Raw genomic sequence first — 72,089 nt, forward strand, 5'->3', positions numbered from 1 at the left:
TTTGGACGTCATCCAGCTCGGTGGTATGTTGGAGAGGAGCATCCGTGGTCACAAGCCTTTATGAGGATAGTGAGGGCAGAGGCTGAACCATGTGAAGAAAAAGTTCGAGGAAGAGAGGCTGTGGCCCAAGCAGAATCTTTGAGGGCCTCGCTGACGATGTCTTGGGAGGCATCAAAGCTCCTTAAAGATGTTGTGGTTACTGTCGGGAGGGAACTGAAGGCGGTCGAGGAGAGGAAGGCTGACATATACCGAATCCTTATTGTATATTATTGTTTATACACAATATGCACCTAATTAATCTAATTTGGGAGGCTTAACTTGTTTTTATTAATATTTATGAACATTGTTAACCTAAGTTAAAATGAATATTTTAATCCTAGTTATTAACCCTAGGTTAGATATTTAATTGCATTATTAGTTTTATTAATCTAATTAGTTTCTTTTTACCCTAATTAAACAACCTTAATTCTAAGGCCAAATTTCTAGAGCTAACTTTGCAAATTATGCAAAACACCTAAATTAGGCTTAAAACCTTGTAAAAAAATACGGCAACATCTAGCTTAAACAAAATTTAACACTTAAATGTTCAAAATGATGAAATTGCTCTTAAGGATCAAAACACAAGATAAATACATAAAAACCTCATTTAAGTACAAAAACTTGCTAAAACATGTTTTTATGATATTAAATCCATGAAAAACCTAAGAAAAATTTCACAAAATTCGAACAATAAAATGATAGTAAAATTACTAAATGCCCCTATTAGACCAAGAATGTAAACATACATGAAATTACGTCTAAAACACAAAAATTATAAAAAATGATCCGTAAGCTTTTGAAACATAAACTTAAGGTATTATGAAGTCTGAAGAATAAGGTTGAGCCTTAATATTGTGGAATGACCAAAATGCCTTTGGAGGGCAAAAAATTCACAAGGATGCATAAAACTTCATCCAAAATGAAAATTTCACACCAAAACATATTTGCAGGTATTGAAATCATGGAAATTAAATAATAACAATTACCCCAAAATTCGGGGAAAAATTCATGTGTCAAATATTCAAATTACCCTTCAGCCCCAAAAATGCAAAAATGCATGAAAATGAGTTAGGATTTGCAAGAATGATGAAAATATACCTAAATGAAAGTGAATACTAATTTATTATTAATACACACTACAAACATAAAATAAAACAAATATTTAATGCTTAAAAGATCTAACATGTTGGAAAAGACCAAACTACCGCTGAAGGGTTAAATGATAAAAACAACTCCTAAACTACCTTAAATGCATGGAAAAGAGTTGAATAGCATAAAAATACCCCCCAAAACATCAAAATATGTGAATAAAAACAATTTTCATGATGTGCAATGCAAAAAGTGGTCAAATGACCAATGGCAAAAACAGTAAATTTGTCACTAGCATATTTTTTTTAATCAAAGAACAATTAAAAACATTGACATGGTTTTAAACAGTCTAAAATACTAAAATATACAATATTTCCAAATCTAAAGACAATAGAAACCGTAAATTAACATGGTGAAATGAAAATGCCCTTTTAGGGAAAAAAAAAAAAAAAAGTAATGTTTATACAAATTATACCTTAAAATTGCATATATACATATAAAAATTTTGCAAAAACATGTCAATCAGGATCATGCACTATACAGAATTCACATGAATTTTTTTTTTCCTTTTTTGTATTTTTGGGAATTAAAACTAGAAGATTGCAAAAATGTCCAAAAAGAATTAAAAAAAAGAGAGGAAAAATACACATTCATGATTAGCAACTATAGAGACCATATGTCATAGTATGAAAAAGGCATCACAAAGCATGTTCATGAATTTTTCCCAAATTTAAATACACCAGCAAGCATTTTTTTGATTTTTCAAATGATAATAAGCATAATGGACAAATACAAAAATATGTAAATAAAAGATAAAAGAAATATTTAATTTAGTATAAAAAATATGTAAATGAATTTTACATACTGATATATGACATAAAAATAAAAAAAATAAGATTTCCTACTCTATTCATACTAAAATAAAAATTATAAAATTAACGTATTTAAAAGGGGAAAAAGAGAAGATAGACAAATAAATAAAGTAATTTCTCATAATGTGACTTTATGTTAGTATACCCAATTTGATAGAATATAAATTGGGTTAGTGGGAGCATGCACGAGGACATCCAATAGGGGTGGGGTGATCATTTCACCCTCCCTGTGTTTCGGCACAGGGGCTATGGGACCAGACAGAGATACCCCACCCTAATTGTAAATATGAAAAAAAAATCCTTATGTTGTCTGCTTTAGTTGCGTCTCGCCGGCAACGCAAGGGAATCCTCTCCCTTTAATTTTATAGTCTTATATATAATAAAGGAAAAATAACTCTATCTGTGCCCTGCACCCAGACATAAGGGGGGTGAAATGACCATCTTGCCCCCATGAAATGCACAAATGACTTCTCTTTGGATGCTCCCGCACTCTTCCATTGACCCATGCGCACGCAGGAGCCACGCTTCAACCCCTTATAATAATTCAAAATTATAACGTTCAATGTGGATTTCAAAACTGTGTGCACTGAATGCGTGGGTTTAGTCCCACTTCAGGTGTCCGCCATTCCGCGATCCCAATAGTCGTTTAAACTTTTGGGATTGGCATGCATGTGGTTTGTGTGATTTAGAAAAAAAGGTGAACTTCAAAACCATGTTTCCCACCATCAAGAAATATGTTGATGCATATGGAATCCGACCTCCAATGCCATAAAAGTGTTTGAACCAAGGAATGGTCCAAGGAATAAGGATCCATAACCCGGTTGAACCCTCAGCCACAGCCTCACACCTGAAGAGTGCACAAAGAGCCTTACACGTGGCCGACCAAAGACACAATCACTGACAATACTGACAAATTTGGTTAACGGCTCCCATTGGGATCTCCCTCCTAACTTGAAGAATATGCAAACCTAAGGAGGGGGACAAGAGGAGACATCGTCATATATAAGAGAAGAGGAGAAGAGAAGAAGGTACGCATATGCAGACCGTCCCATTGGTTGAGACTCAGAGGCTCTAGAACCAAACTTCCCATCTCCGGCCACGTTAACTTGCTATATTGCTCTGAGATTTGTCTTAGGCATTGAAGAGTCCTCCCCCATAACCCATTCTGAGGCACTCATCCGCTCTGCCCTTTGGTTCTATTTTGTGCAGGATCAAACCAGACTATGAAAAAAGATCTCGGACGCAACATGTGCTATTGCTTTACGAAGCCTATTTATAAATTAGACTCCAAAATAAATTAATTTGAGAGAGATACTCACCTGAGTTGTAGAGATGATTTTGACATTATTTACAAAATCATTTATAAAATAGACAGAAAGATAAATTAATTTGATAGATTTGGCTGGATTTTACTCCTCTCCATTTCCAGATCCATTATTTCTTGTTATTTCCCCCTCCAGAGTGCGACACATGGCGGTCTTAAATCTAACAGCCCTAAATCATTCTCTTATTTTTGAGTAATGAACTAACTATGGTTATCCCAACCCAGAGCCTAACCCGGGTCAAGTTTAACCAAACCAACATTAAACCCATGGTTAACTCAAACCGAAAGCCCAACCCTAATCTCAAGATTCACATCCTCTACTTCCATTATGTTCAAACCCTTCTTCCCAAACGAACACCGCCGTTGCTGCTCTCTTCTCCCATGAACATCATCTTCGTCGTTGCTGCTCAAAACGATTCCGATGAGATCGCAGAGTTTGGCCAACGTGTCAAAGCCTTTCTTTTACTCTTCTATGGCACCGTCTCAAACTATTCAAAGTCATTCTTCTCCTCTTCAAGCTCTATATATAGAGCCTCTTCTATGAACCAAGCTGCTCAATCTGGGCCTTTCTTCTACCTGTTTTTGGTTGAATATTACCCTATGATTCCATCATTCCAACGTTGGACTGTAATCATGCCCTAGGCACCCACTGCCAACCATTGCAGCTTCACAACCTTCACCATGAGTATATCGTCTCATGTCATGGGACTAGCATCTGCTATTATTTAAGAAGAAGAAAGAAAACATTAAAAACTCACATTTAATGGCCTTTGTCAATGAACTTGGCAAGCCTTTTCACGATTAAATGGGATTTCGATCCCGTTTCTCCATTCAAATCTGTTTTTTTGCCAATAACTGAATATGGAAAGGTTTTGCTCGCAAATAATTGCTTATAGATGATAGAGGGTTATCCTTGCATAAAAATATCCCGATGAGGCCTTTTAAACTTTATAACAGTGGGGTATCAAGAACTTTGTAATGATGCAGCTACAATGGAAAATTCCCAGAACTGAATCTAATAAAACCATTGAAGTTTGAGTAGAGGCCAGTTTGTTTATTTAGGTTGGGTCCAGTCCGGCTGCTTGGTGGAAGAAGAGGAAAAGGGAGCGAAGAGGAGAAGGGCGCGATGGATTTACACTGAACTTGCAAGTGATCAAAATCAAAGTACCCATTTCAATTCGTTCCTTCATCTTCTTAAGATTTTTTTTTAATTATTTTCTTCCTTGAAATCTGAAAGTAAACAAATACCAAGGAACAGGAACTAATCTGTTACTGGAACTTAGCTTTTTATTCTGTAATTCGTGTCATATATTCTTTCATCTTCATATTCAAGGGGGTTGCTTTCTTGCTCCTTCTTTTTTTTTTTTTTTTTTTTTTCTGAGATCAGTGTATCAGGTCTCTGATACAGCTTGGTTTGGTTCAGATTTGTTCTAAATCAGATGAATAAGAAGGCTGTTTAGCTACTACTGGAACTAACCCATCTCTGTATTTACACTGAAACGATCTGAAAGAAGGCAAAGAGAGACAAAGAAGAGAACCAGAACTGACAGATAAAGAAGAAGAGGAAGAAAAGATGAGTTGGGTTCTAGTTTTCTTGGTGGAAAGTCTTTGTGATGGTACTGGGAAAGAAAGGAAAATTGCGTGCGTTAGATCCACATGGGCCATGGCCATGAACGATAGAGTTGGAATTGCTCTGAGTTTTTCTTTGAGTATTGCAGCTCCTCGGTTGGGCTTCCGGCGACAGCTTCTTTCGTCTCTCAATGAGGGCAATAGAAGAAAGAGAGAGGCGATGAGAAATTAGGGTTGAAGATTCGGTTGAGAGCGGCAAGAAGAGGTGGGCTTCCAGCGAAGTTGCAGCTCCTTGGTTGGGCTTCCGGTGGCAGCTTCTTTCGTCTCCATGAGGGCAATAGAAGAGAGAGAGAGAGAGGCGATGAGAACTTAGGGTTGAAGATTCGATTTGAGTTAACCATGGGTCTAACATTGGTTTGATTAAACTTGACCCGGGTTAAACTATGGGTTGGGGTAACTATAGTTAGTTCATTACTTAAAAGTAAGAGAATAATTTAGGACCGTTAGATTTAAGACCGCCACGTATCGCACTTGGAAGGAAAAATAACAAGAAAAAATGGATCTGAAAATAGAGAGGAGTAAAATCCGATTTGACTCACTTGGATTGTAAAAGTGGTTTGGACTTTGAGTTGAAGCCTTGGATAAGACTAAAGGGAACTCGACGTCTACTTCAAATAAAAACATGGCTGTGATAATGCTTTCGGTCAATTATTTTATCAAACACATGGGGTGTATTACACAGAACGAACCGTGCCCTGTTAATTGCGAATTAACTCCAAGCAGAAAATGCCGCCCCAACCACGTGAAGAGATGGTCGCTTCTTGCCTATTTCATCCCCTCATGGCTTCTTCCATACCTTAACTTAGCCATCTTTCTTTTTCTCTCTCGTTCAGTGCATAACCAACTGTTGTGATCCATTTAATCAAAAAATTATGGTGATCCATCCCATCATTATAAACAACAAAAAAAAAAAAACTAATAAATGAAAATGAAGATCTTTTGTTGGATTTGGGTTATATCAAAAACGAATCTTGATTTTTATTTAAAAAATTTATGAACACTTGCTGACACTACATTTGGGAGTCGGCAACACTGTAAAGCGGCAGTTCCAAGAGCAAAAGCTGAAAGTATTCCTGTTCCATGTCCCTTTTGATTAGCTGCTCTATCAAAGTATAACTTTGGGACTGAGTTTTCCCACGCCCAAAATCAAGGGAAAACTTCGACAAAAAGGTTTAGATGGTATCCCATAACAATGGAAGGTTCTTCGACCATTTATAAATAAGGGGCAGACATTTAAGGTCATTGATGATGAGAGGTATCTTCGACCATTTATAAAAAAGGGATAGATATTTATGGCCATTGATGATCTCACCCACGGTGAAAGAAAACTTTCTCCATACATTTGTGGCTTGTAATGTTACATTTTGATATTGTTTCAAAATATCATTAATAACATCATTCAATACCGGTATTCGGTACGGTACCAAAGCCAAACACCCCATATTGATACTGTATGGTATCGTATCAATCGAGTATGGTATCATTTTCCCATATTGATACCGTACCTTAATGTATTGTATCGGTACGATATACGATATATGTTTGGCATGTGTTCGGTATGTATCCGATATAGTATATAGTATTTGTTATACGTTTCTTTTATATATATATAATATAAAAAATATTATATTTAGTATGTTATATTCTTATATATAAAATTTATTATATATACTTAATACATATATAATTATAGATATTATTTATTATATATAAATTAGTATATATATAAGTATAGATTTTGATAATACGGTACACTACCGGTATTCAGTAATTTGGTAATTCGGTATGGTATCCAAATGTACCGCCCATATCAACCTCCATACCGATACTATACCGTACCGAGTATTGTACCATTTTTCCATAACGGTACCTTACCAAATTGTATTCGGTACGGTACGGAATGGTATCGGCTTGGTAAACGGTTTCGATAACGAATTGACACCCTTATTCAATGGAACGTGAACATGAACATCTTGAGATGGATCATCGTCTCCATATCAACTTGTTTTTTTATGCTAGTTGCAATCCATCTATGATTTGCTAGGAAAATAATCCTATCCAATCCCCTAAAAGTATGCAGTGCGGTAATGCCAGGTGGAGATATTGATACCTGTCAGCTCAGACCGTTAGATGTTTGAGTTGCCAGGTGTCAACATCTCCACCTAACACTGTCGCACTGCACATTTTTAGGAATTGAAGAGGATTAAAGGAAGCAAACATGAGAAGGCCCATGAATCATGCTCCCCCACAGAGGACTCCCTGCACTAGTTAAATGAATCCTATAAATCCTTCAAAATGATCCTTGATGCAAAAGAGATTTCCTGGCTCCAAAAATCTCGCATGTGACTATAGAAGCATGGAATATAAGCGTTAAATTGTAAACTCAAATTCCATCAAATACCCACTTGTATATGTCTATGCCCCCATGTATATTTTAGTCGTCTGTGCATGTCTATTTGTATTTTAAAGCTTTATTTTGCCACTTGTCCCATTGACTATTGAAGCATGAATTACATGTGTTAAATTTTAAACTCAAATTCCATCAAATACCCACTTGTATATGTCTAAAAAATCTTTGTATATTAACTTCTATGCATGTTTATTTGTATTTTAAAACTTTATTTTGCCAACCCATTGACTATTGGAGCATGAACTACATGTGCTAAATTTTAAACTCAAACTCCATCAAATACCCACTTGTATATGTCTAAAAAATCCTTGCATATTTTAGTCTTCTGTGCTTGTCTATTCGTATTTCAAAGCTTTATTTTGCCACTTGACCCATTGACTATTTTGAGCATGAATTACATGTGTTAAATTGTAAACTCAAATTCCATCAAATACTCAACTATATATGTCTATGCTCCCATGTATATTTTAGTCGTCTGTGCATGTGTATTCGTATTTCAAAGCTTTATTTTGTCACTTGATGAATTCTATCTGAGCTAAAACTTGACATGAAGGCAGGAGACCTTGGGGTCTGTCTTTCCACAAATTTGTGGTCCCATCCAATCTACCACATGATAGATACTTAGGATGTCATGATGAGCTTATTGACACCCACTTCCTAGTTAATTTTGCCCTCTTATCTGTTGAAGACTTGAAGTTCTGTAAAGGGTGTTTGGGCTCATTAATGGGCATTGTACGGTCTAAACACAGAACACCCACAACGAATTCTTGATCCTATGTTGTCCAAGCAGTCTGTGGCATTAGTAAAGTAGTCTAAAAATTGATAAAGTTGTTGCTGTGCTTCTATCCTCCATATCTAAAAAATTGATAAAGTGGTTAATTTAGTTTCGAATAATTGATCGAGTTAAGATTGTTTTCTTCTTGTGTTTGTAAACAAGTTGTCTTTTAATTTCATTTTCTGTGGAATAAAAATCTTGTTCGAGGAACTCATAACTCATTTGGAAATTTCTTTTCAGAATTTTGTATATAAGTAGATACTACTTCTCTACTGTGCATACTGGATAGAGTAGTATCTCCATCCCTTGACAAAACCGCTGGGGCTGAAATTTGACTGAAAATTTTAGCCCGAACATTATCTGTCATTAGATATACATGAAACTAAAGCCCAAATATATTAAGGCAAAGCTATACTCTGTCTCTGTCTATGTTTGGACAGGATTCAGATCAGATCCTTGTCATATTTGAATCCTAATGGGTAGTCTATAGCATGGATGGGCATACTGTGGTATTACAGCTGCGAATCCGTTTAATACTTACAACCAGTATCTTAAGGGAGTGTTAAAATGACATCTCTCTATAGGGGTATTTAGAACTTGAAACCTTCTTTTAATTGTCTCTTGTAAAAAACCACAGGTAACCAACGCAAGAGCCTCCCGCCATTGCAGCATCTACGAAGGCCATAATATATGCACAACCTTACCCCCACTTCACAGCAAGGCAGTTTCTCAATTTAATTGCCCTTTGTCTTATTCCCTAAAATCCTTTAAGATAAGATATTAAGGGTTTTCAAAAATAAGTTGAAAGTGGTCATCAAAAGATGTCATTGCCATACCTATTTTGCATGCACATGTGAAATGACACTATTATCCTCATTGAAAAAAAAAAACTGTGTTATACTAAAAAGGACCAAAAAAAAATTACAAATTATTTGACCCCTTAAAGATATCAATAAAAAAATCCCTAAAAAGCATCTCTGATGGCAATTGCACTGTTCCAGACCTGGTTTGGTCTTCTAAAATTAGGTGTGGGTGTGGGGAAGTTTAAACACTAATATTGGATATGGGGCACAACTAGTAGTATAAAATAATATTTCGGAGTGAAAAAACAAAGATATAGATACAAGTTGCTATACATAAGAATGGAGATAACTAAACTAAATAGTGTAAAGGACCAAAAAGAATAAAAAAAAAAGCTTCTTCTCATTTAAGAAATCGAACATCACCAAAACCAGCTGTTGCGGCTATCCACAGCCTTCAGAGATGTTGATACCAATGGCATGTTCCCATATTCTCCAACAAACTTGTTGATGCATTGGGTTCTCTGTCTTTTATGACCTCCCAAACTACTGATTCCAGTTGAGCCGATCTCAGATATCTTACCTACAAGGGATATCTATATATGTTCAAATCGTGATTTCACTTGCTAGGTTAAGTTAATAAATAGCATTTATACCTGCCAATCAAGGTTTCACGGTATCCGCCGGTATCGGTGGCAGATACCGATATCAATTCTGATATACCACTACCAATACTGAAACCGATACGGATCAGCCGTATTGGTCTGTATCTGGTCGATTCCAGCAAAAAAAAAATGCTTTTTGACTGTATTGATTGTGATACATATCAGTATCGGTCACCGCCAATACGGAAATGTATCTACGATACCAGTACCTAAATCCATGCTGTCAATAGGTTAATAGGACTTTAAATACAGGGATAAACTGCTAGTGCTACCTTCCCTTCTCCTTTGAACCATCTTATCCTATTTTTAATTCAGTCAACTTTCTCAGCAACTACGATGATGATTATTTTGCTCCTTGCCTCTGTTGATCTCTCTCCCTTGCTGCCTCTGGCTACCTACCTCTTTAACTCCCGTACTTTTTTCCCCTCTCTGTATCCGCTGATTTCTCTCCCTCTTGAGACCAGGCTCACAGTATGTTTCGAAGGGTTCAGGTTTTCAAGCATAGATTTCTTAGTTTAAGGTTTAAAGTTTCATGATTTAGAGATTAAGATTTTCTTGGGTTAAGATTTAAAGTTCAAAATTCCCGGTATCTCCTAGCAATTCCAGCAGAGTAGTAGTATAATAGCTTTCAAGCTTCACAACATGAATGCCTTAGATAAGGCAAGTCTTGAAAATGGATGGTCTAGATCTGCTTGTGAAAAAACAAACTATCAAATAATTGTTACCTCAATCATAACCCTAAAGAAAATAATCTTGTAGGTTAGAACAATTAGTTCCAAATTATTATATCAGTACAAGCTGAGGTGAGGATGTCAAGATGGATGAATGGTAAAACTAGAAGAGATTAAATAAGAAATGAAAAAAATTCAAGGTCATCCAGGAGTGGCCCCCAGTAGAAGTTGAAGATCGATTGTTCGATGTGATATGGACATTAGCAGCGGAGACCTTCAAGTGCATTTACAAAGAGTGATATGATACAATATTAGATGGATGAAAAGACCAAGGGTTAGACTAAATTTTTTATTAGAAGTGGGAAAAGAAATGAATAACCTGGGCTTGGCTACTAACATGACTTTAAATAGAGTTGAATGGCAAAACAGAATTCGTGCAGATGACCCCATTTAGTTGGGAAAAGGCTGAGTTGAGTTGAGTTCCCTATTCTTAGCAGTGAATAAAATAAAAAGAACCAGATACTGCTACCTATTTCTAAATGAACATAGAGGATTTGGAGGATTTGAGTGGGCCACTCATGTCCATTGTAATACATAAGGCAAGTATGTCCAGTGGAAATCCAGGTTAGAACAATTTGCCACTAGGCTGCACAACCTAGGGCCATCAAAGCAGCCGACTTCTTGGTACATGACTTATCCAGGTTAACCATATGCTTCAGTGATTATGAGACTAAGTCACCCTGAATTGAAACTCACAAATGGATGATGGAACAAATGGAGTGACTGCCTTGGCATATAAGCACACAGCTTAGCTCTACCTTAGCATGTGTAGGTTCATTTACAGAAAGAATATTAAGGTATCCAGAGCACCACAAGAATGGAATACAAGAGAAAAGTACAAGGGGGAAGGGGGTTAGGGTCTTAGGGAGCTGATAGCCACGATTTCCAGCCTCAAATATCTACCAGTTGTAGAACATAATTGTAGATTATAACACCTGCATGTCTACCATGTGCATGCTATGACAATAACAGAACATATTTATTCTCCACCAGTACAGGTACTTCAAATATACTCCCTTACAGCCTTGTATGGAGATAACATGATTACACAGGGGGCAGAGGAGTGCAATTAAAACAGAAACAAGAAATATACGTTGTTTACCTTTCACCCATATGGGGGGAGCACCAGTTGTATTTGCAACAAGGAAAGACATTGCAATATCTTCACAATTCCTGCTATATTGAATTGACAAAATTATAATAATTTGTCGCATATAGCTGAAAAATAGGAGGGAAATTACGTAATACCATAAAAAAAACAACAAACAAGCTCAAATTGCATGTTTACCAAAAGAAATGTTATAAATAGTACCTGTTCTTGGCTACATATTCTCGAATAGATGCTGGCATCTGGTTTGTATATGAGAAAAGATAATTCTTGTGGAAAAAGGCAGCTTTTGAAAGCACCATACTGTATGTGCCCATCCACCAAACAGACCACCAGCCCCCATAAGTGTAGTAGTCAATATTCTTCTTCTGTTAGTAAAAGGGATAAAAAAATCCATAGGTGTAAGAAGTGTAGAATTCAAAGGTGTGAAGACAAAAGATCAAGAAGAAAATTGAAAATGTCCAGTCATAAGCAACAAGATCATAAGTGTTCCCAAGGGATTTCCACCTCCTGTCGCTGCTACCAGGGGCCTCCTGCCCCCTCTGTTGACCTCCAGGGGCCTGCCGCTGCTCCAGGGGCCTTCCGCCCCAGCCACTAGCCTCTCTACAGGCCTCCGCCGGCCTCTATTGGACTCTCCATGGCCATCCGTTTGGCCTGCGCATGCTTCTGCTGCCCTCTCTAGACCTCAGCCGGTCTGTCTACGCTTCTTCAGCCATCATTTAACCGCTGTGTGCTTGGTATTTTTCTGCCACTAGGCTGCTGACCTTCTGTTGTGAGTACCACAGTTCTTTCAACCTTAGTACATTTATTTTAGTTCTTCAATGGAGGGTTCTAGTACATCCGTTGCTACTGGGAATGGTGATCTGAGTCACCCTATTGCTCCTCATCATCGTCCCACTCTCCAACATGGACCTACTAAGTTGAATGGAACAAATTACTTAGCTTGGTCTAGTGCATGCCTCCTTACAATTCGTGGTAATCGTTTTTTGGGGTATATTAATGGTGACACAACTATGCCCACTAGAACTCCGGCTATGGATAGCTGGTTAGCTAACGATGCCCTGCTCATGTCGTTCCTTTTGAACTCTATGGAGTCATCCATTAGTTCCAGTTTTTTCCTCCTTAATTCTAATGGGGGACAGAATAGGAGAAGAGGAAAAGATAGAAAGAGAATCCAGGAAGGAAATCAGAATTGCAGGGGGGAAGTGAAGAAACTGGAGAAGAAGAAGAGGGGGGGAGGGGGGGAAGAGAAGAAAGAGAATCCAGGAAGGAAATCAGAATTGCAGGGGGGGAAGTGAAGAAACTGGAGAAGAAGCAGTAGAAGAAGAAGAGGGGGAGAGAGGGGGGAAGAGAAGAGTGCACACACGCACAAACTCACCAATTCATTCTTTCATTGTTCCATCCTTTTTTTTTTACATGGCTGTTGGCAGCCTTTTAATACAATGAAAATAAATCGTTGGGGAGGGGGGGGGGGGGGGTAAGAAGTTACATCAACCATTTGTTAGAGGGGAAGTTATAACTTCCTACCAACTAACCAACTAACTCCTAAATAGAAACTGAAACAAACACATTCTAAAAATGAAAGATAAATAGACTGTCAATAAAAGGAAAACTAAAAATAAAAGATGTTGTCCATCTCATGTGGGGTCCACCAGTTGGATTGGCTCGGCCTAAGATTCTCCTGCATCAATTGTCCCGGAGTTGAAAAAAACTCGACCACGAGTTTTATAGAACGGAAGAATCAAATTAGTACCATCGATATCAATTTTCAGTCCTCAATCAACCTGTATAAAATCCATGAATCAAAGCTGATGGTAATTTTGTAATTACCAGAATTTTTTAAGGGTTAAATTGTTAGGTAAAGTGAATAGGACATAATAGGGTTTAGTATTTATTGTCTAGGGATGAACTTGGAAGGGTTTGTGAAATATGGACTAAGTGGGATAAAGAGAAAAAGGAGGGGTAAGATGGGAAAAGTAAAATAAAATAAAACAAAGAGATGGAATTGCAGAGATATGTGTTGTCTTCTTCCTTATGACTCAACAGAACCAACAAAATTCAGCGGTAAAACCAGCATAAGGAGTGTTCAATCTCTACCAAATTGACTTGTATCGACTTGAAATTTCTGGAGGAAGTCGATTTCTCAATGCTCTATTGAATCCAACCCACAATACGGTGAACCAGTAGTTGTAGATTTATCTAAAAAAAATTCTAAAACAGGTTCTGGCGGAACAATGGAACCAGATTTGAAGTTCTGGTTAGAACTTCCAATAGAGGCCAAATATTGACTCAAAAATCTGCAGTATGAGTCGTTCCTATTGGAGGGATGAGCCCTTAAAACCTTGAACTGATCCAGAGGGTATCAGGAGAGATCGATGTCAACAACTGGGGAATGCAAGTTCTGCCCAGAACAGAGAGGATCGATGGCAAACACAAAGGAAGAAGAAGAAGAAGGGGGAAAAAGAGAGAGAGAGATCTCACAAGAGGGTGAGGAAAGCTTCAGCCACGGAGGGGAAGAAGAGAAGAAAGAGAGATTTTCCCAGGTTTGGGCTCTGATACCAAATAATGGGGGACAGAATAGGAGAAGAGGAAAAGATAGAAAGAGAATCCTGGAAGGAAATCAGAATTGTAGGGGGGGAGTGAAGAAACTGGAGAAGAAGAAGAAGAAGAAGAGGGGAGGGGGGGGGGATGCGGGAAGAGAAGAAAGAGAATCCAGGAAGGAAATCAGAATTGCAGGGGGGGAAGTGAAGAAACTGGAGAAGAAGAAGAAGAAGAGGGGGAGAGGGGGGAAGAGAAGAGTGCACACACGCACAAACTCACCAATTCATTCTTTCATTGTTCCATCCCTTTTTTTTAACATGGCTGTTGGCAGCCTTTTAATACAACGAAAATAAATCGTTTGGGGGGGGGGGGGGGGCGAGAAGAAGTTTCATCAACCATTTGTTAGAGGGGAAGTTGTAACTTCCTACCAACTAACCAACTAACTCCTAAATAGAAACTGAAACAAACACATTCTAAAAGTAAAAGATAAATAGACTGTCAATAAAAAGAAAACTAAAAATAAAAGATGTCGTCCATCTCATGTGGGGTCCACCAGTTGGATCGGCCCGGTCCAAGATTCTCCTGCATCAAATTCAGCCAAGGAGTTATGGGATGTTGTGAAGCACACTTCTGATCAAGCCAGCAACTATGCCCAAATATATGAAATTCGTCGTCAAGCTCAAGAAACTAAACAGAAGGATCTCTCTGTGTCTGCCTAATATTTTGCCCTGACGACATTATGGCAACAATTGGATTTCTATCATCCTGTTACTATGACTAGCCCAGTTGATGTTGCTACTTTGCAAAGGAGCGTGAAATGGAACGAGTTTATGCTTTCCTTACTAGCCTTAATCCTGAGTATGATCAGATATGCATTCAAGTTCTCAACAGGAGTACCTTTCCTACTATACTTGAAGCCTATAATATGATTCAGCATGAGGATCACCGTTGTTCTGTCATGATGCCTTCTACTATACCTCCTCGGTCTGCTCTTATTACTTGTGAACAAGGTTGGTTCGGTCAGTAAGACTGGTTCTACTTATCCTCTGGTACAATGTGACTACTTTAACCGCCCTTGTCACACTAGGGAGACTTGCTGGAAATCACATGGCCGTCCCAAGGGGACGGGAAGGAAGGGAAAGCTGGTTTTGCTTGTCCTCAGGCTCATACTCACTTGACTGAAACTCCTGAGGTCCTTACTGGTAATTCATCTATGTTTGTAGAACTTGTGACTCAGCTCCAACGTATGGAAACTCAGCTTGGTTCTACCTCTTCTACCACGACGTCCTCTCCATCCCCTGCTTCCCATTTAGCCCAGTCAAGTATTTTTCTTACGTCTTCTCATATTAATTCTTCGTGGCTCATCGATTCTGGAGCCACATATCATATGACCAGCAACTCAGACTTGTTTGCCTCTTATAACCCTTGTTCAGGCAAAGACAAGGTCCGAGTTGTTGATGGTTCACTTTCTGCTATTTCTGGCAAAGGGTCTATCTCCTGCACTCCTAGTATTTCTCTATATTCTATCTTACATGTTCCCAATCTGTGCCAACTTGCTTTCCATTTAATTGTTTTGTTCACTTATTTTCCTCTCACTATGATTTTAAGGACCTAACGACGGGGGCAACGATTGGATATGGTAGAGTACTGGATGGTCTTTACTAATTGGAACCAGGTCTTACTGTTGCTCCCTCTCTAGTTTCAGTTCATATTACTTGTGAAGACAGTGCTCTCCACCATCACTGGCATCGTCGTCTGGATCATCCTTCCTTTTATATTTTACGTTGTTTGTTTCTCTCTTTAGTCAAACAACGTAACTTGGATCACTTTAATTGTGATATCTATGAACTTGTTAAGCACACTCGATCCTCATCTCTTTCTAGTGATAATAAAGTTTGATTTTCTTTCTCTATTATTCACTCCGACTTATGGAGGTCCTTCTCGGTTAGTTGCTCAAGGTGGTTTTCGATGGTTTATCACTTTTATTGATAATTGTACTAGATTAACCTGGGTCTATTTTCTTTGATCCAAATCCAAAGCTTTCTCTTGTTTCCAGTTTTTCCACAAGATGATCCAAACTCAATTCAATGCCTAGATTAAAGTTCTCCGTAGTGACAATGGGACAGAATACATTGATGGTTCTTTTCTTCAGTATCTTGATACCCATGGAATTCTCTCCCAAACCTCCTGTGTCCACACTCTTAAGAAAAATGGTATCCCAGAACGAAAGAACCGCCATCTTCTGAAGGTCACTCACTCTCTAATGTTTACTACTCAGGTTCCTAAGTATTTTTGGAAAGATGTTGTGCTTACTGCTGCCTTTCTTCTTTATAGGGTTTCTTCTACTGTCCTTGATTTTCAGACACCAGTCAGCCAGCTTCCTGACCCTACAATTGCTTCTCATCTTCCTCTTTATATGTTTGGGTGCATCTGCTTTGCCCATAACTCTTCCCCCTCTCGATCAAAACTTGACCCAAGGGCTTTCAAGTGTATCTTTCTTGGGTATTCTGCTTCTCAAAAAGGTTATAAGTGTTATCATCCTCCCTCTAGAAAACTGTTTGTTACGATGGACATTACTTTTCACGAGGATGAACCTTATTACCAGTCTTCTCTTTAGGGGGAGACTCTAGAAGAAGAGAATCCTTCATCTCCTTTTGTCATTGATACTATTTGTCTTCAGGGGGAGCAAGCAGATGAGATTGATGTTGCAGCTGAACAAAGGGATCTCATCACCTACTCTAGGCAAAAGAAAAAGACTATCGAACAGGTTCTACCAATCTAAGCAACTGGTAATAAATCTCCTCCTGATCCTAATGATCGCCCAATTGCTCTTAGAAAAGGAGTAAGGGCTTGCACCAAACACCCTATTTCCAACTTTATCTCTTATGAGTCATTGTCCCCCTCCCACCGTGCCTTTGTTTCTTCTCTGCCTTCTGTGTATATTCCACAGGGTTGGAAGGAAGCCATCACAAACCCAAAATGGAAGAATGTCATGGTAGAGGAATTGCAAGCCTTTATGAAAAATGACATTTTGGAGCTTGTGCCTTGTCCTAATGGAAAGAAGGCAGTTGGATGCAAGTGGGTATTCACAATAAAGAAAAATGCAGATGGAACCATTGTTCACTATAAGGCCAGACTGGCTACCACAGGATTCACTCAGACCTATGGCATAGATTACCAAGAAACATTTGCCGTAGTGGCACTGGCAAAAATGAACTCTATTCGAGCCTTGTTGTCTTGTGTTGCAAACATGGGATGGAATCCTCAGCAGTCATAGTAAAAAATACTAGTTATATTTCGGTCGAGATCTCGAGAATTTCGAGTATCTCGACCTGCTCGAAATGAAATGCAAGTTCGATACCAAAAAATGCAATATTTCGACCGATATTTCGGTCATTTCGCAATATTTCGAGCTTTTGTAACATTTCACCGAAATATCGGTAAGATGTTACAAAGTCACATTATTAAGATACCATGTCCCGTGACTCTCGGTCGAAATTTCGACCGAGAGCTCACAAGACTGCATTTTTTCGAGTTTTTGGTCCTTTTGCTTCATTTTTCACTCATTTTTGCTGATTTTTGGTTTGTTCTTCGAATCTTTGTCGTAAATACGGCGGAAGCACTTGGAGAACACAAGATTGAATACAAATCGGGGGCTAACGAGACCACTGGAGTTGGGGAAGAGAGACCAGTACTTCCCTTGCTAATAACTCCAACAATGGTTACCTTCAGCACGCTGATGATGCAATTTACATGGCAATTGTGGATGACTACACTTGTTTCTTCTCCCAGACTATGACGTGGCATTCATATGTCCTACAGTCGGAGAACAATGCACGCCGGTTCCATCAGACTATGTGGGGTCGATCCTGGACGATAGAATAATTATTATTAGATTATTTGTAGACATTTGAGTCACTTGATGACTACTTGACTTGTATTGGGAATTTGGGATATTGACATCATCTTGTTATTGAATTATTGTACTTAATATTAGGACTTAAAGTTATGAGTCATTGACTTTATGTTTCCAAGTGAATTTACTTGTTTAAATTGCTTATTAATTATAAATTTATTACGTCCTCTAGTACTTAAAGTCTTAAACAATGTCTATGTGTAATTAACTAAGTTATACATTAGGATTCAACCGTATACTGCCAATCAATGAGCCTAAACTAAGGGTACATAGGTTGCATACGGGATTAGCCCAATACTTGGTTTATTTTTATGTTTTCTAATTGAACCGGTTCAAATTGGTTGCATCCAATTGGTTCAATTTAAGTGATCATGTGACTTGGTTAAGTGGTCATGTGATGTAAGTTGGGCTGGATTAGGACTCTATAAGTCCAGCCATGTTTTGAGTCTATTTTCTTTAGTATTTTAGTTTCCTAGTCAATTTAAATTACCTAATAGGTTAGGGATAGGATTAGGCCATTCCTTTTTAGTGTCTAAGTCTATTTTTGAGTCTTCTATATAAGTTTGTAAGGGAGGCCAACATTGTACACGAATTTGATTAATGAAAAAAGCTTTTGCTTGTTGGTCGCCATTATTCTTCGCTTGTGCTCCTTGTGAGTGTGCATCCTTGTGGTTCTATCAAGGTGGAAAGGGACTGGTGGAATCTGATTGACTCCTTATGCCGTGACGGCTGGGAGGATCTTCTTCAAATTCAAAGGTGGCTTTATCCTTCCCAACTGTCGAAGCTTGCTGCCAGTGGAATCTCCAGTAAGTTTGACGCCAAAATTCTTTTTCTAATCCTCTAATCCTTTCCCCCAATTGATCCCCTTTATTTTTTGTTTGAATCCCATAAACCCCAACTCCATTAAAGCCCAAAACCTGCAACTCAATTCTGTCCAAAATTGCAGAATTTCAAAACTCATCCAATCCCTAAACCTTTTTATACCATTTTGACCCCCTAGACCTACCCATTAATACCCTATAAACCCCTTTCCCAATATCCAACCCAAACCCTAGGAATTGACCTAAATCCTAGTGCTGTCCATTCGAACCAGCAGCCCCTTTTGTTATTTGATCTTGTTGTTTGGCTCCTAGTAGGTCTCCTACCTATCTAGGACTACATTAAGATGATCAGGAAAAATCTCCCTTCTAAAGACTCGACTGGAAACCGAGTTCGAAACTAAGGACCTAGGGCTCCTCAAGTGGGAATCGAAGTAGCTAGATCCAACAAAGGAATCTTCATTTCTCCAAGAAAGTATGTTTTAGACCTTTTTGAAGAAACTGAGATGTTTGGTTACAAGCTTACGGATTCTCCCATTGAAGTTAACCACCAACTCAGCAACACTGGTAGTGACCCTGTAGAAAAGGAGCGTTATCAACACCTCATCGGTAGACTTGTATATTTATCTCACACCAGGCCAAACATTGCCTATGCCGTAGGAGTTGTCAGTCGTTTCCTACATGATTCAAAGACTATACATCTTGAGGTAGTTTACAGAATTCTTCGGTATTTAAAGTCTGCTCCTGGAAAGGGCATTCTATTCTCAAATAATGGGAATCTGAAGTTAGAATCCTCCATTGATGCTGACTGGGCTAGCTCTACTGATGACCAAAGATCCACTTCAGGCTACTGCACATTCCTTGGAGGGAATTTGGTAACTTGGAGGAGCAAGAAATAATTCGTGGTTTCTAGGTCCAGTGTTGAGGCAAAATACAGGGAAATGGCATAAGGGCTTTGCGAACTCATTTGGTTGAAGAAACTTCTCCAGGATTTGAGAATAGCACCAGAAGGGCCTATGAGTCTCTACTCTGATAATAAAGCTGCAATTATTATAGTTCATAACCTTGTTCAGCATGATAGGACAAAACAAGTTGAGATTGATTGACACTTCATCAAAGAGAGTATTGAAGAAGGTTTGATTTGCACTCTGTTTATTACAACTCAGAACCAACTAGTTGATGTTTCCACTAAAGGCTTAACAGTCAAATCCTTCCATCCGATTGTTTCCAAGTTGGGCATGCGAGATATCTATGCACCAACTTGAGGGGGAATATTAATGGATGACCGGTCGACCCGTGACCCAGACCCGGATACACTAGTGTGTCTAGGTTCATTATGCACATGTGATTATGCTAGGATTTTATTTCCATTATTGTAATGATCTCTAATTATAAATAAGGAAAATATTACTGTACAGCCCCTGTACTTTGCCTAAAATAAGAATAAACCCAAGGTTTGCAAAAACAGCTTGTACACCCCCTCGATTTTTAAAAAAACACAAAATTAACAATACGTTAAGAACTCAATGTTAACTGATGACCTGGGATATACTTTGGACATGAAATGACTCTTATACCCTTTCATAACACCCTTCACAAACCAATGACCGTTGTCTTCCCCAAACCCCACCCATTGTCTACTCCAAATCTGTCTCTGTTCTCTCTCTCTCTCTCTCTCTCTCTCTAAGCTTTCTGTTTCAGAGGTTTCATCTCCAATTTCTTTTTGCTCCAACTGAAATAATCTCTGCAATGACAGATATGGCTGCTTGTTTCAGCGAATATGCCATTAGTAGCTGATTCTGCCTCGGCGAGCTAGGCTTGTCGTTCCCAAACCCTGATTCCTTTGATCCAAAATGCAGTGACCTGCCACTACAAAACCAAGCTCTCTACACAAAAGCAGCTTCTGATCACAGTTACCTGGTGCACGAATCTCATGGGCCAAGGCCTCAGCATCAACGTCGGAGATGACCCATCATCATCTGCTCTCAAAGTCATCGCTAATCCTCGATTTTTCAGGAAAAAGAAGGGTAATCGTTCTTTTGAATCCTGCAATTTTAAGATTGAAGCTTTCTGGGATCTCTCTACTTCCAAATATGGTTCAGGGCCTAAACCCACTAGTGGGTTTTATTGATTGAACATCGTCCACTTGCATGACTTTGACTTCAATCAAGCTTGCTCGTTTTCTACCCAAAAAACACCAAAGCTTGTTAATCATATTTGACTTCAATCAAGCAAAGGACAAAGCTTGCTCGTTGTGGTACCAAAATCGAATGGGGAATCTAACTGGGTTTACATTCAAACCATTCTGAAGTAGTTGTCGCCCTCGATCCAAACCCTGACGGGCTGCGGATGCACTGGGTTGGATTTTGATGGCCTCCTCGTACGCCTGCTCGGCTTCTTCCATCATCTCTTTCTCCTCGTAGCACTGACCCAAGAGACAAAACAACATGAAATTTTCTGGGCTAAGCATCACCACCTCGACCAGGTCTGACAATGCCGAGTCAACCCTATGCTGGCGATTCATTGCGAACTGCAACTCAGCATGTTTGAAGAGGGCATCCCCTCGCTCGCAACCGGAGAGTCTTGACGGCTGGTGGGGAGAGAACGATATCGAGTGATCTGAGGGCAGAGGATTTGTGGCCCTGCAAATGGAGAACTAAGGTTTTCAGGATGTGCGCTGCAGAGTCTTTTGGGTCGAGGAGGAGGGCCTTGTCGGCCTCATCTTGGAGAAGGAATGAACTGAGGAATGCCGGTTCTGCTTTCGCCAGCGGGAGAGTGAGAGAAACTGAGTGTCAGGAGGGAAGAGGAGAGAGCTGCAGAGCTGGAGAGGGTGGAGAAGGTCGGTTGCCGGGGCGGGGGAGGAGACTCAGACAATGAGGATATAAGTGTCATTTCAAGTGCAAATTATATCCCACGTCATCAGTTAACGTTGAGTTCTTAATGAACTGTTAATTTTATGTTTTTTTATAAATCAAGGGGGTGTACAAGCTGGTTTTTGGAAACCTCGGGTTTATTCTTATTTTAGGCAAAGCACAAGGGGTGTGCGCATAATTTTCCCTATAAATAAAGTGGTGGCCTCTGTCTTCTTGACAAGCCAAAATCATTCTATTCTTCACTCTTCTCAACTTTAACCAATCAAAGAATCTCCGTGTCTATCCAGAAAAATAAGGAACTTCTGGCTCCACATTCTTTGTAGTAATATCAGTCCTGGGAAGTGCAAATTATGTAGGGACAGATGGCATAACACATTCCTAATTTTTTGTCATACAAATATCTCATTTGGATTTTTAAAGTTTCAGAAAGTCATTAGGAAACTTAATATCTAATAATAAGAGAGATTATTAGTAAGTGATTACTATTATATCAATCATGTTGCCAAAAAAAGATAAGTAGCAATTTGCAACCCATGAAAGAAAACTGTGGACCAAGTATCTATGGCTTAATATCTTGATTAAAAATTCGACATGATGGTTGAACCCTTTGACTTGACCTAGGCCCATTCAGGTAAATCTCTAAAATAGGTTTTAAAACATTCAGATTACTTTTAAGGAATATTAAGCAAATAATTGCACTCAGAGATTAAGGATAGTGGTCTAATTGGTATAAAACCATGGAATATCAAAGGACAACCAAATCCATTGGAGCTCAGATAAACAATGAAAGTTACAGTTATACAGATCAAACTATATTTAGCAAAAAAAAACATCTACTCCACTGAGACACATAGGTAGCTTTTTTTATTCTTATTCAATAAATGATACAAAATGTATATTCAAAACTCTCAGGTCCAAGTTGCATGAAATGGCGAGGAACCCCAATGCTTTACTCCAGTTCCCAAGCAACAACTATTTTCTCCACAGAGAATTGGCATAAACTAGCTGGTTAAGCAATGTTTACCATGAAAGGTAACCAACAGAAGACATTGGAACAATTCTTTCACAAATTCCTGTAATATTTTTTCAAAAGTATTTATATTACCTAATATGTTTGCCTTTTGAATCTTGCCTTGATCCAATTTAAGATTACAAATGAATGAAAATCGATATAAATGAAATAAGAAAAACACTATTTAACACAATTACAAAAAATAAATGAATACTGTTTACTATTCATTTATATTATTCAAATGAATAGTGTTTGACTATTCATTGGCATTTTCAGGAATAGTATCCAGAAGAACGAATTTTTATTTGCTTCTGTCTTTGTCTTTGTGGGTCCGTCTTCACATGTCAAGATAAGAATGAATTTTTATTAATCGTTCGTCTTCAAAGTGGGATCCATCTTCACCTGTTTTTATTTCAAATGGCTGGGATCAATTATCGAGGTTTCCCGTTATGATTAAATCAATACTTTTCCATGTCTCAAAAAATTAGAAATTTGAAAAGTATTTGGTTTTTCGTATCTTTGGTACTCTTGGATGGAGGCAAAAAGAACAGTTCTTTCAACCGTATCAGTTCTGGCTCCTGTACCAAGCAAATGAGTTTGACTACCAAGGACCACCAACAATTGATAGTTCAGAGCAAGTTGCTAAAAATGCACACCCTGATACAATGTGTTGTTGTCAACTAGTCGAGTTACATGACACAGAAGCAGATTATAGCACGATGCGCACTACCTTCAAAATTACTGATGGACAGCAAATCTTTGCTACAACTCTGCCCATTGATTATAAAAGATCTGAACAACAGATTAATGAAGTAGATCTCCTATTAACAAATTGGAAGAATCTACAAAATTTCCGTGCTCCATTTGATATCATTCTTGAAGCAGAAGAATTAATCGAGACATCAAAAATGTTACAAGCTTCGTCACCAGCCAGCTCACCCAGCGAAGATGTTGTTGAAGCTCGAAACATCTAGAACATGCAAGAACCATGACACGAGCCCTTGCGTCATTCATGTGAAACCCACGTGAATAGACCCCACAATAAAGGACGATAACAATTCATTCTTATCCTCTCCAACATGTTCACATGAAAAACAGGTGATGATGGACCCCACTTTGAAGACAAACGATTAACAAAAATTCATTCTTATACTGACATGTGAAGCCTATGTGAAAATAGACCCACAGAGACAAAGACAGAAGAGACAGAAGCAAAGAAAAAATTCGTTCTTCTGGATATTGTTCCTGAAAATGCCAATGAATAGTAAAACACTATTCATTTACTTTTTGTAATAATGTTAACTAGTGGTTTACTTTTTCTATTTGTTGAGATATGTAAACCCGATAAGGGTATTTTGGTTATTTTCTATGTTTTAGTTCCTTTATTTCCCTCTCTAGCTATCATAGTCGGCTATGGAGGGTTATATTTGTAATTCTGCCCTATTAATGAAATCTATAAGTAAAGCGGCTGAGTGAAGACATAACTCACTCAAGCATTTCAGCTCTCAATCATTCTTTCACATCTTTTAACATGGTATCAGAGCAAATCTAATCTAGGGTTAGAACCAGCCTTTAACCCCATCGTTTCTCTCTCTCTGTAACAGCCCTCTCTTCACCTTCGATCTTCTTTACCTTCCCCACCTTCTTCCTCTTCTTCTCCCTTTCTTCTTGGTCTGAAATCTGCACTAAGGGCAGCACATATGAGGTGATCGATTGATCTTGTGCTGTCCTCTACCTACCTCAATCAGATTATGTTTTAGAAGATTGTTCGTGGATTGATAGGTGCTGCCACTTTCTGCAATTTTGGAGTCTTTATCTCTTGAAGATCGAATCTGCCCAAATATTGGAGATCGAGTCTTCCATCCTTGAAGATCCACCTCAGCACCCTTGGACAGCTTCTATTAATCTTCTTTCTGCACACATCAGCACCCTTCAACAGCAGCCTCAGCCCTTCAGCTATCGATTTCAGCACACAAGGGTGCTCACCAGGTGTTTGATGATTTGCCTCTTATAGTTTCCTTCTCAGATTGGTGTGAAATTTTGAGGACTTCTTTCATCATCATTGAAGAGTACTCGATCAATTCTTCAGCCTATTTTATTGGAGATTTCTTGGGGATATTGTTGTTTCCTTTTTCAGCAATTACTTTCTTGTGTTGCTGCCGTTTGTTGGAGCATTTCTTTGAATCATCATGACAGGTTCAGACTCCTCTTCTGCAACTTCTGGGCTTGATGGACAGTCCCGGACAGAGTTGCTTCCTCTTACTGCTCCTATCAAGCTCAATGGTACAAATTACCTCAAGTGGTCACAAACTACTTACTTGACCATTGCTAGTCGTGGTCTTACTGGCTATATCCTTGGGACTAACACTATGCCGGCTGAACAAGGTTCTCCGTAAGAGAAGTGGATGTCACATGATGCTATGGTGATGTCTTACTTGCTCCAATCTATGCAACCAGATCAGTCTGACAATTTCTTGCTTATGGAGACGGCCCATCAGATCTGGAGTGCCGCCAAGGAGACTTATGGACGTGTTGGGGGAATGTGACTTAGGTGTATGAGATTCGCAAGAAGTCCCATGACCTCACTTAGAAGGAGATGTCTATCTCTACATACTATGCTGTCCTCAAAAGCTTGTGGCAGCAATTGGATCATTACTCCAACTATCAGCCCTCTACACATACTGATATTGCTGCTTACCGTAAACACATTGACAGTATCCCTGTGAACGACTTCTTGGCAGGTCTGAATGTGGAGTATGACCCTATTAGAATGCAAGTGCTGAACCAATCTCTCTTTCCTACACTAGAGCAGTCCTTTGCCATGGTTTATACAGAGGAGACTCATCGGGCTGCGATGTTACATGCTCCTACTGTTGCTAGGTCTGCCGTACAGACTACTCCCATTACCATTACTGATTATGGTAATGCTGCCTCCAAGGAGCTTGTCAAGTGTGAACACTGCAACAACCCTTATCACACCAAGGCTCAGTGTTGGAAGTTACATGGGAAGCCCGCTGATTTTGAGGCGAAACGAGGCCGGGGGAAGCTCAAACCGAAGGCAAATCTGACTGAAGCTGCTGCGTACTGCTACAATCCCCTCTACTGACACTGGTTTTTCTCCGGATGAGCTATTAGCTCTCCGTCGCATACTCCAGACACCTTCCAATGCACCTTCTACGGCGTCTGCACCTGCTGCCTCTTCTGGTTCTTACTTTGCCTCAAGTATTCCGGTCCGTAGTCATTGTGCATCAGCTGTCTCCAATCCTTGGATAATAGACTCCGGTGCCACTGACCACATGACTGGTTCCTCCCATGTCTTTATCATTATTCTCCTTGTTCTAGAAAAGAAACTATTCGAGCGGCTAATGGTTCCCTTTCTCCCATACATGGAAAGGGTTCCATTCACTGCTCTCCTACCCTTATAATAAATTCTGTTTTGCATGTTCCTTCATTTCCTACTAATCTTCTTCCCATTAGTAGTCTAACCAAAGATTTGAACTACAAAATAACTTGCTTTCCCTTTCATTGTGTCATACAAGATCTGGTGAAGGGGCACACGATTGGGGGCGGTAAGGTACATGGTGGTCTCTACATACTCAACACGGGTCAGACTTGTTCACCATCAGCTTCATCCTCAGCTCATCAAGTACATTCAGTCACATCTCCAGATCTCCATCTATGGCATTGTAGGCTTGGTCACCCTCCACTTCGAACTTTAGCTTTTTTGTTTCCTCATCTTGTCAAGGATTGTAAACCGGACGAGTTATTATGTGAGGCCTGTGTTTTGGCCAAGCAGACTCGTTCAACCTATTCTCCATTAAATAAAAGAAGTATTTCTCCATTTGTTTTAGTTCATACTGAAGTGTGGGGCCCTGCCCGTCGTGTCTCCATTTCTGGCCATCGTTGGTTTGTTTCCTTTATTGACTACTTTACTCGGACCACTTAGGTTTACATGATGCAACACAAAAAATGAAGTCTTTCGCTGTTTTCAGCACTTTCATCGCATGATTCAGACCCAGTTTGGTGCCACATTAAAAATTCTGAGGAGCGATAATGGCAGAGAATACATGGAGGGACAATTCCAAACGTATTTGGATGAAAATGGAATCATTCATCAGACCAGTTGTGTTGACACTCCTGCCCAGAATGGTGTGGCTAAGAGAAAAAACAGACACCCTCTTGAAGTGGCTCGGGCCATTATGTTTGCTCGTCTTATTCCCCCCCAATATTGGAGCGATGCCATCCTCACTGCTGCCTACCTCATCAACAGAATGCCTACTCGTGTCCTTGATGGTCGTACACCTATTGACCTTCTCCAAGGTTCTTCCTCTTTTGTGGTGCCTCCCAAAATTTTTGGTTGTGTCTGTTATGCTCGCAACCACCATCCTCATGGCAAGCTGGATCCTAAGAGCATTCGGTGTATTTTTTTGGGTTACTCTGCCACCCAGAAAGGATAAAAGTGTTATCACCCACCTACTTGGCGTACCTTTGTTACTATGGATATAGTCTTCCATGAGTCCCTGGCATATTATTCTCCACCACCTCTTCAGGTGGAACATGATCTAGGCTTTGAAGACGTGTCTGCTATTCTTCCAGCTCCTATTCAGGGGGAGCCTTCCTGTCCAGAGCTTCCACCTTCTACTCCTATTCAGGGGAAGCGTAGATCTGTGAGTCAGATTCCTGTTGACAAAATCTATACCCGGAAGCACAAAGAGCAAGTTGAGACCACCACTACCGTACCTCTTCTCCAATCGTCAGATCCTGATCCAGATCCAAACTCTGCTTCATTACTTGGTAAGGATCCTTCTCTTGATTTACCTATTACTGCCCGTAAAGGCATTAGGTCTTGCACCAAACATCCCATCTCCAATTTTGTTTCCTACGATGCTTTATCTCCTTCCTATCGTGCATTCATGTCCTCTCTTTCCTCTGTTTCTATTCCTCAGAAATGGCAGGAGGCAATTGCAGATCCAAAGTAGAAAGTAGCCATGATGGAAGAGATGAGTGCATTATCAAAAAATGAGACTTGGGAGCTAGTGGTTCTTCCTCCACGCAAGAACCAGTTGGCTGTAAGTGGTTATTTGTTATCAAGCAGAAGGTGGATGGATTAGTAGACAGATACAAGGCCAGACTTGTGGCAAAGGGCTTTACCCAGACTTATGGGATTGACTATCAGGAGACATTTGCCTCAGTTGTAAAGTTAAATACTGTTCGGGTCCTATTGTCATATGCTGTCAATCTAGGCTGGGAATTGCAACAATTGGATGTAAAAATGCATTCCTTCATGGAGAGCTGGAAGAGGAGGTATATATGGAGGTCCCTCCTGGCTTTTCTTGTAACAACACTCATGGGAAGGTTTGTAGGCTGAACAAGGCATTATATAGGCTGAAGCAATCTTCTCGGGCTTGGTTTGGCAGGTTTCATAAGGCAATGATCTTTGTAGGATACAAACAGAGCAATGTTGATCACACCTTGTTCATCAAGCGAAATGGAGATAAGGTCACTCTTCTTATAGTCTATGTTGATGACATAGTTGTGACTGGCAATGATGCAAATGAAGTCTCTCACCTGAAGATTTCCTTGGGACGAGAATTTGAGATAAAAGACCTAGGACAACTCAAATACTTTCTTGGGATTGAAGTTGCCCATTCTCCCAAACGCATTTTTCTCTCTCAAAGGAAGTATGTTTTATACCTACTCACAGAAACTAGCTTGTTAGGGTGTCATCCATGTGACACTCCCTTGGACGCTACTACTCGTCTGCAAGAGAAAGATGGTGATCCAGTTGATAAGGGTCGATACCAATGACTGGTGGGAAAATTAATTTACCTTTCCCATACCAGACCGGACATTGCATTTGCAGTAAGCTTGGTCAGCCAATTCAAGCATGATCCCTACTCTACTCATATGGCGGTTGTTCTTCATATTCTCCATTACTTGAAGTCAGCTCCAGGAAAATGGCTTCTTCTCTCTCCGCATGATCATCTTCGCATTAAGGCTTACACAGATGTTGATTGGGGTGGGAATCAAGACTAGAAATCACTTCAGGTTATTGTACTTTTGTAGGAGGCAACCTTGATACTTGGAGAAGTAAAAAAGCAAAATGTGGTGGCAAGATCCAGTGCTGAAGCTGAGTTTCGTGCCATGGCCCAGGGCATATGTGAGCTTTTGTGGCTTCAGAGTCTGCTCCAAGATATTAGTGGTTCTGTTCATCTTCCAATGATGTTGTACTGTGACAACAAAGCAGCAATCAGCATTGCTCACAATCCAGTACAGCACGAACGTACCAAGCATGTGGAGATTGACAGACACTTCATCAAGGAGAAGTTAGAAAATGGGCAGATTTGTATACCTTTTGTGAAGTCAGATGATCAACTTGCAAATGTCTTCACAATAGGGTTAAGTGGAAAGTTGTTTCATCCTAGCTTAGTCAAGTTGGGCATGCATGATATATATGCACCAACTTGAGGGGGAGTGTGTAAACCAGATAAGGGCATTTTGGGTATTTTGGATATTTTCTATGTTTTAGTTCCTTTATTTCCCTCTCTAGCTATCATAGTCGGCTATGGAGGGTTATATTTGTAATTCTGCCCTATTAATGAAATCTATAAGCAAAGGGGCTGAGTGAAGACATAACTCACTCAAGCATTTCAGCTCTCAATCATTCTTTCTCATCTTCTAACACTATTTATACGGCACTTTCATTCATTTGTAAGCAAGTTTCCTTAGACAAGTTCTGATAGATTTCTTAGGTTCCCTTATAGAGAGAGAGAAGCTCTGCTCCTACAAGTTCTCTTATTCTTTCTTCTTTCTTTCATATGTTTGTGGTTTTCATTGCGTAAGACCCTATTTGTAATTCCGCGTCTGTAAATGACTTCGTAAAATCAATAAAGTTTTTACTCCGGTGTAGGTGAAACAGTGAAACTGAAAAGGTTAATCTTATGACTTGCTATTTTATCACTATAATCTATACTTTTGGACCCAATTGTACACATTGCTACACAGACGCAAATGTAGCAATATTTATGTTGCAATTACTTTATTGGGCCATCGGGCATTGGAAGACTTTATTTTGGCCCATAGTTAGGTTCTATAGATTATGTGGGGTTGATTAATTATTAGTTAGTTGATTTATTATTTTCAAAAATGTTTTAGATAACTGTCATCAGAAGTGGAGCCCACTCTATCCGTAAGTTAGGATAGGGATTATTTTATTCTTTCTATGTCTTATTTTATTGTTTCCAGATTATTACCTTAGGAAGTTCACAAATTCGGTTTTTGAAAAGTAGTGTGTGAGAGCTCCCCATCCCCCTCCTCTTGATCTCATTTATCTCTCCTCTCCCCCCCCCCCCCCACAATGATCTCCTTCCCCCGCTCTTTCTACGATCTCTCCTCTCTCTTCTCTCTCTCCATTCTCTTCTTCCTCACAGGCAGATCGATCTCATTTCTCCTTCCTCTGCTCCTATTGATTTGAATTATTTCCTTAGCAACACAGTTGCTTCATTTATCTCATATTTGATCACAAGAGCCTGCATGCATCTGAGATCCATAATCTGGATTTTCAGATTGCATTAATAATAGATTGTGTGACTAATAGGATTATGATCCACTTCTCTTATACACTTCATGCCCGATATCTACCACTAATAAGAGAACCACATTTGCACATCAGGAATAACTTGTGCTGATAATACATTCTGGTATTACTATAAACTGTTTGGTTACAGCTTGATCCATGAACCAAGAGGAAGCATCACAAACAACACTATAATATAGAAATTCAGGAAGGACTGTGCAACGATGGGGTATCAGAGTCAGAAAAGCTAAAGAAATGAAGTTTATCTAACAATAAATAAAAGTTAAAAGAAGAAAAACTAATAACCCATAAAATGCCTGGGGGGAAAAACCAATAAGGTAAATGCATACCGATTTATCCACCCAATGACTACGGGGTACAAATCCCACCATGGTATCAGGAGCACTTTGCCAAGCATTGAAAGCAAACTCTACTGAAGTGCATGGAAATATAATATCATCATCAACTGAAAATATAGCCACCGTCTTCAAATCCTTAATTTCCTTGAATCGGTTATTTAGACTATCTTCCTTATTTATGTCAAACCTCAGTTCAATGTCTTTACCATCTGAGTTTGACTTAATAGTATCCCAAAGAAAGTCATAAAGAGACTCTGATGGAGGATCAGGTTCACTCCATACAATATGTATTGAATCAAGCCCCACACAGGATGCATAGTGGGAAATAGACTGTTTCAGAAGATCATTTCTTTTCCATGTATTAATCAAGATAGTGTAACCATTCCTGTACACAAAAGATACAATCAAGTTCATAGACATGGTAATAGCCATAAGACAGAACAATAGATACACTTCATACCACCTTCTTTTCCACTAAAGTCAAGGAAAAGAAGAGAAGGGAGATGTATATATATATACTTCCTACATAAAACCAACCTGTGAGGCAGGAGATGTATCGTCAGTGCATGCAAGGATCTCCATGGATAAGGAACCATTGAATCAAAATAAGTAAACACTTGGATCTCTGACTACTTTTATTTGGGTAATCTGTTACTATGTCAGTAAGTAGTGGGCGAGCCTTGGCGCAACAGTTAAGTTGCACTATTGCAACCATCAGATTGTGGGTTCAAAACATAGAAACATCCTCTCCGTGAAGCGGGGGTAAGGCTGCATACATTTGCCCCTCCCAGACCCTGCAGTAGTGGGAACCTCGTGCACTAGGATGCTTTTTTTTTCCCTATGTCAGTAAGAACCCCCAATGGACATAATAATGTCGGATAGCTAAGTTTGACCAGACAACTAACAAACTCTAGAAGGCAAAGTTTAAACATACTGTGAAGAAGACGTTTAATTTATGAAAAGGTATCTATTTTTCAAACTTATTTTGCATTCAAACAGCAGACGATATTATGAGAAAGATGCTAGCGACAAGAAACAAGATGAATGTTAATGATGGGATTGAAGTATAGTTAATACGGGGAAAGAGAGAAATGAACTGCAGGAAAGTAAACTGAAATAATAAGATTAGGAGCAACAAAAACTAATGACAGTGCGGCCGAGGAAAAGGGGTATCATGCAAGCAGGAATTAAAAGGATAACGGAAACACCAAAATAAATGTTGGGTTGAAGTAGTAAGAAACTAAGAACTAATATGAGCGCTTGTAACCTAGATAGAGTGGGATGGTGGAACAGGATTTGTACAGCTCCAAGCAATTAGGATAAAGCTTAGTTGAGTTGTATTGTATCTTTGTTTTTCAAATTATTTTAATTTTAAGTACTAAGGACCACCTTTTGTTTTCAAAGTACAGTCAACTTGTTTATTTTATTACTATTATTGTTGCTTAAGACATAAAGAGTCATATAAATATATCAAGAAACTCTATAAAAATTTAACACTTTTTGGTGTCCTCCAAGAAGCTTTTAGTTCCTAAAGATTTAGAAAGTGCTTATGAAAGTGGATTAGCATTTAGGAGAAGCTTCCAAGTTCAAACTGCAATATCTGCTATGTAAAGAAAAAGAACTTTAGAGTTCAGACCCAAACAATGGCATGAATCTGCAGTTGAAAGACAAGAGAAAGGAGAAGAGCTACAGCAATGGAGAAAATAAAAAATAAAAAATTACCAATGAGATCTATTAAGCCAGATTTACTAGGCCAAAGGCAGGCAGCAAGTCCCAAATCCCACGCCAAGGGTTTACCATTAATGTATTATCTAAGGCAACCATGCCATTGAATGTAATAACATACCTTCACTATTTTTCTGCTGAAATTACAGAAAATATCAGGAAAAGCTTCAGAAAGGAAGATGGTAAACACATTCGCCAGAAAACAGGTAAAGGAAAGCAAAATGCAAGGCGATTACTAATACTGTCCCACATGGAACCCTTGGCAGCTAGTAAGGAACCAGGTGAAGTCCCTTTGCAAGACAAGCTCAAGTCTGAATCAGAATTAATTGGCGACACATATGAGGATGAACCCATGGATATGACTGAAGATTTTGAAGTTGAGCATGTGGAGTTTATCATTCCACCCAAGTACACTATAGAGTGACTGCCACATCTCCTAGACTACATTCGTATTCCCAAGGAACAGCCTAAATTTTTCTATGGACTGAAGACAGCTTTGCACAACATGAAGCCCAGCTCTACTCAGTCCAAAATTTGTGGTCGATTTTTTTTTTAAGCGGGAGAGAGCTGATGTAGATTCTGGCCAGAGGAAGAGACTAAGGACCAGTGCCCCCTTTGGGCCAGAGATGGACCAGTTTGAGTCAGCCCAGCAGGGCCAACTCGAGCCAGCCAAGCAGGGGTCCAAGATGCCCCATGATTGTGACAAGGATCCCCGTTGACCAGTCAAAGATGCTCTCCAATTTTGAGAGGAAGGCGCTCCACGATTTTGCTAGGATCCTCCTTTGACCAGTCAGCTGGATTTGGTGCACTTTAGTTGTTTCCATATTTATTAGTTTCTAATTTGTGGCTGAACTATAAAGCCAAGTGGTTTTAATTTAGTTAACTTCTATTTAGCTAGAATTTAGAGAAAAGAATCTTCAGGCCAATTTAGCCATCGAGTATGGGAGTTTCCCCTGTGCTGCAACAGCTGAGATAGCTGTGGGTGAGAGACCCAGGCTGAGAGAGCCATTCCCCCTACCCCCTTCTTCTATCTTCTCTTTTCTCCTACCCCTGCTCGATCTCCATTGCTGCTTCTGTTTGTGTTTACAACAACTCATTAAGAACTCAACTTGAAGATCAGAATCCATCCTCCATTGATCCCAAGACTGCTATTGCTGCCACCAATCGAACCAGGACTGCTGTGTGGTCATCCTTCTGCCCAGAAGGTCATTTGGGTGCTGCTTCTGTTGTTCCAAGCTGCTGCTGCTGCTGCTGCTGCTGCCATTGCTGGATATCCCTTCTCAAGGCTGGAGTTGTTATTGGTGAAACCTGATTTTGGTCCAGAAAGTGCAGTTGGGATCTTTGGAGGGCTGTTTCGGCCTCGAAACGAGTTCGGATGGCCTAAAAAGCGGATACATCACTGCCAAAGGCGGTGAGTTGTGTTGGGCTCGTCGAGACCTTCCCATCGATATGTTTTAAGACATATGTTATGTTTTGGTTCGACCCTGTCCGGTTTGGCATTTTTTGGGTCTAGGGGCATTTCTGTACTTTCTCGGGTTAGGGCTTTTCTGTAAAGTGTTCTTATCTCTTTGAGAGGTTAGTGAGTAAAATTTGAGGGTTTGTAATATTTCCAGAGGTATAGTGAAATTTGTTTTGTTGCTCGGCCATGGACGTAGCTTCCCATCTTGGGGGTGAACCACATAAATCTTCTGTGTTGTGTGTTGCTTCTCTTTCGTTTTTCTTCTGCAAATCGCCATTTTTGGGCGTTGTTTTCTTAACAGGAATCATCTGCTACCTCAGTGTAGTTGTGCTGCTGAGAAGACCATCGAGTGAAGCTGCTGTTCACCTCTACAACTTTCTGACTGAACCTTCTATTTCCATATCACCTTCAAATCACCACCTACCTTGCTAGGTTTTGAAACTCAGATTCCCCTCCCCATTAACTCCACTCAATTGATACTTCCACCCCATCCCACTGCCTGAAGCTTTCATAATTTCCATACTTTCTATTTTCATTCTCACCTTTCCATCTCCAATTCTAACCATCAGAATTGACCCAAAGTTGCAGACCAGGCTTCTTTCACCAAGCCTGACACTTGGCTACTGCTGGAAGCCCTGAACAGTTTGTTTTGGAAGGTTTCTTCAAACCTTATATTTTGGTAACTCCTTGATATCTCTACATCAGACCATCAGAATTGAATCAACTTTGGAGACAAGCTTTCCCCTACTGTTATCTACACTCGATCCAAGTGTGGTGACCATCACTTGGCTGGTTTGATCGTAAACCCTCAGTTTCTAATTCTGGTTCTGTTCTTGTTTGGATTTTTGTGGGTTTTTAGGACTGGTATTCCAGTCTTACATTAGTTATCCTTCCAGAAAACTGTTTCTATACCATCATCAAATATTCCACTGTTATTCTGATGTTCGGTTTCAAGAACTTGTTTGTTGCCATAATACATTCCGAAGACCAGTATCACAGCTCCCTATGACCTGAAACATTTCCTAGTCAATTTGATTCTATTCATCAAGAGCTTCTTAACCCCAATACCATGATCGCCTTCCTCCTCTTAGGCAGGAGAGATCAGTCAAATCCATCCGAACTTCCGCAAAACTCTAAATCCACTTAATTGCAACTCCTAATTACCCATTTCTCTCAATTTTTTGTTGAAACCAAATTAAGCATTAAATGTCCATCACAGGAACTTAATGTAGTATTGGTTTGAGAATTCAAATCAGTAGCCAAAACCAAGATCAATATTCAAAGGATAGGTCCAGGTTAGGTTGGTTTCAAATAACAACAAATTAGATGGATGGATGGGTATAGGATTAGTATCAAGTGTAGGGGATGTAGAGGAAAAAGCTATGCTGAAAGTTTCAGGTCAATCGGGTGGTTGGATATTTGGGAATGAGGTAGTCCTAGTGGTAATAGGAATGGGGGTAAAGAGGTAATTTCAGGTACTACCTTTTTAGGGTTTAGAAGGTGGAACTGAGTCATTGATTTCAGATGTGATGTAATCTGATTTCAGTAGCTTAAATAGGGTAAGAATCAGAATCGGTAATGGGGAGGAAGGTCTAAGTTGCAGGTTTAATGGGGAATAGGAGTAGAATAGGAAAAATAGAATTTTATTCAAATCCAGCCATCAGACTAGGCTCAGATTTGAATTGAGTTCTGTTCTAGGGTTAACGAAGGTAATACTAAGAATTTCATATTGATTGGATGGCTAGTTTGTTTAATCTAAAAAAAAAACCCTTGTATATAATCTTCTAGAAAGCTAGGTTTTAGTGGCAGAAAATTCAAGAACAAAGCTTACTTGTAATGGCTATGATCTGAGAATAGGGTTTCCAAACCAGCAAATCAGCCAGAGAACTTGAATAAGAACAGTAGACAATCCACCCGGGCTTCACACCACAAGGTGTCGATTGGATAACACACCAATCCCTTCAACCTTGATTAAACACAAGGCAATCTTCAATGGAGAAGACAAACAGCAGCAGCTTCAATTTAGAAATCGTTAGGTAAAGAGGAGCTTCAACAAGTTGCTTTATTTATAGGTCAATAGCCAAAACTCCAAAGTCAGATTGGGAGTAGGAAACCCCCTAGCCGACTTGGTTTACAAGACACAATCTCCCTTACGTGCGTACGAGAGGTGTGGACCCAATTAAACATTGCTAACTTAATAACTTAAATAGAAATAACTGAAATTGAACCTAACAATGAACCTGGTTCAATTAGACTTAACCAAGACAAAACATAGTAAATAATCTAAGTATGAAAGCACATAAATCAGCAAACAAAACAGCAGCTATATTAGGCCACAGATTGGCCCCCTCTCTTGGACTTCTTCCTCCTTGAATGTCTTCAGATCTGCATCAGAACTTGTCTAGTGTTCGCAATAAACACAAATTCGAACCAATACGTCTTCCGATACACCTCAAACCCCTCAAATGACAGTTCCAGAATAGATCTACATTGGAATTTGCATCTGAAACAACTATGGAGTTAGAATTCTACAGCAGGTTACTCCTTTGCTAGTTCAGCCAGACGAATTAAGTCCAGCTGCATCTAACCTACAGAAGAAATAAACAATCAAATAAAAGTTATTGACTAGTTTATCAATGTGTTGCTGGGAAGGAAGCTATTACCAAACAAATCCTCATCCCACTCCACCATCCTGACTATTAAATGTTTTTAAAACAGCCCACCCTACAACCAAACCTAAAGTTGATTCATTTGTAATTTACACCTTTGTCGCACTAATCACCTGGCTTGTCTGAAGTCTCTGGATATCATAGACCACATTACCCTAAAGCGTATAAAAATCGGCCAATTTTAACTTCTTTATAGTTTATACAAACTAAACTTTTATTTCATGACTTCTAACTCTTGCATGAACAGGGGAACAATCACCAGTAGATTAAGAACAAAACACTTAAAACACCCCCCCCGTCCAACTCCAATTACCAGAAAACTTGTAATAAATAGAGGAAAAAGACACACAGAGCAAGGGATATTCTACACGTGAATGCCTTCCAAATGCAACAACCAAGCAAAAGCAAGTATGCTGCCTCATCCTTTAAATTTTTCAACAAATCCCCAAACAAAGGTTCCAAGGTTCATCATGTTCACAAAGATGGCAACGGACTATAAACTAATCTAAAAGAGAGAGAAACCTTTTGAAAATTAAACATGAATTTCACAAACACAGGATCTTAAAAGTGATACGAAGTTGCTTCTTAAGTAATCCGAAGACCATGTTTGGATATTCAAAAGCAGACCATTTCAAGAACTTTACAAAGTCAGGTTGGCCTTTTGAGTAGCAAAAGGAAACCTACAGGAACTTAATTAATTAGACTACTAAAAGCAGCAAAAACTGAACTACTTTAATGAAATCAACCACAACATAGAAAGAACAAAACAAAAGGCAAAAGGTTCAAATAAAACATTTTAGGACAGCTTAAATCAAGATAAGTAATTGAAGCAACTGTATCAAGGGGATAAAGTGCATTTTAGGACAGCTTAAATCTTCATCAAATAAAACATTCAAAGAAGCTCGTTAGTGAAAGCAAACAAGCATCATAAGCCTTGAACACCAACTAACTCGCCAGATCCAAGACCTAGGGCTCAGTGGTGAAAATTGTAACATTAACAACCAGATTCTCAATTTTAAGCAAAAAGAAAAAAAAAATCATCGAGCCGCACTATAAATTCAATTAGATTCCATTCCATAAAAAGAATAAGTTCAATCCAGGACAGGATAGCATTAAAAAAAAAAAACAGAAGAGAACTTCTCTTGAACGAACCTAGGAGTAGAGAAGTGTCGAAGAGACTCGTGGCGGTGTCTCCATCCCATAGAAGTCACGGCACGACCAGCAATGAACACAACAGTAAAAGCAATACAGCAGCATAGCAGCAGCTTAATCTTAATGGATCCAATGGAGGAGATCACAACCTGACTACAGAATCTCTGCAGAATCCTGCGGCTAATGTAGTTCCTTCTCATCACACCAATTTATTATCAGACTCACCACCGATCGGAGTCCGCAAAGCATGTTTTCACAAGGGACGAGGAGTGTAGTCGAGTAGCACCAGCCTTTTCGATTCCTCCATTGATAAAGCTCAGACAAGGCTCCCCTCTGAGGAGTTGCAGAGGAACAACAGTAAAGCAGATGCTGATGAAATCATGAAAGGGAAAGGTAGTAACGCCCATTCGATAACGAAGAATACGATTCGTAACGAAAGAACAGTGAGAGAATTTTATGAGTGATGATGAAATGATGGGATCTGTAATCCCATCGCTCTCAAGGATCATTGTCTCATGGTCAGCCATCGACCGAACGTCTCTATAATCTGATTTTTCAACTTAAGTTTTTGTTTTCTTCTTTAGGAATCAGATCCGAAAGAGAAAAGAGACTCGATGGAATGAATGGAAGTGGCCGACGATCCAACTATCCAATCATTTTATAACAGTTGCCAGAGTGATAGAACAATCGGCCCCACATTTTGTGACAAAAATTGTGCCCAAAGAGAGAGAGAGAGAAAATATTTTCTCAAGTAAGAGATACGGAACGGATCCATTAAACTAACGCATTACGCTCGGGTATGGCGGTCTTTGCACGCAGCACCATGTCTGGGCAATACGATCCTATCAGACAGTTTGGCAGTAGAGGATCTGAATCCCCTCCGTAAAAATCCACTCTGAAAAAAACGATAGTCACTAATAACAAGAATAAAAATGTTATAATAATAAAGCAATCTAATAATCTAATAATGTTGGATATTTTATTTTATCTTGTTTACTTTCAAGCTCCATAAATAGAAAGATGAGCTAATTGAGTCTCTTAAGAACCTGTCATTAAAGCAAAAGAACAATTGAAAAAAGAAAGGGTCGGCATTCTATGTGGGGAGCATGGCCCTAGGTGTTGGTATCATGGGATGGGATTTCCACCTATCATTGGGGTGGGGCGAAATACTCTGTGTCTAGGCATGGGTGGTATAGTCTCATGAGAGAATTTTTCTTCAAAAAGAAAAATAAAAAATAAAGTATGGTAAAGAGATCATTCCCTGGGCTTCTAGAGCCTGTACGTGCATGCTAGCCAATGGGAGTGTGCACGCAAACATTGTCCTAGATAGAATTTCCACCTTTCCATGGGATCAGCATGGTATTTTCGCGTGCTTCTAGGCTTAAATACACAGATTACGCAACTAGATGGTATTCCTTTCCCCTTAAAGTATTCTTTGGGATAAATTTTAAGCTTTCATTGTCCTAGTTAAGGAATATTATCTAGAGGAGTGTGGCATGATAGTGCTTTGGAAGTGCCCTCCACCTAAGCATTAGGTATTGTTGTGACTGGTCAATATAACCAAGCAAATCTCTTAGGGCAGCCCTTGTTGGTTTTATTTACAATAAACAGTGATTGTGAACAGTTTAGTGTGTTTTTAGGCAGTACAGTGATATAACATGCTATTGGAAAGTCATATTGCGAATCGAGTGATATATGTTTAATAAACTGCTACTAGTGATCCATGAATAGTGAGGAGGCTTCATGTTCTATGTTATTTTCTCAACTATGTGCCCATGTCTCCACCTCCACCTCCACCTCCACCTCCACCTCCACCTCCAATGCCCTTGCTCCTTATATATGAAGAAAAAGATTTACTTTCATCATTAATCTTATTTATAGCTTGAATGACTTATCTTGGTTTTGCTGTATTTTATGTCTTTATATAATCGATGTTATTTTCCCATGGGAATCATGAACCACATAGGAAGCATACCTTCAATCACTCACTTGAGCTTTTTAATTGTACATGCATCACTTAAATGCATGACTTTCATATTTTCGATCGTACTTCCCCCTACAAGTGACTCTTCCAATGGCGTTGTTTAGGTCGAATGTCCAAAATATCCTATTCTGGACTCTGTATGACATGGCAGCAAAAAGACTCCTACGTCAGGCTCCTCTCCAATGAGGAATCCCCCTAATGAGGAGTCGGATCCAACTATCTCAGCCCACCCGTCAGATGCCTCATTGGGCACTCCCTATGTAGCGATGGGCTCATTGGAGAGGAGCCAGATCCGACTAACCCCTTCATTGAAATATTCCACAGCCTAGAACAAGTAGGTGGACAGTGTTGATTGCTTGAAACTGGCCTCAGGGCTCTAATTTCAAATATTGATCACTTCCCCAAGAATTTTTATTACAGAATCGTTTTGAACTTTCTTACGGAAAACCGATGCAGAGTGTAAGGTCTTTAGCAGACTCCATTGTAATTGCAGCAACAATATGGATGCCAGGACTTTGTCTTGTTGACATTTATTGTTATAAATCTTTGTTTCTGCTTCTTTATCAGAAGTAACCTCTCACATAAGAAATGTACTTGTTATAGGTTATGAACCAAGGAAGGGTTGTGGATCAAAATATAACAACGTATTCAACCAAGGTAAGGTTACTCCATTGTGAACAAGTGGTCACATGACAGCCTTTCAGCAAAGGATGAGTAAGGCTGCATACATTATGATCCTCCCTAGACCCGCAGTGGCATGAGCCTCATGCATTGGGTATGCCCTTTTATGCAATCCTATCAATTAAATTTCATCAGGTGCTTACATTGGTGTGGTATTGGACCGAATTTACTAATACTATGTATAAGAAAGAGTAATTGTCCAGATATTACCAGTCTAATCAAATATCTGATTTCAGTTCATAGCATTCTTTATCTACTGATTTCTCTACCTACAAGTAGCAGGTGGTATTGCCGTGGTGCACCCAAGAAGTCTTGAGTTCAAGTCTCCTGACTGCTACCTTAACCCCTCCGCACTATTCCTTCCCCCCCCACCCCCACTCCCACTAAATAAATACCTTATTCAGAGAAATTTATACCTGTTGATTGTTCTAAATCTCCTTATTTGTATCACTTGATTTGTCTCCAGTTCAATTATGATGTCAGTGCATATGGGTTCAGGAAGTTATTCAAGCGACATAGGATACACTCATCAACTCCAAACAACTACGAAATGAGTTCCTTCACACCTGTCTGATCGAAGAATCCTTTTCAAAGGCTGACTTTTCTTGCAAGGAGAGTAATGAAACATATACAATTTTGTGTTCCTGAAGATTTGATGTATGAAAAGTTATAGCATGTCCAGAAGTCCGTTTAGCTTTGTTACACCTCTTGGTGCTATACCTTTGGGACAAACTTATTCCTTTCAAATTAAAAAAATTTGCCTCTACACTATAAATTAGGGATGTGAAACTAAACAAAAATTAGACAATGCACTACTCAGCTATGATGAATGAGAACATCTTCTATAGTATTTCTTGCTTTTTCACACAATATCTCTGGATTGTTTCCTACTATAGGTTTGTGAATGACAACTTTCACAGATCCTGAATTCAATGTGACCTCCATCCCAGCAGGCATAAGATTGCCAGTTCCCAAAAGAGTAATTGGTACAACTGGTGCTCCAGTTTTTGCTGCAACACTAAATGCACCTTTCTGCATATGAAGGCCAATAACAAAAATTAAATTTCAGCAAACAAACAAAGGAGTTATAACAACAGAATATGTTGAAGATCTGAGTTTTCCATTTTGAAACAGAAGAAGAAATGAAAGAGGTAGTTATTATCTCTACACACGAACTTGCATTTCCAAAAGGAACCACAAACTCTCCATTGACAACCTCGGAGACTTGCTACTCTGATGATTTAAGCGTTTTTCCTAATTTCTACTTTCTGCCTAGATTCAAGGGGAAAAAATAAAATACCAAGGAACCCTTCTGCCTAGATTTCATAGGGGACAAAATAATACCAAATTCCTTGTTTTGTTCACTATGCACTTGTACTATAAGAGAGTAAAGACCTTAATAGATCGTAACTTAACTAGATAATGTCCCAAATATCATTCTCATTTCATGCAATTGCATGCCTAACTTGAAAATTTGTTTACTTTCAACTTGAGCATTTCATTATCACTAACAAGATTATAAACATAAAAATCAGTTCAATAATAACTTGGAGTAGGAATTCAACCTTAAATACACCCATCTTCCCATCTTTACTCCGGGTTCCCTCAGGAAAGAAAAAAACAGAAGCCCCCTGTTTCACCAGATCTATGCAACGCTTTAGACAGTCCTACACCCACAAAGTGAATAAAATCTCAATCTAAAAACATGTAAAGCCAAAACACATTGCTCCAAAATAAAGGGACGCAACTCTCTTTTACATCAACATCAATGGAAAAGGAAAGAAAAAAACAATACCAATTGACTCTTGCTGTCCATTCGCTTCAAAGGAATAGTACCCATTAGGAACATTGCCCATCCAATAACAGGAAAGACAAAAATTCCAGTCTTGCTAATGAATTTGAAGTTTCTGCCAAGAATCAGAAGAGTATAGATGTCCAAAAAACTCTGGTGGTTAGAAACATATACAGCAGCGGTCTCTGGTGGTGGCAAATTCTCTAGTCCCTCAAATTCTACCTTAAAGAATGGAAGAACAGTTAAAGTTGCCCAAATCTTTGCAACAAGATGATGTACTTTCCTTCGGTACCGATCAAATAAGATAACAAAAGGATGAGTCACCAACATGACCACAAACAGGAAAATGGCAGCAACAGCAGTCACAGCATAAAAACAAATTCCTCTGACTTTTGAGCCCAACTGGAATTCTGCCAAAAAAATTTACCAAAGTCAGTGTAATGACTGGGAAAAAGGAAAATCAGAGAAGTGACCCATGAAAACCTACCTGCAAGTGGATAGGCAGCATGAGGAGACCCAGTTCCAGCAAGTTCGGATTGTACAACAACATTTCGTGGCACCTTACACCAATTTTGCAAGTTAATATCATCAAATAGTTGATAGACATTCATGTTATTGTTGAAAGGGCCCCACATTGTAGCACCATGTTTTCTTCGAAACGCAGAATTGTTTGTTTGCACAACTGTGGAAGGAAGAATGAAACTAAATAGACAAGAACAATTACATTTTTTAGGGAAAAAATAAATTCACAAAAACCAAAGGCATAAAAAGGGGAAAAAGTAACATTAAAACCAATAGTCAGGGTATCTGAATAATGCTTACTGTTAACAATTGAGCACATAACAGGCTTTGCTGGAGAACCCCTTGACTTGAGTGAAATGGTGGGAAGAGAAATAAATGGTGTACAGCACGAAAGAACTTCCATATCTCTGTTAACAGAACAGAAAATAATCACGGAAAGGGAGGAGAGAAAGCCACATGCGTCATTTGACCTTCAGGGAATTTGTAACAGCGGAGTCCTATGCCACATCTGTCCAGAGGTCAGGTTTTTACATTACTAAACGGCCATGAACATATAATGATAATGGTTAGCCTAAAAGATCTCTTTCAAGAACAGAACCTAGATCAGGAGAAAATATTTGAAAAAATAATTCATGATTCAGCAGGTCAATAAAAGAACCCTCCATGCATATATTTACTAGCTCGGATAACAATTTTTAGTACAAGCTCATTGCCTCCTAATCACTTCCAAAACACCATTTATGACCTTGAGTTGTAAAACTTAATACATGATCTTTTCTTTTACGAATCTTCATTTTTAATTTAGAAGTACTCAGTGTATATTTATCGAAAAACTTTAAAAGAGTTTATTTTGTAAGACTTCAACATTATTATTTTGTTTACAAGTGCTAATTGTCGTAAACTATGCTCACCAGAGTGCCAATCAGGGGAGAGGAGAGGTTGTGTTAAAGAAGCCCCAGGCAAGATAAAGTACCCACAAACTGGATGAGTTAGTTTGATGAAGGCAGAGAAACCAATAAAAGATAACTTTAGGCTGTGTTTGGTATGCAAATTCCCATTCTAAGATTGCAAAATGCATTCTTGATTAAGAATGAGAACACTGTTTGGACACATGTTGACTAAAGTGTACTCTTGATTTTAGAATGCATGTCAGCATTTCATTGAACAACTTGTAGGCGAAAGGATTTGCTCAAGTGTAAACCACCACTTGTTTGTTCTGCTGCATTTCAAAACCATATAGAACCTCTATACTTTGTCCATAACAATGCAACAGTATAAGAAACCGATGAAGTTGAGTGGTGTTCATGTTTGACTCCATTGGGAAGCAATGACAACAGTAACCCAAGGATGGCTCAAATTGTCCAACCCTACCAAATCCTCTCTATCTCGTGACACTTCAGAATGCTAGATGCAAGAAACAGAAATAATCTCATCAGCACATGTCTTAGGGAAAACTTACGCACTCCAAAGCTAGAGAATCGCAGGGGACAGTTGCTTTCTGTTGGATCAGACCTCAGAAATAGCCCGAATCAAAATACAAACCTGCACAGGAGAGAGATCCGAAGCCATGGATGAGTGAGGAGAGAAGCAAAAATCCTAAGAGGTGAAAGAGAACAAGGTGAGAAGAATGAAACACATTGGTACGAGAGAGTTTTGAGAACAGGGTGAGAGGAATGAAACCGGCTTGAGTGTCCATTGGTGAAGCTCTTCTCGTCTCAGAATTGTTAATGTCGAGAATGGGGAGGAGTGGCTTGAGCTAGAGAATGGGAATGCAGAATGGGAAAATATCCCATTCCAGAATGGGCTGCATTCTTAACCACATTCCAGTATTTTAAGAATGGAATGTTTACCAAATAGCATTTTTTATGGTCCAGAATGTGTTCTTGATATAGAATGTGTTCCAAGAATGCATACCAAACACAACCTTAGAAAGAATATTTACTATAGATATATAAAAAATTTAAAAAAATCATAAAACAAAAGCAAGTAAAATACAAAGAAAATAAATGGGATGGGATGACCAACTGTTATGCACATAAGATATTTGCGAAATAGAGAATGTCAACTAAAATACTTGGCATCTTGCAGGAAGGTCCTTGAGCAATTAGTAATACCAGCAGTTTGAAATACTTGTACGATTTATAGAGTAGGAGAGTGGAAATTTTGCAAAACCATGAGAAGATGTCTAATCTTTCTATTAGTTTCGTTAATTAATTAATTTTATGAGATTGATTTATAAAACTTCAGAGAGAGAGAGAGTGAGAGTCAATTTTAGAAACCTTTTGGGGGAGAATGGGAGGAGAGAAGCTCTGGTTCTCCAAGGGTTTCTGTTCGTGAGTCTTGTGTTGGAAGACGGCCAAGATCCTGATGGAGGGCGGCCGCCGGTTGAAACTTCTGCATCTGTTGCCGTTCTTCATAATCAGAGAAGATCACCGATTTTCTCATCCGACCTTCTGATGCTTCAGTCGAAGTTTTACAGCAACCTATTAATAACACTGTCCCTGATCAGCTTCATGTTCTAAAGTCTGATAAGAAAACCTTCACTGCTGTTGTGGGGAATGGTATTCTGCCTGATGTCGACTCTCTACCTGAACCGACTTTTGTGGGAAATCTCACTCAAATTAAAATACCTCAAGAAACCTATGAAGCCCAGATCCACTCTTGCAAATTTTATCTTATTGGGAGACTTAATCTCCGTTCTTTTCCTTTGGATGAGTTAAAGAAAGTGGTTAAATCTTCTTGGCATGTGATTGATAAGGTCGATATTATTGCTATAGGGAAAGGCTTTGTACTCTTCAAATTCAAGCCTGAATCGGATATGGTTTCTATGTGGCGGAGGGGTCCGATTAGGATTTCTGGTCACAACTTGTTTACTTCCAGCGTCGGCAACCCAATTTAAGGGGGTGAATGAAGATCAGCTATTTCCGCAACTTGTGTGGATCCGATTTCTAGACCTCCACTGGAATACTAGAGGAGGGGTCCGATTAGGGTTTTTGGTTTCTGATGAAGATAAAATTTGACTAGTGCAATGCCAGAGGTATCGTTATAATATCATCAATATAAACAACAAGAACAACCACTTTCGAGCCAGTTCAACGAACAAATACAGTGTGGTTAGAATAACATTGGGAAAAACCACAATGAGTGACGATGGAGCTGAATTTGTCAAACCATGCTCTAGATGACCGGTCCAAATTACAATATTTAACTAGAGAAGGAAATAAACAACGTAAAATCTAAAAGGAGGGGTGACCGAGACGACGATGCCTTTGATGCACCTGGCTAAGAGCATTGTCTTATCGAGAAATGCGAGCTGAAACTGGAGATAGACCAATAGAGAGACCCGAATCCAAGTAGTAAAGGTGGTGGGGGACAGAAATCGAGAAGAGGATTGAAGGAGGTAGAAGAAGAAACCAGAGGGGGAGGGGAGAAATCACACAGAAGAAAGGGGAAGAAGGAGACGCAGCAAGAGAAGGGAGCGTCCAAGAAGGGGGGGGGGTTTGCACACACGCACAAACTTTCTTTTCAATTCATTCTTCCATATCCAATACCACGGATTACAGCCCTATTTAAAGAAAATAAAATCCTAACTATATGGAAACTCGCTAACAAAGAAACCGAAAGTAAAATCCTAACTATGGAAACTTACTAACAAAGAAACCAAAAATAAAATCCTACTAGATCCAAACACTCAAACTGGACCCGATTCATCTTGGTTTGGGTTCACAAACGAGTTCGGGTCAATCCATCGAAATTGTCCTGCATCAAAAGGCCATCCCACACTATACCATATCTAATCGTTGCCCCCGTGACTAGATCCTGAAAAACACAATGGGTAGAAAAAAACATACACACTACAATTCAGATTAACGATAAGGCGGTAGATAGAAAGTAGATTTGCACAAGGTTAGGGACATGACATGCAAAACAGAAGACAGAGATATGGTGGGAGTGCAAGAGATAGAACATTTACCACAAATGGCAGAGAGGGACCCATCATCCACCCGGACCTTGTCCTTTCCCGAACACGAGTTATAGGTACGAAACAAGTCCGAGGAGCTGGTCATATGGTCAGAGGCTGTAGAATCAATAAGCCAGGAGGAGCCAGAGTGGGAGGAAGCAATGAATATACCTGGCTAAGCAAGATAGGAAGCAGGAGTGGAAGAAGCCATGGTAGGAGGTGCAACACCGAGCTGACTTATCATACGCTGGAGAGCAGCCAACTGTTCAGATGTATAAAACACAAGTGTGGTACTATCAGTCGTCTCAAAAAGGTTTGCTTAAGATCGAGTAGAGTTCTGTTTCCCACTACACCCCCTCCCCTTTTGGGATGACCATAAAGTTTCCAACAGGTCTCTCTAGTGTGGCGAGGACGCCAACAATAATCACACTTAATTGGGTCTTTGGTAGATGAACCTAGTTTAGTGATAGAACCAGCAATATCAACAGTGGAAGTAGCCTAAGGTTTGGTCACTAGAGCAGAGCGGGTAGGGGCAGCAGGTGGCATCATAACAGATTGACGCCTATCTTCATGTTGAACAATGTTGTAAGCCTGGAGAAGTATGGGAAAAGTGTGTCTGCCAAGGATCTGAACACAAATCTGGTCGTATTCCGAGTTGAGGCCAATCAGAAAATCATAGCCCTGTTCCATTTCACGCTCCTTATGAAAGGTCTCAACATCAGAGGTGTAGACCATGGGAACAGAGTGATAAAAGTCCAACTGCTGCCAAAAGGGGTGAGAGCAGAGTAGTTGTCAGAGACAAACAACTCCTATTGAGCAGTTTCACGGACCAGACGACGGAGCTCATAGATCTATGCATAATAGCTAGTTTGGGCATAGCCGCATAGGTATGTTTAACTGCGTCCCACAATTCTTTGGCAGTGTTCAATAGCACAAAACTAGACTGATGGTTGGTTCCATAAAGTTCCACAAAAATGACATCACAAGAGCATCATTCGCAAACCATGTGTCTTAGCAAAAGCCTTAGTAGGCATAGGGGTGTCACCAGTGATATAACCCGAAAAATGGTTGCCTAGAATAGTAAGAGACAAGCGCGTGACCAGGCAAGATAATTAGTCCCATTCAACTTTGTGGGTCTTGGCTAAAGAGTAGGGTGATGATGTGAGGTACCAAGAAGAGGCTAGTCACTACTTCCAGATCCATCCAATGATGAACTAGTACTCTCCATTATTTTGCCGAAGGAAAAAGCACAAGTGAATGAGAAATACCTTCACATAGGAAGATTATAGCATACCCACAAGGTACAGGCAAAGAAGGAAAACCAACAAGGTGGCAACGAGCATAGCGTGGGGGCCTATTACAAGGCCAACATAGATGCAAGGGGGCCTACAGGGGCAGGCAAGAGCTGTAGAGGGGCCGGCAAGGTTCTAAAAAGGGACCTGGTAGAGGTGGATGGCCTAGGTGGGAGTCGCAAGGCCTAGTAAGGGGCCATATAACTAGGCAGGGCAGCACGAGAGGCAAGGGAGGCAGTACAAGAGAACAAGAAGGCCTGGTAATGGTAGCGCAAGGGCCAAGGAGGCTTGGTAGTGGTAGCATAGGGGCTAAGGAGGCCTGGCGATGGTGGCATAGGGGCCAAATAGGCTTGACAGTAGCAACGCGGGGGCCAAGGAGGCCTGGCTGTGGCAGCGCAAGGGCCAGGGAGGATTGACGGTAGCAACACAAGGGCCAGGGAGGCCTAGCGATGACGACGCAAGGGCAACGAGCCCTTAGGCGGTGAATGGTGCGGTGGCGGTGGCAGTGGCGGCATCGGTCAGCAGTTAGGTGAGGTGTTAGTGGTGGTTAGCATGGTACGACATGCAAGGTGAACATGTTCAATCAACCATGCTTACCATGGGAGGTTGAAGCCTCAACGGCATAGTTGTCACGGCAGCATGGCGGTCCAAGGCAGTGTTGGCCTGTCTAAGCTCTTAGAGCCGTATAATGACCGCCTAAGCGATAAAGGCGGTCTAGTGTTAGTTTCCCCCCCCCCCCCCAAACGCTCAATACATGATGGCATGATGCATCATAGTATCATACCTTATATCATTAAAAATTAAATTTAAGCCACCTCAAGTCATCAAAATGAAAAATCCATGATACATAACAATTCAGAATAATCAGATATCATAATGTACATAAACTATAAAGAATTTCATTACCCAAAAAAAAAAAAAGATTACAAATGTAGATGTATAATCCCATTAGTGATCATAATTCAGTGATTCATTCACTGATTCACCATTATTCCAGTCCAAATAAAACAGAGAAGAAGAAGCAGCAGCAGCAGGAGGCAAAAAAGAAGAAGAAAAAGAAGTTATAAAAAATAAAAAAAAAAAAAAAAACCAGAGAAGAGGCAGCAGTTTAGTGCGTTACAGAGAAGAAGCAGGCAGCATTAAGTCATTACCAAGCATAAAAAAAAAAAAAAAAGAACAGAGAAGAAACAGCAATTAAAAAAAAAAAAAAAAAACAGAGAAGCAGCAGCAGTTTAGTGCGTTACAGAGAAGAAGCAGGCAGCAGTAAATCAAGCATATAAGCAAAAAAAACAGAGAAGCAGCAGCAGGTTAATGCGTTAAAGAGAAGAAGAAGCAGATTAGCTACCCAAGCAAAAAAGAAAAAGAGAAGTAGCAGGCAGCAGCAGCAGCAGCATGCGTTACAAACTACAGAGAAGAAGAAGAGCAGTTAACCAAGCATTCAAGCAAAAAAAAAAAAAAAAAACCAGAGAAGCAGCAGCAGGTTAGTGCGTTAAAGAGAAGAAGAAGCACAAGAAGCAGAGCAGCTATCCAAGCAAAAAAGAGAAAAGAGAAGCAGCAGCAGGCGATAACAGAAAAAAGGGAAAAAAAATATAAAAAACAGAGTAGAAGAAGAAGACGATAGAAGAGGAAGACGACTATGGAATAGGGGCTACTAACTACTTACCTTGCCGGAGACGGAAAGATAGGAACTAGGAAGACGCTTTGGGGCCTTCGTGACTTCGTCTGAGTCTAGTTGCCAGAATAGCAGTGCCGGAAAAGAGGAACTAGGAAGAAGCTTTGCCGCCTTCGTTTGCTCAGAGTCGCACAGTCGCAGAGTCGCAGAGAGAAAGATTGGTCGAGGGTTTTTTACTTCTTGAGAAGTTTTAGGTTTTTAAGCTTTAGGGATTTCAGTTTTGTATGATCCCATGTAGCAGCATTACACGAAATATTTGTACATCCAATAAATAAAAAGTTTAAAAAAAAAAAACAGAATAAAGGAATAATGCATGAAAAAAAGGGTAATTTACACATACCACCCCTGAGGTTTAACGAAAGTATAATTTTAACCCTTAGTTTTAGATAATTCTGTGTACCCCCTGAGGTTTACAAATGTTAACAAATAGACCCATTCTATCAGTTCATGACTAACAGTGTCAAGGGGTAAAGTTACAAAAATGCCTCTCTAATAAAAGAAAAAAAAACCTCCAACTCATCTTCCCCAAACCGTTTAGGATTTGAAAAAGGGAAAGATGAGTCGTAGATTAGATCTAGCTAAGATGAAAATCTCTGATTCAATTTGGAAGGAAGAGCATCAATGACAACCTTGTACAAGTATAAATGCCGACGGATTTGTCAATCTCATCCCAGAAGACGAGCATGAACCTCCCTGGATCACTTTTTAATTTATTTGCAATACAAATAAAATGGAGAACAAGATTACATTGTACCAATTACGGTAAAACAAAGAAGCTTGCTTTGGGTTTGTTTGGTAGAGAAATCAGATAAGAACAGGGAAAGACAAGGGAGGAAATCTCAAACCATATCTCTTCACCCAAGAGTAGATGCAACTGTGTGAGCCCAACTTCTGAGATGATATTTTATATTGATTTCATTACCGGAAGCAGGAAATCTCCAATTCATTAATGGGTTCTCTTCAGTTCATCGATTCTGAAGATCCCAAGCTTCAAAAAGATATGGTCTTGGAATTGCAGATTCGTCAATAGTTGCCTCTTTTTCATCAGATTTTTTCCCCAATCTCTGCAAACTAGGAATGATAGAAACCAAACTTGAATCTTTATATTCTTTGGAGAAAACAAAACTCAGATCCATGAACCCTTTTAGCTCTTCAAACTCAGGGGCTGATAAGCTTTTGCTGCTACCCCTCCTTCTCAAGTCCCTCTTTTTCTTAACAGGTCTCTTCGATCTTTTTTGTTCTTGTCTGATGTATTTTTTTTTAATCAAGTTAACAGTTTATAAGAATACTTAAAAGGAAATGGGATTGGAGATGCAAATTGTATAAAGAAGATGAAGAATTTATAGAAACTTAGAGAGATATAATAATCCCTTTAAATAAGTCTGGAAAATCTTCTACAATAAACCGTATATCCGGAAACGTTCAGAAAGAGAAGAACACAGACCGAGATGAAGAAGAAGAAGAAAAGAGAAGTTAAAAAAGGTTGTAAAGAACGAAGTGATATTCTCTGTAGACTGTACCAGAAGGACTATTGGTCTTCCTTGAAAAAGAAAAAAAAAAAAAAAAAAAAAATTCAGATCTATTAGTTCTAAAATAGCCATGAAAGCATGAAGAGATGAAGGAAGACAACAAAAATATGAGTTCAAAGATCAGGTTGAGAAAAGAGTGATAAAAATTTTGCGTTGAGGAGCGGAACATCCTCGAGGCCCCTGCACCTGAACCTCCACCACGAGGCCCCTACACACATGGTCCCAGCTCCTCCACCTGCAGAACCTCCTCCCCATGAATGCCAGGCAGTTTGCACCTGTTCTCAGCTCTCATGCCTACGAATCCTGCGCTGCTTGCAAGAACCCCCGCCGCCCAACCTCCTCTTAGCTAGATCTAACCTGCAACTCATCTTCCCCTTTTTCAAACCCTAAACGATCTGGGGAAGATGAGTTGCAGATTTTTTTTCTTTGAAGGGAATTTTTGTAACTTTACCCCTGATTTTAATACTGTCAGTCATGAACTGACAAAATGGGTGTATTTGTTAACGTTTGTAAACCTCAGGGGGGTACGCAAAATTATCCAAAACTGGGGGGTAAAATTATACTTTCTTTAAACCTCAGGGTTGGTATGTGTAAATTACCCAAAAAAAAAACCACACAAGAGAGGCGGCCGACTTGACCACATGGCACACCAAGGCGTCACTTTAACCACCTTGGCGACGCCTAGTTGGTCAAGGCTCCCGCCTTTCGTGACTCTCATAAAGGGTACCATCACTTATCACATGGATTCCCGCTTGGACACCAAGGCGGCGCCTAGGCAACGCCTTGACAACTATGCTCAGAGGTGGCGACAGTGATGAAGAACTTCGACAAAAAAGAAAAAAATACCCAAAGAGAGGATTGGGCTCTGATACCAAGTTAAGAAGAAGATTTGGGACTTTGGAGAATAAATTGGCTTGTCAAAGAGACAAAGGCCACACCTTTATTTATAATTTTAGAATATTACAAATATGGAATGATTGACTCAATCCTTTTCTAGCACATTTAACATGTGCACAATGAACCTAGACACTATAATGAATCTAGTTACATTACATACTCCAACTAGAGAACCAACAAAAAAATCGAACCGGTAGGAGAACCAGTCAACACTTCATCAATGAATCATCCCATTAGTTAAACAAAACTGAGAAATTTCTCGTTGAATATATTCAAGAGCATGATCAGATCTGAAAACCTTAATAGAAGTACTAAATTGAGTCTTTATTTCTCGACAAAAATGCTGAAAATAGTGAGAAACTCAAAACTACCTTTTAACAAATAAACCCATGTCAAGCGGGAATAATCATTTACAAATGTAACAAAGTAAGAAAATCCATATCTATTATTGATACGACATGGTCCCCAAACATCGGAATGAACCAAAGAAAACAAAGACGGACTCTTAGGACCACTGCGCAAAGGAAATGACGAACGATGATGTTTGCCTAGGTCACATGCTTCACACTCAAGCCTAGAAATGGATTTACAACTTGGAATAAGCAACTGGAGTTTGGACAGAGATAAATGACCCAGACGAAAATGCCACTAAAGAGAAGTACCACCAGTAGAGGTAGTAGTTGCAATAGACGGGTCGTTGTCATCCAAGTAGAACAATCCAAACTACTTAAGATCACCACCAATCGTCCTCCTGGTCTGAAGGTCCTAAAAAACACAATAAGAGGGATAAAAGGTAACAGAACAATTAAGAGACTTAGTAAGTTGGCTAACAGATAAAAGACTAAGCGGTAATTTAGGAGCACGAAGAACAGAAGTTAGGATCATAGGTGCGGTAAGAGATAGTGTACAAGGCCAGCAATATGAGTAGAAGAACCATCAGCAAAAGGTTTCTTTATGTTCCCCCTCAACCCTCTAGCAGTACTCATGGATTAGGCGTTAATGAAACCTTTCTTAGGAATCTTCCACAAAAATTAGTCAATTTTTTAGCTTTCGGAGAGATATATTATCCAAGCCGGATTGAATGTTGAGCGAAGTCTCTCCGTATTAGGTAGGGAAGCTAAAAGGGAAGATGAACTTGCTAAGCCTCCCTTCCCGAAAGGTTGGTCTGGCGTAGCCAGTTGGTTAGTTGGTTTCTTAAGTATGTTTACTCCTTCGCCTCCTGACCGGAGAGGTCATTTTTGGAGGAGAAACTATGCATTTTTGGGATCTCCGTGCTCCCTGGTTGGAACCTCTAAGGGGTACCCCAATGGTTTGGACATGCTTATTACTCTTATTACTAAAGGAGACAAGCTAGGTGGGCACAGGTGGACTAGAACTCAAACCATATTGAGATACTCAAAAATCATTTCATCTTTTTAGTCGAAACTTTAGGTGGTTCTCAAAAAATGATAGCGAAAAAAATTATCCCCAGAGTCAAGACTAAGAGGAATATATCTCTGTGGCACCTATGCTAAGTACTCTATGGTTTGGGTCTTTAGCAGGTCTATTGATCGAAATCAATCGTTATTTTCCAGATGCGTTGATATTCCCTTTTTTTTCATTTTAGTTATTGACATGCCAAGGGGGTGAAGCCATTAGTGGTATAAGGATATTAGCTGAATTAATTTATTTCGATAGACAAGTAATTGACGGAATTACGAATGGTATTGGTGTTACAAGTTTCTTTGCAAGAGAAGGGGGATTGGGATGAGTTTATGACAAATGCAATTTTTTCTGTTAGTATAGTTTATTTTAGAATATTTATAGCGTTGCTTTTATATGGACCTATCATCTTTCCAGAAATTCGAAGTAATAACAGGAGCAAAATGAGAAGTGGAGGATAATGAAGTAAATAATTGAGATTTACCTATCATATAAGAGGATGCTCCAGAGTCAATAATCGAAGGAGTGGTGGTAAAGGCAAAAAAAAAACTTGTATGTGCCAAGGTGTAGTGGTAGAAGCCCCAGGAGGAGTCGTGGTGTCACTGGTGTGTACATACTCAATAGAAGTATTAGTGATGATTGAAGTAGCTAATTCATTAGCCCAGTCAGATCAACCATTGGCCCAACATGTGTCAACTGTATGATTTTGTTTGTTGCAATAAGAACAGTAAAGAGAAGACTTATTAGTTTGCTGCCCATTGGGACTACGACGGCAAAACAACGGTTAGCTCGGTTGGTCAGTGGCATGCCAGTTGAGTGCATCGCCCCACCAGGAGGTCAAGGGATCGACTTTTCCTGGTTGTTTTATTGGGAAAAAAAATGGCTCCTCTTGGTAGTTGTAGATTCTCTCCCCTCCCTCCTCTCTGATAGTAGTAGATTCTCCTGTAGTTGGTAGTTAAAGTCCTACTGGGTAGATAAGTAGGATAGGCAAAAAAAAAAAAAAAGAATTATGACCATGACCACGGCCTCTGCCTTGACCACGACCTCTTCCTAAAGAAGAATTACCTCATCCTCTGTTAGTTGTAAAAGCTGAACTTTCCCAAGAAGTAGGGTAAGGATTAACTTAAACCACTGAGTTATCTCGGTTTTGCAGGTTTCCGAGATGAGTTGAAGGGGGATTTTATAAAATCCCTGGATTCGATCGGGTTTCGATGCTTTCGATCAGTTTCGACCATTTTTCTATGGTTTCAACACATATGCCCATCGAAACTAGGGAAAACTTGGCTCAAAACTAGGACAGACAGGTATTTATGCAAGAAACCAGGATAGGCACTTATATGTCTAAGTGTTGTTTTTGTATTGGTATTTCATTTACTTAAAATATTATTCATTAATAAGCAAATACCCCCTATTTGAATCCATTAAAAATAGTTAAAAAATCAAATTTCAAAAAGAAAAAAAATCAACCCCCCAGTTCAAGAACAAAAACTGGATTTTCAATGGTAGGTGCACTTTTCAACTTTCTAATGCTGGGGTTTTTCTCAAATCTAAAAATTCCATAAATCTTAATATGATAAAACATTGCTAAAAACCAAAAGTGCGATAAAATATTCATTTGTTTTGATGTCAAAAAATTATTTTCATTCGAGCGATTTTGACGATTCACACACACCAAATTAAGTTTAACAGTATAACTCCTTCAATATAAACGATTTAAGCAATTTTGGACTTTGAAAGCTATCAAAACAAAGTTTTCTAACAAATCCAAGATTGCTTAAATCTCATTTATATTGAAGGAGTTATTTTTCGGTCAAACCTTATTCGATACCATGTCCAATAACAATATACAATATCAAAATTGGATCAAAACCACAAGTAATATTTTTAGTATTCTCTATGTGAAACTAATGCATGGATTGGGTTTAAAATGTAAAAAATAAGCAGCACAACAAGAATCAGGGCAAAAAAACAACTTCTGGGCCTCGAAACCAAGGTTCCAATTAACCTAGAGAAAGTCCCAGGTTGCAATCGAGATATGGTCAAAACCGAGACGAACTCGATTTCTGGCTGATCGAAACCTAGTCGAAACCCAGGTTTTAGAACCTTGCTTTTGATAGCTTGATAGTCAGGGTGAAGGCCATGAGAAACTTCGCAACATAAAACTCAACCCGTACTCAGCCCGTTGGAGTTTTAACTGCTCCAAATAAGTAGTAAGTAGACGATGAACCTGGAGCTCCTCAATAGTTCCCTTATAGGTGCTGAAATACCCATTAAGTGTTTTACCACCTTGCTTGAAGTTGAACATCTTCTCATAGAGATCATAGGTTCGGGATATATTCTTATCTTGGGAGGTCTCTTTCAGATCATCCCAAACCCCTTTTGCAGTAGAATGCAACATAACATTTGCAGCGATGCTAGGTTATATGCTATTCCACAACCAAATTTTCAAAATAGAATTTTCACGCATCCATTCGTCATAGGCAGCAATTGAATTGGGATCTTTGGAATCAGCTGTTGAAGAAGCAGAGGTGAGATATTTCATCTTACCTTTGGCATGAATGTAGACCTGAACTGCTTAGGCCCGTAACAAGTAAATAGATACATCATTAAGTTTGATACTAGTAATCTGAATGTGAATATTGTCGACGGGTATTAAGGACAGCATGTGACTCAGTAGAAAAGTAGATGAGAATCAAACAAATTATCTGGCAGCAAAAGTGTTACTCAAACCGAGAGTTGTAACTTCACACTGTGAGAGTGTATAACACCAAGATGTGAACGCTTATGAAAACAAAGCATAGTCTCCTTTAGGAATGGAGAATCCAGTCCCAAAACATTGGGATAATCAAATCAGCAAATAAAATATAACTGTAGAAAAACAAGGTCTGGAAACATTCCAAAAAATAGAGTATCGCAGAAGGCAATAGGTGACCTTTGATTGTAGTAGATCAAACCACCAGATTGCTCTGACTTAGATCGAGTGGTATAGGTGAAGAGGAACTTATCTTCAAGATTGATGCAAATCAGCAGGTGTGGTAACAAGTAATTGAAGATCCCCAAATTGCAGAGAAAAAAAAATCCAGAAGTAGTAACCGCGGACCAGAATGCTTATAGTAAACCAGATTGAAGTAGGAGAATCTTCAACACTTCATAGGCAGAGTAGTAGAAGACCTTAGTTGAATTGTAATATCATCATAAACTAGGGTACAATGCAGCAGATAGGCAATATAGGTGCTGCAACCAGTAGTTGATGAAAACCCTAAATAACAAATCAAAATAGAAATAGAAGAGATATCGATTAATGGTATTCAAGCTCTGATACCATGTAACATTATCAGTGTCTGAATGCCAGTAATCACAGAGAGAAGACGTCAAGATTGCTGAGAAAGAAAGCAGATTGAGATATCTACCCCCTAACTACCAATTGTATTTTAATAAACAAAAATAGAAGTAAGATTACAAAAGTAGGACTCCAATTTCACTCCAACTAGGAATCCTAGAGTCCTAGAAATAAACTCAAAAATAGAAACATAATCAAACTAGGAAAGCTAATATAAATCATAGTTGTCATGGCGTCCTAGCGCTGGAGAAGATTGCATATCGACCTCCGATATGGTTGATGTACAAATATCGACCGATATGGCTTCCATGGCGTCGCCATGGACGCCATACCATGATATATGGCCATATCGGTCGATATTTGTGCTTGAGTGTATAAAACTTAGGTTTTTAAATTTTTTTTAAACCATTTAAGAGCTTAAATGCTTTTTCCTTCATGTGTATTCGAGGTGTAAAAAAATTAAAAACATTAAATAGTATATACCCTAATTTTGAAACAATAAGTCACTCTTTGGAATTTGGGAGAAATAGAAATCGCAAAGAGACAGTTCGAGACAGAGGAGAGAGTTCGTGAGAGAGAGACACAAAGACGCAGTTCTGGCAACTCTCGGCTTCAGTTTCTGCAATAGTTCTTCACTTCTTCGAACCCCCCCCGGCAACCTCTTCAAGCAGGTAAGTAATTTTTTATTTTTTTTAATTCGTTCTTCTTCTTCTCCTCCTAGTCCTCCGGCAACTCTCTCCTTCAATTCAGTTCTTCTTATTCTTCTTCTTCTCACTTCTTCGTCTTCTTAACTTCTTCTTCTTGCCTTGCAGTTGCAGGCTTGTACACAGTCATGGACCTCGGTTTTTTTTTTCCTTTTTTTTCTTCTTCTTGCCTTGTAGTTGCAGGCTTGCACACAGTCACGGATCTCTCGATTGTTTTTTTTCTTTTTTCTTCTTCTTGCCTTGTAGTTTCAGGCTTGCACAAAGTCACAGACCTCTCGGTTTTTTTTCCTACTTCTTGCCTCGCAATTGCAGGCTTGCACAAAGTCACAGACCTCTCGGTTTTTTTTCCTTCTTCTTGCCTTGCAGTTGCAGGCTTGCACAGTCACAGAGAGGATTTTTTTTCTTTTTTCTTCTTCCTGCCTTGCAGTTGCACTATTGTAGGCTTGCACACAGTCACAGACCGCTCAGTAATTTTTTTTCTTTTTTCTTCTTGCGTTGCAGTTGCAGGCTTGCACGGTCATAGAGAAGGGTTTTTTTTTTAATTTTTTCTTCTTCTTGCCTTGCACACAACCACACACACACACAGAGATAGGGAGAGAATTGAGAGAGGGGGGAGGAGGGATTTTTTCTTCTTGCGTTGCAGTCTCAGTAATTTTTTTTCTTTTTTCTTCTTGCGTTGCAGTTGCACACAACACACACACACACACACACACACACACACAGATAGGGAGAGAATCGAGAGAGGGGGGAGGAGGGGTTTATTATAGCCAGTAGTCCATCACTCACACACACACACAACAGCAGCAAGCACATATTCACATCAGCAAATTTTATCTTTTTGTTTATATGGGCTGTTTATTAGGTTTATTCACTGATTTCACTCAATATAAATTGTGTTCTTTTAATTTGTTTTTTGCTTTGTTACTTTTGTAGTCACTTTCACTCAACTAATGGCTAGTTCTACACCAATTAGTAGTGGGGGTGAAAATATTGCAAGTACTGGAGCTACTCCGGCATATGATCTAAGCAAAAACCATAGTAGATTAGTAGTACACTTTCCTGTTGATGTTTTATGTTATAGGGTATATATTATAGCATACTAAATGATATTAAAAATAGAGAAAATAAAAAATAAAACATGGTCGACATGATTGCTGGTGGGCGACGTGCCGATATATCGATCAGACACCCCTCCACCGACTTGGATCGTCGTGACACCATGACATAAGGGTGTTAAACGGTACGATTTTGGTTAACCGGTTTGGTTCAGTTCGGTTTTGACTGCTTGAGGGTAGAAACCATAACCAGACTGTTTAACTAAACTGTCTCATAATCAAAACCTGAACCGTTTGGTAAACGGTTTTTAAACTTAGTAGTCAGCCACGATAGGGACTCCCCCTATCGGGATGAACTCGAGCTATTCTTGACATTTTGCATAGGCAACACTACAAACTTCCAAGTGGAATATACTACTCTTATCCGTGGACTTCTAAAAGCCAAAGAATTGAATGTTGAGCAGAGCTATGGATAGAATGTGACTCAGCTTCGGTAGTTGTATCCCTTTAAGCAGGCTCTATTCCTTGGTACTTAAAGCAGGACTAGCACTTCATTCAACCCTACTTGGGTTCTATTTCTTGGAAGATTACACACTGTTATAGAGAGGCAAACAGTGTTGCAGGTTTTTTGGCAATGGAGCAGCAAAAAACTTAACCATATCTTCTCATTTAGCTCTCCCTCATCATATTAAGGAAGAACTTATTGTTAACGCTTCTGGCAGATCAAGGTTTTGGTTTTTAAAATTTTTTTAGGTTTAAAGAGCTCCTGCTGATGGCATTACCGAAGGTGGACTCTCTTTATTCCTCTATTTTTGTATAAGGCAGGGTATGCCCTCCTTTCCTCCCTTGTTAATTTTTCTTCTTTAAATACAATCTGATCTTTTGAATACTTTAGTTGTTGATCAAAAGAAACATAGAAGTACTCAAAATAAGTAAACAATCAGATAGTGGTCATAGTGAACTATATCTAAAGGTCTGTAGTAGTAGTTTTCTAAACCTGAGCTCTTTGGTAATGGAAATTCCTAGAGGATCCCTGACATTTCAACTTCCTGGGAGAGTAAGGTACGCACTGGAGTAGTGTTGGTGATTGTTAATGATAAAATAAAGAGAAGAAGAAGAAGAGAGATCGAGAGGGAGAAGAAGAGAGGAAATAGAGAACTTGGGGATTACACGATATGTGTAATCTCCCTCTAAACTTCAATATATAAATTATCTTAAGGGTAAAACAGTAAACACACAACTAAAAATAAATCAAATAAAAAGACCTCCCTGCCCTCTTGTTATTAGCCCTTTGCGCTAATACCAAGAGTGCCAAACCACGATAACACTCCCCCTCAAGCTGGAGCATAGATGTTTATCATGCCCAGCTTGTTACAAATATAATCTACTCTTGTACTCCCCAAAGATTTTGTGAACACATCTGCAAGTTGTTCTCCTGTACGAACATGATTAGGAGAAATCAATCCTTGTTGTAGTTTTTCTCGAATAAAATGACAGTCAACTTCAATGTGTTTCGTCCTTTCATGAAACACCGGGTTTGAAGCAATATGGACAACAGCTTGATTGTCACACCATAGTTTTATTGGAGAACTATCAACAAAGCCAAGTTCAGCCATCAATTGTTTCACCCACATCAGCTCACAGGTAACATGTGCCATAGCTGTACTTACTCGACTCTGACCGAGCGAGCAACAATCGCCTGCATTTCTTGCTCTTCTAGGACACCAAGTTCCCACCAACAAGCACACAATAACCTGTAGTAGACCTCCTATCAATAGAAGAACCTGCCCAATCAACATCTGAAAAACCCTCTATTCGTCCATGGCCATGATCACTATAGAGAAGACCACGTCCAGGAGCCTTTTTAAGATAGCGTTAAATATGCACCACAGCTTCCCAATGAGATGTTCGAGGAGCAGACAAGAACTGACTCACCACACTAACAGAAAAGGCTATATTAGGCCTAGTAACTGTTAGGTAATTCAACTTTCCAATAAGCCTCTGATACTTCCCTGGATCAAGCAAGCGATCTCCACCATCTGCAATAAGTTTTAAATTGGGATCCATAAGAGTATCTAGAGGTTTAGAACCCAACATTCCTGTCTCTGACAGAAGATCAAGAGCATATTTTCGCTGTGAGAGCGAAATTCCTTTCTTCAACTGAGCAACTTCTACACCCAAAAAATATTTCAACCTTCCCAGGTCCTTGGTCTGAAATTTCTACAGCAAGTGTGTCTTCAAATCATCAATACCAGAAGCATCATCTCCTTTGATGACTATATCATCAACATAAACCACATGGAATAATTTTCCAACTGCAAAACAGCAGAAAAATACAGAATGATCACTATCACACCGTGTCAGCCCAAACTCTAACACCACTTTAGTGAACCTGCCGAACCAAGCTTTAGGGGACTGTTTTTGCCCATATAGAGACTTCTTCAATTTGCATACCAAACCAGACTCCCCCCTGAGTAACAAACCCAGGAGGTTGCTCCATATAAACCTCCTCATGTAAATCACCATGCAAGAATGCATTCTTGACATCGAGCTGATATAAGGGCCAATGGTAAGTGGCAGCAAGAGATATCAAAATCCGAACAGAAGTAAGCTTCGCCACAGGAGAAAATGTATCCAAGTAATCCACATCATATGCTTGGGCATATCCCTTGGCAACAAGGCGGGCCTTCAAATGAGCCAAGGACCCATCAGGGTTCACTTTAACCACAAACACCCAGCGACAACCAATAGCTGATTTACCTGAAGGTAAGGGAACAAGATCCTAAGTCTGATTTGCTTCTAATGCCAACATTTCCTCAGTCATAGCAGCCTACCAACCAGGATTAGACAATGCCTCTGCAACAGACTTAGGAACAGGATGAGTTTCAACCGTGTGTAAACAAGAATGGAAGGTGGAAGATAAACCATCATAGGAAACAAAGTTAGAAATGAGATGTTGGGTACAAGCCCGAACTCCCTTACAATGAGCAATAGGAATATCAAGATCAGAAGGAGGTTCCAAAGGAGAAGGATCATTACCTATTGCAGAACCAGCTGGCAAAGAAGGAGACTGTGCAGAAGTCGATGTAGCGAGGGTCCAAGCACATACTTTCCATTGGTGACGTTTAAACACACTAGGTTGAGGTATCGGTGATGAGGTAGCCTGCGGAGCATGGTGAACAGTAGACCCAACAATAGAAATGGGAAGATCATCATCCAAGTCAGACAAAGAACAAGATGAACTATCATACAGCGTAGACTCAAAGAAAGAGACATCAGCAGTAACAAAGTATTTCCACAACTCAAAAGAGTAACAACGATAACCCTTCTGGGTACGAGAATAGCCAACAAACAGACACTTTAGAGCCTTTGGATCCAACTTGGAGACACCAGGACCGCAGGACGACAATCACAAATAAAGCAAACGCTACCAAACACACGTGGAGGCAAAACAAACAAAGGCATAGAAGGACATAATAAAGAAAAGGGAATACCACCACGTAAAACAGAGGAAGGCATGCGATTAATGAGGTAACATGAAGTTAAAACAGCATTAGCCCAAAAGGATTTAGATACTTGCATTTCAAATAAAAGAGAACGAGTAACCTCCATCAAATGTCTATTCTTCCTCTCAGCCACACCATTTTGTTGAGGGGTGTAAGCACAAGAGGACTGATGAATAATACCACGTTGAGTCATAAAATCAGCAAAAGGGGCTGAAAAATATTCCTTAGCGTTATCACTACGAAGAATACGCAAAGGATGTAAAAATTTATTATTTACCTGATTCACAAAAGCACAGAAGACAGAAAATAACTCAGAACGATTTTTTATTAAGTAGATCCAGGTAACCCTGGAATAATCATCAACAAAGGTTACAAACTAACGAAAGCCCAAAGTAGAAACGATAGGACACGGACCCCAAACATCTGAATGAACTAAAGTAAAAGGTTGGTCATACCGATTATTGACTCTAGGAGGATAACTCACACGGTGGAGTTTCCCAAACTGACATGACTCACAATTTAAACTAGAAAGTGACCGAAAATGACTATCAAGAAGCTTCAAACTCTCCAATGAAGGATGACCCAAATGACAATGAATCTGGTGGGGTGACGCCACACCGGTACACGCCATAGATGTAGTGTCCTCAAGTATATAAAGTCCCCCCCGACTCACGACCTCTACCAATCATCCTCTTCGACGAAAGATCCTGAAATACACAAGAATCCGAAGAAAAGGTCACAGAACAATTATGGGTTTTGATAAACAGACTAATAGATAAAAGGTTAAAGGGAAAATCAGGCACATAAAGAACGGAAGACAAAGACGAAGAAGGTGTAACATGAACAGTACCAGTACCAGTCGCTTTAGCCAAGGAACCATTAGCTAAAGTGACACTTGAAGTAGATTTCTGAAAAGAAGAAAGTATACCTGAAACACCAGTCATATGTTCGGAGGCCCCGAAATCAATAATCCAAGGATGAGAAGAGGCAGTCGAAAGGCATGCAGTGGCATTACTTGTCTGAACAAAGGTGGCAGTTGGAGGCTGGGCTGACTGACAAATCTGGAACTGTGTAAAACGAGCATATTCCTCATCAGACATCTTCACAGTTTTACCCTCAGGCTGTGAAGGTACATGAGACTCAGTAGTAGCAGAGTTGGCAAACTATTGCTGATTTGGTTTGCCATGAAGTTTTTAACAGAAATGTTGGATATGTGCTGGACGACCACAATGATTACAAGTCCGCACCGAACCACCAGAACTATCAGAATTACCCTGAGTACCCGAAGTAGGTGCTTTACTAGAACCAGCCCCACTACCACGACCACGACCACCACCAGAATTAACATTACCACCAGTACCAGCCCTACTACTGGGCCCACGGTTTGATGGAAAAGAAGCCAGAGCCGAAGTGTCAACCTCAGTAGTGCTCTCACGAGAAACCCAAAGAACTCTTGAAAAGGTTTCAGATAAAGTGGCAATCTTGTCACCACCAAGAATTTGGGAACGAACGGAATCAAACTCCTTCCCAAGGCCTCCTAAAAATCCCATTACAGCAAGTTACTCCCGCTGAAGTTGCATCTGTTCCACATTAGAAGTGATAGGAAGTAAAGAATTAAGCTCCTCATACATCCTCTTAAAATCAGCAAAATATTGGGTCAAAGTACGACCCTTTCTATCAACCCTGTAGAACTCCTGGGACAAGTCATAAATACGGGAAAGGTTGTTTTTTCTAGAATATAAAATATTGAGATACTCCCACAACTCTTTCACTGTATCAATGTGTGTTACCAAATCCACGATTTGGTGATCCATAGAATTCAGCATCTGTCCCAAGATTTGAGCATCAATTGTGTCCCACGAGGGATCATCATTGGGCTTAGATTTGAAGAGGTGATGCTGCTGATCACGTCCAATCAACACTAACTTAACAATCTTCTTCCATTGAAGAAAGTTGGTAATCCCCTCTAATTTCTTCTCAGTAATACGATTGGAGGAGGAAGAAAAAATTTCTGTAGTAGTTATAGATTTTGACCCATCACTAGATTTGGGTACATCACCCATTATATTTTGTTGGATTGATGAAGTGAAGAGAGAAATCCAAAGAGGATAGAAATTGAGTCTTCAAAAAACCCTGACCAAAGTCGACTTTGTGAGGGACCCTGACAAAGATCAATTCCACAAAGAAGATAACCAGAATTTTTCTTGTGAAAAATTCTCCCAAAAATCCTGGCAATACCCACGAGCTCAAAGCCCTAATAAAGAAATCGATTGTCCTCCCAAAAAAAAATCGATCTAAAAACCCTGTAAGTGCCGCTGATTTGATACTTGAGTCTTCAAAACAGTCTTCACTCCATCCAATTTCTTCAAACACATCCACAAACAAGAGAAAAAGACCTAGTTCTTAATTTATGCCATGAACTAGTCTTCAAACAGTCCCAAAATACAACATAGGATGCCGGACCCCTTCAAACAGAAAAATAAGAGAAGCCGAGAGTCCTTCAAATCTTCAAGAACTTGTCAATCTTCAATTGTAGGCTGTAGGAAGGAGACAAGGAGATTCACGAATGCTGTAGCAGTGTCTAACCTAGCTTTGATACCATGTTAATGATAAAATAAAGAGAAGAAGAAGAAGAGAGGAAATAGAGAACTTGGGGATTACATGATATGTGTAATCTCCCTCTAAACTTCAATATATAAATTATCTTAAGGGTAAAACAATAAACACACAACTAAAAATAAATCAAATAAAAAGACCTCCCTGCCCTCTCGGTATTAGCCCTTTGGCGCTAATACCAAGAGGTCCAAACCACGATAACAGTGATGTTAGGCTTTGAAATATAGAAAAAAGCAAGTTGATTAGAAGAGAAAGGCAAGGAATGAGTGAATGACCATTGTGAAGCAAATAAATATATAGAGTGACGCCTATTATATTCTTCAGTCACAGCAAGAATACAAGGAAGCCACGAAGGAATTTTTTTTTTGGATGAACGCCAAGAAGGAATGTTGCAATGCCGACATACTAGAGAAGAAATCCTAGGTCACAAAATTTGTTCATCACCGGAATTCACCATTGTGAAGCAAATAAATATCTATAGAGAGGCCTATTACATTCTTCAGTCACAGCAAGAATACAAAGAAGCCAAGAAGGAATGTTGCCATGCACATATACTAGAGAATAAAACTAGGTCACAAAATTTGTTTGTCACTGAAATTCATCATTATGGTCGTCATGCCATGTTACAAAAATAGCTTATATGGATTCTTAAAACTATAAAACATGGATTGCTGTTTTTCCCACTGAATGTAAATTTGTCATTAAGATTACAATCTACAATAGGTGGAAGAGTGAAGCATCAAATTATTCCTTTCTCTAAATTGGTGCCAATGTGATTAAAAGGAACAGAAAATTTCCCCAATGGGTATCCTATATCGCCACCATTCTCTAATAAGTTTGGTACCAATGTGATTAATAGCAACAGAAAATTTCCCTGATTGCTATCCTATATGGCCACCATTAAGAAGTTAAAACTTCCATCTAGATGTCGAAATTTCTATGATAGTGTCTTGCCAAGGAGGTTGTAGGTATAAAATCTTGCGAGCGCGTCGCAGTCTGGTAAAAACCTAAAAGGGTAGAGATGTTTCCACCTTGAAACCATATCACTAATGTCAAAGGAGGATAAATGGGTAAAGAAGTCATCACCTAAATAAAGATCTAGGACCCATAAATGTCTCCCTTTTTATGAGAGAAGATATAACTCCAATGGACAGCTGTGGTCTACCCAGGACTCTAGATAGGTGTCAACTATCAAGTTAAGGGGTGAGAAGGTGTTAGGTACCTAACCTGCCTGGCTGAAGGCCGGTCTCCTCCTATTTTAAACCAATTTCTACTAAATAATCCAACTAACTAATCCTAAGCTAAGTTACACTAGTGAAATAAGTAGATTATTCTGAATTAGAGGCTTAATTAAGTACATTATGCAATCCTAATTAAACTTATTACTTATGGATTAAACCTAAAGACTTAATTAACGTGTTTTACAATCTTGATTAAGCTAATTGCATTTAATTAAATGTATGCCTAAATGATTCATTGGATGTTTTATGTAAATCCTAGTTATTCTAATTAGTTGAAAACTTTTAATTGATTAAATATTATATTAACTGATTAAATAGATGTGTTATTGAACACTAATTAATTAATTACATTTAGTTATGATTAAAGCTAAGCCTGAAAGATTAGTTAAATGCATTATGAAAGTATGAAAACTATAATCTAATTAAATGCTATGCTAATTATTTAACAAACAATTAATTACATGTATTCTAACTACATTAATTACATTATGCTATGGCTATATTATTTACTAAATATCTACATGATATACTATATCAATATGTAAAGTATGTCATATTAATAAATACACTAAAGTCTACGCTACATGTATACTATATAAACTAAGATTACATTATAATAAAGTATACTAAGATCACACTAACAACCCAAGTGTGAGCCCAAATGTGGGCCCATCCTCTCCTTACACTGTCCAACCCAATTTTAGCCAGGACCCAGCAAACAAAAGAGGATTCAGTTCCCAATCTTGATCAGAAGCTAAACCCGGATTTGGGCCCAACAAACCCAGATGGTTAGGCCTAAACCTGCCCATGGACCAGAGAACCTTAATCAAGGTCTAAATCTCAGTCTGTTTTAATAAACCCAATTCCTTGGGTTGTAATTAAAATCAGAGGTCCAATCTACGCCCAACTATGATTAAATGGTTAAGCACACACGAACCAAAGGACCCAGATAGGGGTGACCAAAACCCAAAATCAGCCCACAACAGGTGTCGGCCCATGGCCCACAAACCTAAGTCCTAAATGAATTTTGGCATTGCGATTCAGGCAGAAGGCCAGAGAGGGTACTATCCCTAGGATCTAGGGTTTCTAAACATTTGGTTTAGCTAGTTCAGAACTTTAGATGGTATGGGACAGTCAATGGAGTTCAAACCACTATGGATTTGCTGCATTTGGAAGTGTGAGCTCAAGCTGGAATATTGTTGATTCCATGCATAATTTGTGGAGTACTGGAGCAAGAGGTTCAACCCACATGGTCTGATACAGAGATTTAAGAAAAAACTTATCTGCAGACGCTTTCTTCAATTCTCACCAACCGAAAAAGAAGAATAACGTAAATCATCATAAAAGGGAAAGACCCAGTGGTGATAATCGTATAATCTTAGGAAAAATAAGTGAACTAGACTGTCTAGAGAAGAGAAAAGTGATTATCCTATCATAGGAAAAGCTGGTTCACCGTTCACCAATGTCATCGACAAGAGAAAGAACATAAATATAGAGTACGGACAATGGAGAAGAGGAAGGGGCTTACCGAGGAGAGACTTGTCAGCTGCCGCTGCAATCAACTCCGACCTTGGTCTGGGAATAGAGATTCGCCGCTGCTATCAACTGGGAACAGAGACGGAGAAGAAGAAGGAGACGAGCTCAATACATATAAAGATTGTCTAGCAGTCGATCCAATCGATTAGGAACGGAAAAGGAGATGACTAAAGGGGGCAGGGGCTAGGGATCCAAAACCAGAGAGAATTTAGCAAAGAAGTTCTTCGGTCTTAGTTTTCAATTTGGGGCTTGGCTCCGTTGTTTCGGCGTGTACAATTTTACTCAGAAAATTTCACTTCCGTTTGTTTTGAGGATCCACTTTCTCTACTTCCATTACTTGTAATTCCATCCTACTTCCAAGCCCTATGAGAGTGGCAATTGGCCCAAGTCAACCAATCAGTCAAATTCAAAAATTTTTGAATTTCACCTATAACATGATTGAACCACCTTAAACCCTCCACTCAAATCGTATCATCCTTACTCAAATCGAACCCAACCCAACCTACCCTTAAACCAAATTAGGGTCTAAACAATTCAAACAAAAATCTCCAAATAGATGTGGCTCGTTCTTTCTCTTTCTCTTCCCAAAAACGCAGAGCAGAGAAAAAGCCCATAACCACATAAGCTTTCAGGAAAAGACTAATGGAGGTTCTAAACTAAAGCTTTTCGGATTTGCAAAGAAACAGACGGTGTAGAGGAGAAGATTCAACTAAATTCTGGAGAGAGAAAGGCGATTCAATTGGGATTTTACCACAGAAGCTTGTAGGAATAGTATGAGATATAGATGGAGAGAAGAGAGTGGATTAAGAGCAAGAAAAAGGAGAAATCCAATTTCCTTTCCTCTTTGCATTTTCCTACTCCTATATAAGGTTCTCTTTTGGACTTTGAAATTCAGAAGTGAAGAATTTTGATGGATTGCGGAGTTGAAAGATTTCACTAGTTAAACAGAGAAAATGTTGTAAAACAGAGAATCCATTAACAAGTTCTACTCTTTTTTTTCTTTCTTTGTATCTCTTCTCCAGTTACAACTTCTGAATACTTCTCTACTTTCACTGCTCATGTCATTGGAGGGTCATATGATGAATAAATGTCTGGATCTCTGTATGGAGCTGAGTTGGTCCCCACTCCTTACTCTTTATAACATGATCTGACCTCAACAATGGTGATTATTCGACTTTTCTGAGGCCAAAACCGAAAGTATATTAGGGTGGAGCAACAAGTCAAAAAAGTATTTCATCGTTCTAATTAGATTTCCAGAGATTCGTAGCCTCTATACACTGTAGCCTGGATTTTTTATTAGTACAAAAGAATTAAATTTGATCAAATTGTAAATAGTTCAGCATCTCTTCACTTCCAGTATCTTGACCCTGTGAAATCAAAAAAAAAAAAAGAGAAGAACGAAATGATGCAACTCGTTTTAGGGCTTTTCAATCGAAATGAAATGGGGATTTCTGAATAGGAGATGAGTTTAGTTTGATAGCATTTTTGGGAAGAAGAAGAGAAGAACAATGGATGGATGGATGAAGCTCTAGGGTTTCTCGTTCGAAATAAAGAACGATGGATGGTGAAAGATGGTGAGGCAATTTAGAGTTTTAGGGCAACTTAGAGTTTAAGGTCGTCCAGTTCCTTCCGCCCCACTTCCCTCTCACGGTCTCGGCGATTTCAACTCGTTTTAGGACTTCTCTTGCTCTGCTATGCATTTTTTGGAAGAAGAAGAGAAAAACGAAGGAGATATTTGGGGATTTTTGTTTGAAACAATCCAAACCCTAATGCTTGGTTTAAGGGTGGGTTGGGTTCGGTGTGAGGGAGGCCCTTTGAACCGATTTGAATGGCGGTTTAAGATGGTTCAATCATGACATGGATGAAATTCAAAAAAATTGAATTTGACTGATGTCAACCGTTGGATACAAGTCAATCCAGATGGCGCTCTCATAAGGCTTGGAAGTAGGATGGAAGTACAAGTGATGGAAGTAGAGGATGTGAATCCTTGTTTTGACGTAAAATTTTACCTGGAAAAATTTTCGTAGTAAATTTTACTTCGTAAATGCAAAGTTTTACAAGGTGAAAAATTTTTTAATGTTCATTTTCATAAAACACAAACAATGGAACACTTTTCAACATTTAAAATTGGGGAAATATCATGCCCTCCCCTTTAAGTTTCTTTAATATCAACCCAATACTCAAATTTTGAAAAAATGATAATGTCTTCTTTTATTTTTTAAATTTTCTATCAACCGTACCTTAACCGTTAAAGAACGCCATTAAGTGATAACATGGCATGTACAAAATTTTTAAACCCCAAAATACGCTTAATATAATTTTATTCTAATTTTACCCTCCCCTATTTTCCCTTTTGCATCTTCTTCTCCCATTTCCTCTTCTTCTCCAGCACCACCATCCCCACCACTGCCGCCTCCGATCCTCTTCCACCGCCAGCACCACCCCCACCACTTAGGAGTTTCTATTCTGACACTCCTCTCCCTATCCCTCTCCTTCTCCGTCTCCGACACCCCTCCCCCTCCTCTGCTCAGACTCTCCCTCCCTTCGGGCCTTCCCCGACTTCTCTGGCTCCAGCTCCTCCTCCCTCTACCCCTCTGTAATTTCCGAATCTAACCCCAATCTCCATCACTTGATTTCTGCAGATTCTTCGCAGAAACGAGAAAGACAGTTTGATTGCATATGCTTGCTGAGTGCTTCCTAAACCATGACTGTCAAGTTTCCCTTCACAAAAACCACCATTATCAATTTCAATCAGACCATTTTCTTCTTCATTTTCCCTCTCGTCCAGACTCTAATCGCAAACCTCCATCATTTCTTTCCATTTCCTCTCCAGTCCGATTTTGCTTTCTTTTCTTAAATAAACGAAAGAAGAAGAGAAGAATCTATCGAAACTAAAGATCAGGCATACTCCCCGTTACAACAGCACCATTAACCACAGAAGAGCTCCCCGAGGTCTTCGATTGCAATGGAAATGATCTCCAAACGATAATTTAGGACAAAAAACCTGTCACAGCTCCAGCAGCTAGATTCTGTCGATTTCAGGTCAAGCAACACCAAACGCAGAGTTCTGCAAGTTCCAGCTCGGCAGGTTTCCACGGAACAAAACCCTAGCACAGTTGCCAAAATAATGAAAGATTGGGACCCTAGGGAAACAGAAAAGCAAGACCAGATGAGTGAATTAGAGCTAACATTAATGTAATCTCGAAAACTGAGTAGATCGGTTGAGAGATTTCATTCATATTAGATGCATTGAAACAATGAATGATGAGAGAGATGAAAGACTGTAAAAAAAACAAAGCTCTTTTCTTTCTCTCTGCCTTTTTTTTCTTTTCTGATTTACGTATTCTGAGTGGAATTGAAGGAGGTTTTGTTGTTAAACATCGGAACCACTGCGATTTTTCATGACCGTCATTCAAAACCACGCTAATAAAACCTTTTTTTCACAGTTTGTGCTCAAATTTTCTGTAAAGTGGGGTCCAAATCCATCGAAAATGAAGAAATTGTTCTGGAAGTCCAGTTCCTGAGCCAAATCTTAACCAACTAATGATTATATCCTTCAGCTCATCAAAAGTGAAGAAATTGTTCCTAAAGTCTAATTCGGGAGCCAAATCTTAACCAGCTAATGATAATATCCTTCAATCATTCATCCACTTTTTAGAGTTATGAACTTTTAAAGATTTGGTTGCAATGATGACGGTGGGTTCAATTGACTCAAATCCTTTGCAATTTCTCTTTATATCAGGCAATCTCCAGTACTCTCTCTCTGAGATGCATCCAAAAAAAAAAAAGTGAGGGAAAAAGAAGAGAAATTGTATATACTAAGTTGCCATTGCCGTACCCGATCCATTCTAAAGTCTCTACTGGTGACCACTGCAAGCGAATCATTAATGTTCCTTTTGTCTCTCCATCAATCAGAAGAAGGTTTCGCTAGATGGGTAGCACCAAATCGGCAGCAGAATCAAACCCAGAAGTCCGATTAAAGTTCCCATAATATCCTTAAGGGTAAAACCCCAAACATCATTCTCTCTTCATGGACATCGGGAGGGCCGCGGTGGTGGATACAGCCGTGGTGGTGACTGTGGCTACTGGAAGAAGAGGAAAGAAGAAGAAAGACGAAAGAATTGAGGTTAGAGATGAGGGTAATATTGTATTTTCATATGCTGTTTTAACAGAGTTAGTTACTTAGAGTACAGGTGATAGAATATTTAAAAACTAGGGGAGGGCATTATCATTTTTCAAAACTTGGGTATTGAGTTGATATTAAGGAAACTTAGAGGGGAGGGGGATGATATGTCCCCTGTAAAATTTTACTTCTAAAATATTTTGAAATGAAAGGTAAAATTGTACACCGAAACAAATGGAGCCCGATGCGCAACATTAGGCAATTTTATGAGGCTGAAAGCAACAATATTCATTCCACCTCAATAATAAGAATTTTTTCAATAGGGAGTAAGGATATTTCCAATGGGCATACTGGAATAGTTGGATGGTGAGTTGAAGTAACGTTATAAATTGGATTCCTAGTCGGGTCTCTAGCATCAGTGAATGATTCTCTAATAATGCCCAAGGTAGTTATATCAGAGTTTACCCCATGGATGCTCCAATAGCGGATCTTCCAGTGACAGTTCCCAAATCCTGTGTTAGTTGATGACCTTGAATCTGTTTCCATTCCAGTCATCCAAAACATGCTACAATGAAACAATGACATATATTGAAATATAATGAATTCAAAAAATTTTAGATGTAAAATTTTAAACAATATTTACCTCTATGGTCCATTCATTTCATCTCTCCTCT

The 72,089-nt window shown here is 39.3% G+C and overlaps 2 protein-coding genes and 1 pseudogene across 4 annotated transcripts; all 3 read right to left on the bottom strand.

Annotated features, from left to right (window-relative positions):
• Window positions 1-9,042: 9,042 nt before the first annotated feature.
• Window positions 9,043-37,847, bottom strand: LOC122649580 (glycosylinositol phosphorylceramide mannosyl transferase 1-like). Of its 3 annotated transcripts, none has more exons than XM_043842785.1 (6): window positions 37,543-37,847; window positions 30,529-30,922; window positions 11,647-11,810; window positions 11,437-11,507; window positions 9,211-9,521; window positions 9,043-9,077 (listed from the first exon to the last, which is right to left on the bottom strand). In XM_043842785.1, exons 1-5 carry the CDS (start codon window positions 37,740-37,742, stop codon window positions 9,361-9,363), a joined length of 990 nt encoding a protein of 329 aa, XP_043698720.1. In that variant the 5' UTR covers window positions 37,743-37,847; the 3' UTR covers window positions 9,043-9,077; window positions 9,211-9,360. The 3 variants fall into 3 exon arrangements, with proteins under 3 accessions (XP_043698720.1, XP_043698718.1, XP_043698719.1); XM_043842783.1 differs by having other exon boundaries at window positions 11,437-11,510; XM_043842784.1 differs by lacking the exon at window positions 9,043-9,077 and having other exon boundaries at window positions 9,208-9,521; window positions 11,437-11,510.
• LOC122652894 lies at window positions 20,945-23,612 on the bottom strand (annotated as a pseudogene).
• Window positions 37,848-40,937: 3,090 nt separating the features above from the next.
• LOC122653082 (1-acyl-sn-glycerol-3-phosphate acyltransferase BAT2, chloroplastic-like) lies at window positions 40,938-43,065 on the bottom strand. The gene is made up of 5 exons (XM_043847011.1): window positions 42,822-43,065; window positions 42,487-42,681; window positions 42,003-42,409; window positions 41,773-41,874; window positions 40,938-41,239 (listed from the first exon to the last, which is right to left on the bottom strand). Exons 1-5 carry the CDS (start codon window positions 42,922-42,924, stop codon window positions 41,024-41,026), a joined length of 1,023 nt encoding a protein of 340 aa, XP_043702946.1. The 5' UTR covers window positions 42,925-43,065; the 3' UTR covers window positions 40,938-41,023.
• Between the last annotated feature and the right edge of the window lie 29,024 nt (window positions 43,066-72,089).

The sequence above is a fragment of the Telopea speciosissima genome, chromosome 2, assembly GCF_018873765.1.
Source record: "Telopea speciosissima isolate NSW1024214 ecotype Mountain lineage chromosome 2, Tspe_v1, whole genome shotgun sequence".
NCBI lineage: Eukaryota > Viridiplantae > Streptophyta > Magnoliopsida > Proteales > Proteaceae > Telopea > Telopea speciosissima.

Coding starts and splice junctions, on each gene's coding strand:
- LOC122653082 (XM_043847011.1), bottom strand. CDS start 42,924: ATGGAAGTTCTTTCGTGCTGTACACCATTTATTTCTCTTCCCACCATT. Junction 42,682..42,821: donor TATGTGCTCAATTGTTAACA/GTAAGCATTATT, acceptor TTCCTTCCACAG/TTGTGCAAACAAACAATTCT. Junction 41,875..42,002: donor TGGACAGCAAGAGTCAATTG/GTATTGTTTTTT, acceptor TTGTGGGTGTAG/GACTGTCTAAAGCGTTGCAT.
- LOC122649580 (XM_043842783.1), bottom strand. CDS start 37,742: ATGAGAAGGAACTACATTAGCCGCAGGATTCTGCAGAGATTCTGTAGT. Junction 11,811..30,528: donor GTCATTGGGTGGATAAATCG/GTATGCATTTAC, acceptor TTTTACTAACAG/AAGAAGAATATTGACTACTA. Junction 11,511..11,646: donor GAATATGTAGCCAAGAACAG/GTACTATTTATA, acceptor AATTCAATATAG/CAGGAATTGTGAAGATATTG.